The sequence below is a fragment of the Gossypium hirsutum genome, chromosome A02, assembly GCF_007990345.1.
Source record: "Gossypium hirsutum isolate 1008001.06 chromosome A02, Gossypium_hirsutum_v2.1, whole genome shotgun sequence".
Lineage (NCBI taxonomy): Eukaryota > Viridiplantae > Streptophyta > Magnoliopsida > Malvales > Malvaceae > Gossypium > Gossypium hirsutum.
Genome location: NC_053425.1, coordinates 81,919,824 through 81,991,912, shown reverse-complemented (window position 1 = coordinate 81,991,912; position 72,089 = coordinate 81,919,824). Strand labels below are relative to the sequence as shown.

The window sequence follows — 72,089 nt, the reverse complement described above, 5'->3', positions numbered from 1 at the left end:
TGCCTATTATTTTATTTTTTTCCACCCATGATGCACCAACAAAACATGTCTATGACATGTCTTGGCCATCAAACTTGGTCTACCATGCTTGTCATGGCCGGCCACTACTAGTAGGGGGGAATTTGACATGCAAGTCCCCCCTTTGTCCACATGCACTAATAGGTCCTCACACATTGACCTATCACATTTTAGAATTTTCTCACATAAGTCCTATTGACTAAATTCACATGAAATCAACCAAATTGAAGCTTGAAATTTTCACACATTTATAATTACATATTCTAGACAATAAGTATCACATTCAAACATTTCGGTGACTCGGTTTAGCGGTCCCGAAACCACTTCCCGACTAGGGTCAACTTTGGGCTGTCACAACTCTCCCCCACTTAAGAAATTTTCGTCCCCGAAAATCTTACCGGTAAATAGGTTTGGGTATCGTTCTTTCATCGAGCTCTCGGTCTCCGAAGTAGCTTCCTCGATCCCGTGTTTGAGCCATAACACCTTTACTAGCGGAACTCTTTTGTTTCGCAACTCCTTCACTTCACGAGATAGGATACGCATCGGTTCTTCTTCATAGCTCATGTCGACTTGAATTTCAACCTCTGATGGGCTAATTATATGCGATGGATCAGATCAATAGCGTCGAAGCATCGAAACATGAAAGACGTCATGAATCTTTTCAAGCTCCGGGGGCAAAATCAATCTATACGCAACCGGACCAACTCGTTCGGAGATTTCGTACGGCCCAATGAATCTTGGGCTCAACTTGCCCTTACGACCGAACCTGAGTATCTTTTTCCAAGGTGAAACCTTAAGGAACACTTTGTCTCCCACCTGATACTCGATGTCTTTTCGTTTCAAATCTGCGTACGACTTCTGACGATCCGTGGCTACCTTCAGACTTTCACGGATTACCTTTACTTTCTGTTCAGCATCTTTAATCAAATCAACTCCGAAAATTTTACTTTCACCGAGCTCGGTCCAAAACAATGGTGTACGGCATTTACGACCGTACAAAGCCTCGTAAGGTGCCATCTTAATACTTGATTGAAAACTATTGTTGTAAGCGAATTCAATCAAAGGTAAATACCGTTCCCATGAACTACTGAACTCGAGGATGCAACATCTCAACATATCCTCAAGTATCTGAATTATCCGCTCGGATTGACCATCGGTTTGGGGGTGAAAAGCAGTGCTAAAATGCAGCTTGGTACCCAGAGCTTCTTGCAATTTCTTCCAAAATCGTGAGGTGAATCTCGGATCTCTATCCGACACGATAGAAACAGGTACCCCGTGTAATCTCACAATTTGATAAACGTACAATTCAGCTAGTTTATCCAATGAAAAATCCGTACGTACGGGGATGAAATGAGCCGACTTAGTCAGTCTATCAACAACAACCCATATAGCATCCTTCTTACTTGCTGACAAGGGCAGTCCGGACACAAAGTCCATTGTGACTCGATCCCATTTCCACTCGGGTATCATGATCGGCTGGAGTAATCCTGAAGGCACTTGATGTTCCGCTTTCACTTGTTGACATATTAAACATCTCGAAACAAAGTCGGAGATGTCCCGTTTCATACCATGCCACCAAAATTGACGTTTCAAATCGTTGTACATTTTCGTACTCCCCGGGTGAATTGACATTCGGCTACAATGGGCTTCGTTCAGAATCATCGAAATGAGTTCCGAATTCCTTGGAACACACAAACGATTTTTGAACCTCACACAATCATCATCATCAATTTGAAACTCCGATTCCTCGTTCGGAAAACACTTAGCCCGTTTTGCAACCAATTCATCATCGACTTTCTGAGCTTCACGAATTTGGTGAGTCAATAATGGTTTAGCTTTTAATTCAGCTACTAACACATTGTCTGGTAGAACAGACAAATGCACGTTCATCGCTCGTAAAGCAAACAATGACTTCCGGCTTAAGGCGTCCGCAACCACGTTAGCCTTTCCCGGGTGGTAATCAATGACAAGCTCGTAATCTTTCAACAACTCAAGCCAACGTCTTTGTCGCAGATTCAAGTCTCGTTGAGTCATCAAATATTTGAGACTTTTGTGATCCGAAAATACATGGCACTTCTCACCAAACAGATAATGTCGCCATATTTTTAAAGCAAACACGATGGCAGCTAGTTCGAGATCATGGGTCGGATAATTCCTCTCGTGTGGCTTCAATTGTCTCGACGCATAGGCCACGACTCGACCTTCTTGCATCAATACGCAACCCAACCCAAGTAGGGATGCGTCACTATAAATGACAAACTCTTTACCTGATTCGGGTTGCACCAAAATTGGAGCTTCAGTCAAATGAGTTTTCAGTTGGTCGAAACTTTTCTGACATTTCTCCGTCCACTCGAACTTAACATCCTTTTGAAGTAGCTTCGTCATTGGTGTGGCTATCATCGAGAAACCTTTCACAAATCGTCGGTAATAACCGGCGAGCCCCAAAAAGCTCCGAACTTCAGTAATATTTCTCGGAGGTTTCCAGTCAAGTATGGCTGAAATTTTGTTCGGGTCAACTCGAATACCCGACGCGGATACCACATGACCCAAGAAGCTAACTTCTCTTAACCAGAACTCACACTTACTGAACTTAGCATATAACTGCTTATCCCGCAAAATTTGCAGCACTAGCCTCAGATGCTCAGCAGGTTCGGTCTCATCTCTTGAATAGACCAAAATGTCATCAATGAACACAACTACGAACCGATCCAAATACGGTCTGAAGATCCGATTCATCAAATCCATAAATACTGCAGGGGCATTAGTGAGCCCAAACGGCATCACTAAGAATTCGTAGTGACCATATCTCGTTCTGAAGGCAGTTTTAGGAATATCTGAATCTCGAATTCGCAACTGATAATAGCCCGATCTCAAATCTATTTTTGAGAACACTGAGGCTCCCTTCAGTTGGTCGAACAAATCATCGATGCGCGGCAACGGATATTTGTTCTTTATCGTCACTTTATTCAGCTGACGATAGTCAATGCACAACCTCATGGTTCCGTCCTTCTTTTTCACGAACAATACTGGTGCACCCCAAGGTGAGAAACTTGGTCGAGCGAAACCTCTATCCGTCAGTTCTTGCAACTGAGCTTTCAACTCCTTTAACTCGGTTGGTGCCATACGATACGGAGCTATCGAAATCGGCGTAGTCCCAGGTACAAGCTCAATACCAAACTCTACCTCCCGAACAGGTGGTAAACCCGGTAATTCTTCCGGAAAAATATCCGGGTATTCACAAACCACCGGCACAGATTCAGGTTTCTTTTCTAATTCTTTGTCATCAAGTACATACGCAAGGTATGCTTCGCACCCTTTTCTTACATATTTCTGTGCCAACATTGCTGATATTACAGCTGGCATCCCCTCCAAGTCCGCAGACTCAATTCGGACTACTTCGTTATTTGCGCACCTCAAATCAATAGTCTTGCTCTTGCAATTCACAATCGCATCATGCGCGGTCAACCAATCCAAACCAAGGATAACATCAAATTCATCAAACGGCAAAAGCATCAAGTCCGCCGGAAAACAGGAACCTCGAATTTCCAGGGGACATTTCTTACACACTTTGTCAACAAGCACGTAATGACCCAAGGGATTTGACACCCGAATTACGAACTCAGTAGACTCAATAGGTAAAGTCTTATTGGATGCTAAGGTTTCACATATGTAAGAATGAGTAGAACCGGGGTCAATCAAAGCAATTACATTAGTATCAAAGAGAGTGAATGTACCGGTAATAACATCAGGCGAAGAAGCATCCTCGCGGGCACGTATAGCATAAGCTCTAGCAAGCGCACGAGCTTCGGATCTGGTTATATCATCTCTAGATCCTCTCTGACCACCACTAGCATTGCCCGTATTTCCAGATGGTCTACCTCGAGCAGTGGTAGCACCCGTTTTCCCACTCTGATTTTCATTCTATTCAAACAACCTCGGGCAATCTTTAATGAAGTGGTCAACTGATCCGCACTTGTAACAGGAGCGGTCAGGGAATCTACAACTCCCCGAATGCCATTTATCGCAATATCGACATTTCGTTCTATCTCGACGTTCATTCCCAACATTGGCGACCGAAGTGCCTCGTGTACCCACAGGGGGTCGATCACGATCTCGTCTAAAAAGGCCCGAAGTGCCTCTAAACTGGCCCGCATCATCTCGAAATCTCTTCGATGTCTGTTGAAGAGACCTTCCCGAGGATCTTTTACGAAACTCTCCAGTTCCCTCATCAACTCTTTGCTTTTCTTTTCTAAGCTCTTCAGCTTTACAAGCTCGTTCAACAAGTACCACGAACTCTCGTATTTCAAGAACGCCAACGAACATTTTTATATCTTCATTCAGCCCATCCTCGAAGCGTTTACACATAATAGCTTCGGACGAAACACATTCCCGAGCGTATTTGCTAAGTCTAACAAATTTTCGCTCGTAATCAGTAACCGACATGGAGCCTTGCTTAAGCTCAAGAAATTCCTTCCGTTTTTGATCAACAAATCTCTGACTGATATACTTTTTCCGAAACTCAGTTTGGAAAAACTCCCAAGTTACTTGCTCTCGGGGCACAACAGAAGTCAGAGTACTCCACCAATAGTAGGCAGAATCACGTAGCAAGGAGATAGCACACTTTAGGCATTCATCGGGTGTACAAGATAGCTCATCGAGTACCCGGATAGTGTTGTCCAGCCAAAATTCAGCTTGCTCGGCATCATCGCTATCCATAGCCTTAAATTCAGTAGCCCCATGTTTTCGGATTCTGTCAACTGGGGGCTTATTTGACCTTATTTGGTCCGTTACCGGTGGTATTGTAGGTGCGGGGGTAGTATTTGTCGGGAATGGAGGTTGTGGAACAGCCATATTAGTTCGAATGTATTGGTTGAACCAATCATTCATCACGCTATAGAATGCTTGTCTAGCTTCATCATTCGGATTACTAGCATTAGGTTGAGAGTCTGCCGGCACTGTCCCTTGTGCGGGAGTAGGCGCTACACTCTCAAGATCATCAGCTACCTCTCGGTCACGATCGGGATCCATTACTATAAACACATTTACAATTGTCAGAAATCACCACACTATCAAGTAATCACATAAAATGGCATGTATAGCTAGACCCAACACATTACGGTAGTCCTAGAATCGACTAAACCGTAGCTCTGATACCAATTTAATGTAACACCCCGAACCCGAGACCGACACCGGAGTCGGACACGAGATGTTAACAAACTTTGAAAAAATTTTCCAGACACTGCCCAGTCTGAGTACTAGTCGCTTCAAAAATCATATCTTGAGTTTCACAACTTGAAAATCAGTTTTGTGATTTTTCCCTGAAACTAGACTCATGTCCCCACCTATTTATTTTTTTCTAGAATTTTTGGTCGGGCCAATTAGTACAGTTTATTAGTCAAATTCTCCCATGTTACAGGGGTCGACTACACTGACCTTTTCCCATTACAACTTGGATATATCTCTGGACAGAGCTTCAATACTGATGCCGTTTGTTTCTATGGAAACTAGACGCAGAGAGGAATCCATACATATATGGTATGACCCCTAATTATCTCTGGTCAATTTATAGTGAATTTCCAAAGTCAGAACAGGGAATCCAGAAACTGTTCTGGCCCTGTTCCACAAGAACCTGAATATCTCTTACTGTACTATTCATATGATTGTTTCGTTACTTTCATATGAAAGTAGATTCATCAAGGTTCGATTACATAATTTATTCACTATTTAATTCCACTCCTACGAATTCTTGTGATTTTTCCAATCCACACCACTGCTGCTGTCAGCCTCTGTTTTCAAAGTAAACCTTACCTATTTTCGGGGTTTCATGGACCAACTAGGGCCTTGTCATACATATGCCCACATATGATCATACTTAGCCATTCCAATGGCTGATCATTTGCTCAACACTTCCATTCCAACTATAGTTACATCATGAAACCATCTATACATTCATAAACACGAATGGTCTAATGCCATACTCCACTTCTACAAGCCATTTTCGCATGGCTGTACACTTATACATTTCATAAAGTACTCGAAAACAACAATGGGTAGTCCTATACATGCCATATCAAAATTCAACCAAAATAGTACCCAAAAGAGCCTTTGATAGTGTGGGCGACTTCGACTTCAAGATCCCGAGTCCGATAGCTGGAGAACCAAAAATCTATAAAACAGAGGAGCAGTGTAACGAGTAAGCAATTTATGCTTAGTAAGTTTTGAGCAAGGAATTCCAGCATAAACAAAGAATAACACACATTTAGCTAAACGGAATATTTCACAATACGCAATTTACCGATGTCAAACTTGCTTCACAACATTAACAACCCTTATGTACATACACAATAGACTAACTTAGCCGAAGGCCGGTAGCTCGTTTATCAACTGAGCGAACATTTATTTGTAAGGGCTCGATTAAATTCAACACATACGTAACATATCCCCATATTGGGATGTTTTTCGAGTATTCGCTGGAATTTTACAGCAAGCTCTTTCATTACCAAATCACGTACCTTCGGGATTTAACCGGATATAGCTCCTCGTTCAAATGCCTTCGGGACATAGCCCGGTTTTAGTAACTCACACAATGCCTTCGGGACATAACCCGGATTTAATAACTCGCACGAATGCCTTCGGGACTTAACCCGGATTTAGTATCTCGCACAAAGGCCTTCGGATCTTAGTCCGGATATATTCACTTAGCACAAAGCCTTCGGGACTTAGCCCGGACAGCATTCAATTAATCATGCACATCTAACAATAATTCATGGCACATTCATATTTCATTTTCATTTGCGAAACTCAAACACAAGGCACATATCGTCCTTGCACATTCGGCTCAATAGCCACACATAGAGCATGATTTAATCACATCGTAATTTAAGCTCTCTTACTCAAGAACTTACCTCGGGTGTTGTCGAACGATTCTGCTAGCTATTCAACCACTTTTTCCTTCCCTTTATCGGATTTATTTCCCCTTTGCTCTTGAGCTTAATTAAACAAATAAATTGATTTCATCATTTAGGCATCAAAAAGATGAACACAAGGCACTTAGCCCATATTTATACATTAGACATTAAAGTCTCATACATGCAAAAATCATGCATCAACACAACATATTAGCTAATTTCTTTCCCCTTGGCCGAATATGCATGTCTATTTTTGGGGTCGATTTCAACACTTAATACACACATATACACACTAGTAAAGCATCCTCCCCCTTTTCATCAATTTAACACATGCATTGCTCATTAACATGCAAAGTTACATTCGGCCTTAGCACACATCTTGCTAGCCGATTCTTCTCCATTTAGCAACCAATGCACATATGTGCTCACACAAAAATGCTAAAAAGGAGGTTCAAGAATCATCAAGCCATCATCACATGCATCATTAACAAGCTTCATATTTTGCATGCAATGGCATTAACACAACCTCCACCTAGGCCGAATCTTAACTCATCCTCATGCCTCATCACCACAACATCAAACACCAACCAAGAATGATGCATCCATGGTCAAGTGCCATTTCCATCACATAGCAAGATTTAGACCATGGGCTAGGTAGAACTCAAGCTAACAACTAAAACATGCATGCATCTCATGGAACATCATCAAACATACCTTAGCCTAGCTACATGCATGGCCGAATCTCTTCACCTTTCTTCTTCTTTCCTCCTTAAAATTTTTGGCCAAGGATGAACCAAAGGATGAGAAATTTTTTTCTTTGTTTTTCTTTCTAATTTAGGCTAAATGAAGGTGAGAAAAGGATGAACAAAGATCTTCTCCTCTCTTTTCTTTAGCTCACGGCAATGGGGGGGGGAAAGAATCAACTACACACTTTTTTTTTGTGTATTCATCATACTCCTTTTCATTATTTAATTTCCATGCCTATTATTTTATTTTTTTTCCACCCATGATGCACCAACAAAACATGTCTATGACATGTCTTGGCCATCAAACTTGGTCTACCATGCTTGTCATGGCCGGCCACTACTAGTAGGGGGGAATTTGACATGCAAGTCCCCCCTTTGTCCACATGCACTAATAGGTCCTCACACATTGACCTATCACATTTTAGAATTTTCTCACATAAGTCCTATTGACTAAATTCACATGAAATCAACCAAATTGAAGCTTGAAATTTTCACACATTCATAATTACATATTCTAGACAATAAGTATCACATTCAAACATTTCGGTGACTCGGTTTAGCGGTCCCGAAACCACTTCCCGACTAGGGTCAACTTTGGGCTGTCACAATACACTCCATGTGGGGAATAGCTCAACCCACCCAGCCCAACACTCTACAGTTGCAGCCTTGCTGCTCAGTTAACAGTAAATTGAGGCAAAGCCTCCAGTACGTGGACAAGCCACTTTTAGTACTTCCTCCGTCAATATCCCAGTCCCATGCATCAAATAATAACAACATGGCATGCAGTAAATAACAACATTCAAACATGCATTTAGGTCAATTTAACCCTAGGGGTATTTCGGTAATTTATCTCCTAGAGGTAAAACTGTAAATTTTCCACTTTTAAAGGTATTTCAGTAATTTATCTATTTTAGGGTTTTTCATGCATATTCCTACCTTTCACGTACTAACAGAATCACTACCAAGGGTTCTTACCGAATTGGGCCCATTGGCCCATCATTCCAATTTTGGCCCATAAGCCCAAAAATATCAAGGGCACAGAAATCATGCACTTTGCAGTCCAAACATTGCAGCTTACCAAAAACATTAATCGATTTACCTCACGAGGATTCGCACACTCACAAATCTACAAAATACCGATTTTCGGCATTTCGGCTTTTCGGCTTTTGCCGATCTAGACTAAGAAAGAGGGTGTTAGTTACACACCTGTTTGCGACGATATGCTGACGAGATCCACACACGAACCGCCTACAATTGGATTACTAACACGTTAATATAACTATTCAAATACAAACTACGTATTAACCCCTTACAATATTCGGCCAACCACACCTACAGGTCATAGTAAGCTTATAAGAAATCAATAAGCAACTCATTAACAAATTTTTGTCAATGTTTACCACATAATCATAATTTCACTGCAAGCTGTCTTCCTGAGCAACAGTTACTAAATCATTTATAACTGGAGCTACGAAACTCCAAATCAAGTTCCGTTAATTTTCCCTGAAAATAGACTCATATTTATTCTATCCATAAAATTTTCAGAATTTTTGGTTTAGCCAATCAATACCAGATTTTTCTCAAAGTTTCCCATGTTTCACTGTTTGACTAATCTGACCACTCTTCATTACGAATCAAATTTCTCATTGTACAGAATTCAAAATATGTTCTCGTTTATTTCATTTGAAACTAGACTCATTAAGATTTAATTACATAATTTATTCAGCTTCTAATTCATCTCCCACAATTTATGGTGATTTTCCAAAGTCACGTTACTGCTGCTGTCCCAAGCAGATTTATTACCAAATCACTCTTTCACACCTAACTTGCATGCTTGTTATTTAAACATGTATATCACCAATCAATCATCACATATCTATGATTTTACTTAAGTATAATCTCCATTTCATCATTTTAAAGCACAACATGTTAGCCGATTTTTCCCCTTAGCATCTAAGGCACATATATGCATGCTCATTTGTTTGGCTCAACTTCACCTATCTTCCATTTTTCATCAAAAGAACATGAAACAACAACCAAAAACCAAAATATGCTTCATGAGTTAGGGTAGAATCAAGAAGAACTCATGAACATCAAGATAGAAGCAAAGTACCAAGAACTTACCTTCAATTTTTCCCCCTCCTAGTGACCGAATATTCAAGGGTTTCCTCCCCTATTTGCTCTCTCTCAAATTCGGCTATGAAGAACAAAGAATGAACAAAGAATGAACAAAAACCTTCCTTTACTTCCTTTTGTTATTCTTATCACTCAACATTGTATGACACATAAATGATATACTAATATTTGTGCCATACTCATGCCATAATTCCAATAAAAATATGCCCATAATGCTTACCATGCCCATCATCCATTAACTATTAAAATGCTAAAATGCATACATTATCAACTATCCATCACCTTGGCCGGCCACTACATTAAAAGTGGGAAATTTGACATGCAAATCCTCCTATTTTGCACTACTATTTATTTGGCCACTACAAATTAGCCTATAGCATTTTCCAACATTTTCACATAGGTCCTATTTCATAATTTCACTCCCTTTTTCTTATGGAACAAAAATTAACTAAAATTACCGGGTTCTATCTTAAGCTTGGGCCTTCTAGAGGCCCACTAACATAATTAAACCTATGCCAACATTCACAGAATTCGCGAAAATTGGGGCGTTACACTAAAACTTAAATAAAATTGTGTAAAGAAATCTGATTGTCTTGGTCCACCCTCTAATATGGTTATAACGTGACTTATACAACTTAAATTCAAGGTACAAGGTGCCCAAAATACCCTTAAAGCACTTAGGGTTTGACGGGATAAAGAAACCCTAATTGGCTGTCAAAATGCGATCGCCCTTATTGAGGTTTTCGTCGCGTCGTCGTGACATCAAAGAGCCCCTCGTCATGACGTTGCCTCTTTGTCTCACACGGCTCTAAATACGCCCCTATCTCAGGCCATGTAGAAACAGAGCATACATACTGACTTGTATCACACGGCCGAGGACACGCCCGTGTGCCAGGCCGTGTGAAAACTGGAGGGTATACTGACTTGGCCACACGGCCGACCACACGCCCATGTGTCTAGGCCGTGTAACTCACTGGCTTGATTTCTAAGCATCATCAGGGGACACACGGCCGTATACCATGACCGTGTGTCGCACACGGCTAAGACACATGCCCATGTGGACAAAAATAGGCTATTTGCCAAGTCATTTTGCCACCCAACCAAGTATACCAATAAAAGAGTAAGCGGTACCATTTCATTATACAATTAGGCAGCCAAAATCATCAACCAAATGCACAATTCTTACCATTATAATTTCATCTATTCCAAATCTCAAATCACTACCATTTACTTAGCCAAATACATGTCAAAACAATATCAAACAATATGGCTCATTTAACATAATTTACACATACATAACTTACCCTATAAATAACCAACACAACATCTAAAATCATATCTCATCAAGGCATTTCTCAAGCATTTATACTCCACAAATCAATTAACCATTTGAGCATCTATAAAACCATCACCACATTCATACCAAAACATACCAAAATAAGCCATCACTCATGGCTATATATACAAACCAAAACATATACATTTACAAGCCATTTTAAATGGCTAACGTCATAAGCTTCACATATACCATAATGACCAAAGTCCCTATACATGCTATTTACTCAAAACTTAACTTAAAAGTACAAAATTAGATGTTTAATAGCGCGATGTTGTTCCTGATGACTCCCGGATCCGAGCTAGCCTTGATTCACTATAAAACATAAATAAAAATAACACGAAGTAAACTTCATAGCTTAGTAAGATAACTTAATTCATCGAATAAATGCAGATCAACCAATTACACATAACAAAACCAGATATACAATAACTACGAACCTTTCTCATGTCTCAAAACATGATCAAATACAAACTCATCGATCTTCCACTATTTAATACTCAAATAGGTTCTGTACATACCTGTATCGCTTCGTACTAACCTCTTTCTCAACTACATCATTCGTTTACCCGTTGAACCATTCAAAATAGAAATTGGATACTCAGGAGTCTCGTACGATAAGTACCTATACCATAGCCCGTATCCAAATCAAGGTAACTTATCCGAAGAACTATTATCATAAACCAAAGCCAAATCATTCTGTATGCATGGCCCGAAGCCAAGTCAGTAAAATACGCACCCGAAGTGCGAATATCATGGCCCGAAGCCAACTCAACGTATCACTTACTAACATGTTAATAGTATCCAAAACTATTCTTAAGGTTTAACTGGGCTTTCACACTTTTCGTTTCTATCATCGAATGCATTCGTAGAGTTGTTTCCACAATTCATACATTATCCATAATCCCGTTTTAAAAATTTGTGCAATATTAAAGAATTTTAACATACATTTATAATGTAATCATCACATACGAATTTACCTTGTATTCGGTATTCACGCTACTCGATAACCTTGCTTTTTCTCCGATCTAAATCCGAATTCTTTCTTTCTTAATCTATATGAATTCAAAATTAACTTATTTAATAAACCATTCATTCAATTTAGTCCAAAACATACATTTAGGCCTATTTGCACATTAGCCACTAAACTTTCACACTTTTAACAATTTAGTCCTTATTTCACAAAACACAAAATTCACAAAATTTCAATAAACCCAAGCTTGGCCGAATTATTTATAGGTTCTTAGCAGCCGAAAACTTTCATTTATTTCACATTTCAACCACGCAATTTACATTTCACAATTTAATCCCTATTATGCATTTTCATCAATAATCACTTTACAAAACATGAAAATCTATCATCAAGCTTTCATGTTTCAACTTTAAACATCAAAGAACACATAGATTCAACAATGGAAATTCTCAAAATCTTTAACAATTTCGAAATTAAAGGTACGGGCTAGCTAGATTGAGCTGCAACGATTACAAAAACATAGAAATCATCAAAAATTGAGCTAAAATTGTACCTTAATCAAGCTAGGAATGTGCCAAACCTTTGAAAACCTTTTAATGGTGTTTTATTTCTTGCTTTCGGCTAAGTGAAGAAGAAAGCAAGATGATATCTTGTTTTTCTTTAATTTAATTCATCATTTAATACTAAATTACATTATTAACCTTATTATAAACCATTTAAAATCATCATATTAATGTCCAATATTGTCCACCCACCATCTTAATGGTCTAATTACCATTTAAGGCCACCATAATTAAAAGCCAAAGCTATTTGACACCTTTAACTAATAGAACGTGCATTTACATTTTATACGATTTAGTTCTTTTTACCGAATTAAGCATTCAAACAGTAAAATTTCTTTATGAAACTTTCACAAATACATGCTATCATGATGTAAACACATAAAATAACATTAAAATAATTTTTCAACATCGAATTTGTGGTTTCAAAACCACTGTTCTGATCTAGTCAAAATCGGACTATTACAGATTATATGTTTTAGTATTGTTTTAGCATGAAAAACATGTTTGTATTGATTTGGTTTGGTTTGATTGCATGTTGTATGTGTTTAGGTGCTTTAAAGGTCCAATTTACATGACATACTTTGCTTAATTTTTGCATTTCTAGGCTAGTGTCTCGAGACCTCAAGAACAAGAGGTGAAATTTCTTTCATTTATGGGTACATGTGGGGTGAGTAAAACTCGATTTGATTCGATTCGAAAAGAAATTCGAATTTTGAGTTAATCGAATCGAGTTATTCAAATTATTTGAATTTCAAGTTCGAATAGATTTAAATTCTACAATTTGAATAACACGAATAATTCAAATAACAGATTGGTGTAAATACCTTTTTGGTCCTTGTCAAATTTGAAAATGAGCAAATTAGTCACTCTTAACAAAAATTACAAAAAAATAAAATAAAATCACAATAATTTTTAAAATTCAAAATATTTATAAAAATTTCAAAATTTATATTTTTTTTAAAAATTATAAAAATTTCAAAACAATTCTAAAAAATATACAAAGAAAGTTAAAAAAATTTAAAACTTTCTAGAATAATAATTTTGGGGACCTAAATAACTTAATTAATGATTTTAGTTTACCATACTAAAGTATTTTTTTTATTTTTCTTTGAAACAATTTTCAAATACATATGGTTTCAAATTTATGTGCTCTAACATGGAATTAGATATATTGTAACAAGATTTTAATTTGACATGTTTAATTTTTTAATTTGACTTGAACAATTTTAGTCGATTCGACTTGACTCAAATTTTATTTCACTCGACTCGATTCAAAAAAATTTTCAAATCGAGTTAGGACAATAAAATAGGACTTGCCAATTCGATTAACTTGATATTTTTTGACTTGTTCCGGTCGAACACTCACCCTTAGGTACATGTCTCTATACATAGGAAATGATTCCATTACCACGAGACAAAAAACATCGAAGCTAAACTAGGGAAAATTCATCCCAGAGTCTCGAGATATGAAACTTTGTCTCGAGACATAAGGGTCAATGTCTTGAGACATGGTTCCATTTTGTCTAGACATCAAACTTAGAAGCTAAAATCATGAAACAAGGGAAGCATATCTCGAGACATTGTTTCATTGTCTTGAGACATTGCTTTACTTTTGGTTGGTTTGACCCAAGATCTGTAACCTAGCTTCAGGTTTGGCCATCTTTGACCCTAGATTGTTGTATGTGGGCACAATTGACCTGATTTATTTGCATTTAACATTCATAATATTTGGTAAATGATTATGCCACATGTAACACCCTCACCCGACCTGATCATCGATCTAGGTACGGGCGTCACAACTGAACCGGGTTATTATAAATACTAAGATATTGCTACATTAAAATATATCATATTACCTTTATATAAAACTTACAACTAAATTTAAATTTTTATAAAAGGTTTACTATCCGAACTACGGGTACATAGAAATCTAAATAAAATTTAACCACCTCCTTGGAGAAGTTCCTAAAGGTGATCCCTATCCTATGTACATGACACTTCTTTGATATGCCCCTTTTGACTCATCACGATTTGGCTTGGTCCCTCATCGAGTTCCTTGTTTCGCGAATCTTGCATCCACTGGTCAAATCATTTGTAAGTTTGACTGAACTTAGTGAGTTTCTTTATTCACAAACATACCCTACCTTGTCAGGGTTCAAATAAATAAATAAATGGTAATAATAAATACAAAAACTCCCTGTTCATTTGGAACATTTCTCTTAAACTCGTTTTAGTGGACCATCTTATTTCTGATCCTATCCACGAGTGGATAACTCATTGAGCGATTTCCATTCGACCATTCTATCATCCTTCGATCAGCCTTGGCAGTTCCTTTTAATGCCTTGCCATCTTTGCAGACTCTATCTTATCTTTTACTTAAATTATTCTTCCACTTATTCCCAATGTGGATTTCTTTCCCCCCCATTATGCTCTACTAAAATGGTCTTCCGGCTTACTCTCTTAAAATCCCTTGATGAGTCTTCTTAGTCTGTTTAGTTCGTGGTGGACTCTTTTCCTTAACTAAATCTCGAATGACTTGCTTACCTTCCATCCGTTGGTATGACTAACATTGTACCATAACACCATGGCGGAGTAAATCCTACTTAGTTTAAATAGCGACCGGATTACTTCCTTGTGATCTACCTTAATCAGTTTATCTTACCCTTAAGCGTAGCACAACCTTCTGTTATGGACCACTATGGCCTGCGATACTCAGTCACCGTCGCTGAGTGTCCATTTGGGTTCCCAAGTTCTCTTTCTTACTATGTTTCCGTCTAACTAGCTTTTTTGTCCTACACTACCTTGCTGAATTTCCCTCTAAAAGGAATAGTCTTGACAGACATACTTGTATCCTCCCTCTTAATACTTTTCTATCCTGGTTTCCCAACTGACCTTCCTATTCCAAGTTGGGGTGCTTACGAACTTCGCTTCATCTCTACCAGTTTCACTGAGCATTTCCCAGTGATTTATAACAGCAGATCCTTATTGCAATCCTCTATTAAACTATCTTTCATTCGTCTTTACATCAGGCACCAGTAGTGCGTCAATTCTCATGACTACTTCCTGTTGAGTTACCACCCAAATGCCCTACTGACTTTTACAACTACTATTCAAGGGCAGTATTTTCCCATTATTACCAATCCAAAAGAACACGCGTGTTTATTGTCCCGACAGACCACTCCGTGTTTAGTGTCCTGATGGGCTCTACAAGCTGTCGTAGTCATGCTATGATATTACTCATTTGGTATCATGTTTGATGTCCTTCTAAACTCTATCGGGTTGCACAGCTGAGTTATGGTCTTACTGCTCGCAGTTCCCATGTTTACTATCCTAGAAGACTACCTTGTATTTATAGTTCCAATGGTTTGTCATGCATTACCTTAGCAAAGCTATGTTCTTGCTTTACATGTCCCCACAATTAGTGTATTGGTGAACTTTTTGTGCTGTTTTGGTTGAGCTAGGGTCTTGCACTTTACGAACCCATATTTCATGTCCTAACAAACTACCCCATGTTTAACATCCCGTCGGACTATCTTGCGTTTATTGTCCCATCGAACGATCTAGGTTGCCATAGTTCAGCTATAGTGTTACACTTTATATTCCCCATGTTTACTGTCCCGGTGGACTATCAAAGAATGCTATAGCATCTTTCAACCATAGTCTTAATCCTATTTAGCCATTCTAGCATGCTTTCATATGATTCCATAGTGTCTTTCAGCTATGGTCTTACTCATTTCCATCATGATTCCATAGCTTCTTGCAGCTATGGTTTTACTCATCTTAACCACATAGCATCTTTCAGCTGCGATCTTACTCATTTTAACCATGATGTCATAGCATCTTTTAGCTATGGCCTTACCCATTTTAGGCATATAGTCTCCTATTGGTCTCATAGCCTAGCCATGATCTTTTATCTACTTTCCCATTGCATCTCATTCATTCCTCCATTCGCCATCCTATACTTTGATACTGGAACACCGTAGAGTCCCCTCTGCAAGACCCGAAGCCTTGTACATCACGGGTGCACAGAGTAACACCATATGGTGGTATCTAACATGATCACCCCTTATCTCATTCCTAAGTTTGTCTAACCCGATGTTAATCCCCTTTTAGCATTTCCTATGCAATGTACACATATCATAAATGAACATTATAGATCACGCCTACTAAACTAAAATGGCATATACTCATTTAATCATGCATTATATTTTTCCAGTTCTGGTTTTGAGTACAAAAACTCACTTTGTTCACCTTTTTTCACCAGCTTAGCTTTTCCAAAGACCAAAGCTTCCATTCTCTTAGAAGCAGCTTACTGATTTCTATACTTTTCTGACTTAAACCTCGCAATCATCACTCCATATATAGCTTTACAATATCATTACTTTTTCGAAGCAACCATGGAAGATGAAGAAAAAAGGAAAATGAAACATAATAGAGTTGAATCCTCCCCAGGAAGTCATTCCGTAACTATATATAGCCCTTCATACGTAGTCTTCCAACACATAACAACCATTCATCCATAATCATTTTGTCTCCTACTAAGGAATCTGCTGGTTCTAATCTAGCCAAACCAAACCAGATTTGGATTTCAACCTTGTCTAAATTCTATTTCAAATTTTTTTCTTGATTTTCCAATAGAGACTATCAACTTTCGGTCTTTTTTAATTTAACCCCTAAAGTTCCAAATTTTTGGGTTTAAGGAAATTTGGCTGTCACACTATGGTTGTTTTACTTCTAGCTTCAATGATTGTTTTGAATGTTCGTTTGCTTTGACAATGGATGTGGTTTCTTGAATCTAACCGGCTTTTGAGTCGGGTGTAGGGTGTTACTAAAGGAGTTTTATTCTTATTTTTGTTTGTAGCTCAATGCTTCCAAGAATGAGATCTTTGTTGTGATGTTTTTTATGAAGAATTGTAACTGTACAAAGTATCACTAGTTTTAAGCTATGACAACTTTTTGTGAGGTATTTGAAAGTGCCACTTGAAACAAGGAAACTAACTTCGATTGACCATGATCCTTTTTGTTGAGAAAATCACAATTAAGATGATATGTAATTTTAAATATTCAAGCTTATTGGTGTAGACAATTTCTTATTTCTAATTCAATCCTTTAAAGGATCAACCAAATTTGCACTAGATACTTTTGGAAAAAAAGGTATTTTGTAAGCCTCATTCTACTAAAATTTTCATTCTGATGAAAATTAAAGAAAGTGTTTACATTTCCATTCTGTGAAGATTCAATAATGGCCGAGGAGGAGTGCTTTAGAGTTGCTGTTGTACTAGATATATTTGTTCTCATACACTCATTCTGATGAATCTTCTTCTAGGTGTTTACATTATGATGCATTTGTAGAATTGACTGTAGCCTTGAAATTAATTCATGAAGATGGTTCAAAATTCAAGCATTGAAATATGGTTGACAGTCTACCATTCATTTGCAGAGCCTATCTCCTTTAAAGTTCTTGTAACGTCTCCAAAACCCCATTGGTCATGAACAATATGCTATAGATTCTTAGTGGAAGAAGGTATAAGATCGATGAAAGTGAAGGTTGTAGGATACCAAAGGAGGTTGAACCAAAAAGTTTGACATGGTGTAGTAATTTATAGTTGGGACCAGAATGTAAAAATGTGAAAAGTATTATGGCCCTAAAGTAAATATTTAAAAATTTATAAGGTCAAAATATAAATATGGAAAAGTTGACGGACCAAAAGTGCAAATATCCTAAGGAGGAAAGGACTAAAGAGTAAAATAAATTGGTAAATAAGGACCAAATTGAATAATTAGAAAAATAAAAGGGACTAAAATACAATTTTACCAAAAATGATAAATGACATAAAAGTGAAAATTGAGATATTACAAGGGTAAAATGGTCATTTCTTAATAAAGATAATTATCATGAGATATCATGATAATAATTGATGAATATTTGTTGTTGAAATGTGATTGGTGGAATACTTTATTATTATAAGATATTTATATTATATTTTAATAATTTAATTTATTAAACTAATGAGATATTTTCGTGTAAAAATGTAGAGAATTTTCAAATCTTTCCACACTTCTCACATTAACCTATAAATATAAAAAGGAAGTTCTCATTTTGTTACAATTTGGTCCTTTATCATGCCATTCTCCTAAAAGCAAAAGTTCTAAAGAGAAAGATAACGATGAAGTTAAGAAAGAAATGAAAGAGAAGCAAAAAAAGAAGAAATTCTTGTCAAAAGATGTAAGTTTACATATTAACTTTACATCCTAAAAGTTAAGTTAAATATTTTATGAATGAAATGTACGATATGTGAATTTTAATTGACATACTAGAGAGAGAAATTATTTGATGAAGTGTGATATGTAAAGTCACCAAGTTTTCAAGTGAAAGAGAAAAATATGATTTGTATTATAAGAAGTTTTAAGGTAAAGAAATGAATATGTTATCGACATATAAATCTAAATGACTAAATTGAATAGTAATCAAAAGTGCAATGATTTTGTATGTTTAAATGAAAGTTAATGCAAAGAACTATGGAAAAGTAAATATTATCTCTAAAACAGTTTTTAGACAGCAATAGTAGCTTAACTTTGAAATTTCATAGAAAATTGTAGATGATTTAAATGATGACAAAAGTATGAAATTTGATCTTAATGAATATATTTTGTATGGAATAAATGGTGTAACCATCGAGATTGTATTGAATGAGATATATGCAAACCATCGAGATTGTATTGAATGAGATATATGCATTTTAGTAAGACAAGGTCTAATAGGCCGTTTTTAGTGAAATTGGAATAGTGGTTTCGAGACCACAAATCTGAAGTAATTTTTTTATTATTGTTTTATTATCTATAGTATGATAGAAATACCATATAAAATTTTTGTTAAGAAATTTTACTGTTTACATGCTCAATTTGATAAAAAGGACTAAATCACGTAAAGTGCAAAAGTTGAGTTCTAATAGTTAGAGGTATTAAATAGCTATAGAACTTTAAAGTGGAGTTCCTTACATGATAACTAGACCATTAGAGTTGATAGTGGATGATAATGGTTTGGCATTTTTGAAATTTTGGTTAGTTTTTAAGGTTAAATAATTAAATAATAAATAAATGTTAATAATTAAAGAAACAAAATAAAACACTCACCTTTATTTTTGTTTCTTCAACCGAATAACAAAGTAAAAAGGGAAAAACCATGGAAGCTTCATTCTACCATATTTAATCCTTTAATTAGGTATGCATTTTTGTCCCATTTTTAATGATTCTTACGTTTTCGGGATCGTTGTAGCTTAATCTAGCTAACTTAGGGACTAATTTGTAAAAATGTTAAACTTTTAGGGTTTTACCATTGATGAGCATGCTTGAGATTTGAAGTTTGGTGATAGAAAATGAATGTTTGTTGTAACACCCCTAACCCATATCCATCGCCGGACTAGGGTTAAAGGCATTACCGGACAAATCGGAATAATTCAAAAATAATTCACAACCATCATTTACTCATAATCATAAATCATTACAGTCCCTTACCTAGGTCAACAAGACCTTAAACATACATTAGAAATGTTTCGGGACTAAACCGAGCTCATACAAAATTTTTCTAAAACTTAAACATTTTTCAAAGTTGTACAGACCACATGCCCGTGTGAATAGGCCGTGTGCCTCACACGGCTTTAGACATGCCCATGTGTATAGGTCATGTCAAAACAGGGCATACTTACTGACTTGTCCACACGGCCACAAGACACACCCGTGCGCCAGGCCGTGTGAAAATTAGGGAGGTTACTGAATTAGATCACACGCCTGTGTGTCTAGCCCGTGGTCGAAACTGATTTGGCCACACAGCTTAGCACACATCGTGTGTGCGATCATGTGGTCTGCCCAGGATCATTTTGAAATGGCCTTCGAGCAACGTGACTGAGACACACGCCCGTGTCTCTGCCCGTGTGGGCAAAAGTAGGCCATTTACAAGGCCAATTTGCCACCCATTAAGGGTCCTCCCTGCAAGCATCAAAACCACAACATTTTATACCAAATTCTCAACCATTTCACAACCAAATCATACACTATATAAGCCATAACATTACCAACCATTTTCACACTTAATAGCCATATTAAATTATGTCAAAACATAAAACAAAATCATATCTAAACATTTGTTTCATAACCTAATTTTACATCATTAAATCACATGTTATAAACTTACCAATTTCTCAAATTTGCACATACCAAAACTTACCAAAATTGACCATTTTATTTGGTCATTCAAAACACATCATATTGATCATATTGCATCACATATTATACACAACTATAATCAAGCCAAATCACATGGCTAGATATAAACGTCACAAAACATAATCAAAGTACTTCTAGCTTATACATGCCATACTTCAATATATACAATTTCAAAAGGTACCAAAATATAGGTCGATAGTGTGGTGATGATCCTCGACAATCCCCAAGCTTCCAGTAGCTTTGATATCTATAAAACAGTTGAAAAACACACAGAGTAAGCTTTCAAAAGCTTAGTAAGTCATATACAAATAAACTTATCAATTAAAGCATATAAACATAATCTAAATACATATACTCCATAGTCAAATACTATCACAAACCACATAATTCATGTACATTTCCCATATACTCAATTCATTTGCACAGATAACATACTTTCTCATACTTATATCACATATCATCACTTGTACATATACTTACCTTCGTTCTCAAACATAGTATACATTTCAAACGTACTTGAATCGGATACACATCTCATATATTCATTCGTTTCTCGGAATTCCCATTGAACCGTTTAGAATCATAAGGAAACTTAGATAGCTCAGAAAGTTCGTACAATGCCAACGTCCCAGACGTGGTCTTATATGTAATCAAATATCGATGCCACTGTCCCAGACAAGGTCTTACACGAAATCAAATACGATGCCAACGTCCCAGACGTGATCTTACAGGTACATCATAAGTTGATGCTAACGTCCCAGATGTGGTCTTACATGAAAACACATATCGGATCCTATGTCATGACATATGTATCCTAACTATTCCCAAGGTTTATACGGGGTTTTTCGGACGTTGAAACTTTGTCGATACTTTCTCAGATATCTCATTTTTCTCAACTCATATATTCATTCATCATAGATCAATAGCATATAATTGATAGTAATTCAATTCAAAACACATTTATTTGTATATAGACTTGCCTCGTACGGATTCAGATAGACGGAATCGACTACTCGACGACTTTCGACTTTTTCCGATCTAATCCAGTTTTATTTAATTCTTGATCTATATAAATTCAAATTTAACTCTTTTACTTACCAAATCATCCAAATCAATCCAAAAACATATATTTAGGGAATTTTACAAATTAACCATCACATTTTCATATTTTGACAATTTAGTCCCTAATCACAAAAATCACAAAATACACAAAATTTCTTTGCACACATGCCTAGCCGAATTCTCATAGTGTTCATACAAGTCTATATGTTTCATTTTTGACATTTTAGTCCCTCAATTTACAAATTTTAAAATTTAGTCCAAATTACTCAAATTCATCAAAAATTCAAAGACAAAATATACTAACCCAACATATATATTTCATTTTCTATCATCTAACTTCATAAAGCTCACAATTTCATTAGTGGCATTTTTCAAAATCATCATCAAAATCAGAAATTTACGCATGGGCTTGATAGATTACTAAGCAACGATTACAAAAACGTAGAAATTATCAAAAATCGAACAAAATCCATACCTTAATCAGCAAATCAAAGTGTCAAACCCTAGCTTGTGTTTTTCTTCTTCTTTTTCTCTAATATTCGGTCATGGATGATAGAAAATAAGATGATTTTAACTTTTCTTTTATTTAATACATCTTTTATGCTTAGTTTACTATTTTACTCTTAATGAAATAACATTAAAATTTCATTAACTTAGACATTTTTGTCCATTCATTAATCTAGTGGTTTATTAACCACATAAGGACCTCTCATTAAAAGAGAGATCAAAATTAAGCAATTTAACAAATAGCAAACAACTTTTACATTTTATACGATTAGGTCCTTTTAACAAATTGAGCACACAAACTATCAAATTTTCGTACAAAATTTTCACACATAGTATTTCACATATAATAAGCATAGAAAATAATATTAAAATATTTTTTTGACTCAGATTTATGGTCCCAAAACCAGTATTCTGACTAGGGTCTAAATCGGACTGTTACAGTTGTTGTTAGATAAACAACTTTTGTAAAGGAATTTTTAGTGAAATTGTAAAATAGGGACTAGGTTGAAAAATAGAAAATATTAATTGGTAAATTTGGGAATTTGCAAAATATGTAGGTTACTATAAGCATGGGAAAAAATTGGCTAGGCTTGGGTTAGGGTTAAATTGCATAAATTTCATTTTTCGAGCTTAAGGACTCAATTGAAAAGAATTAAAAGAATTGGGTTAAAGTATTTTTGAAAACGCATAAACCTAAAAATCGTACCAATAATTAATTTAACTTAGTTCGGGAAAACGTGTTTTAATTGATTTGCTTTAAAACATTTCTCTTTTACACAGACGCTTTAGAAAATCTTTTATTTTAGGAAAACTGATTGCTTTAGAGAAAACTGGATTTTAGTCGTGCTTAACAATAATAAAATAATCAACAGTTCAAAAGCAGAAAAGAGTCCAAAATCCAAATTACAAAAAATCCCCAAGTAAATAAGTAATCCAAAACCAGAAAAGCTAACGGAAATAGTCTAAAGTTATTACGTGTGGCCACCGTTGAGTCCTCTGCTACACTGATCTGCTAATGCTGGGAATTACCTAAACAGATTAAATAGAAAAAGGGTGAGTTTCGCAACTCAGTGTGCAATCCCCACAGATAACATGCACACAGCATAATATCAGAAATCTAACATACAAATATAGTTTGGACCTGAGCCCAGTACAGAACCAGATACAAATTCGGGCCTTAGCCCAACTCAGATGCAGAGTCAGAAATATGTTAGGGCCCCAGCCCACTCAGATACAGAATGCAGATCAGAATATCAGAATCCTACCCACCAGCCTCTATACACCATCTCCGTCTAACCCTACACACCATGTGAGGATAAAATTGTCCCACCCATCCCTACACACCATGCTGTACCGAAATGCGGCACATTATCAGATAATTGCAGCTGAGCTGCCATATATCAAGCTTAGAAGCCTTCCAGAACACTTCCTCCATATAACATCATCCCACCCCGATGCAATGCAACATACAATAATGACATGCAAAAATGTAATTTATCAGATCATTCTAACAGTTCAAGTTTACATGCTAAGTATCACATGCTTAAATCATACAACACATAATCAGATCGCGAAATTAGGGGTCTATGTAATGCTTACCGACCCTACGAAAGGTCCCAGTTGACTTGGGTGACCCGTGCAATCTTACGAAGTTTTCCAGCAAAATGGGCTCACATGGTCATGTGGTTTGCCTGTATGGGCCCACACGGCCCAAATTGGCCTTGGCCATGTGGATCACATAGCCTGGCCCAGATTCCACACGCCTATGTGGTTCACCGTATGGGCCCACACGCCCGTGTGGCCTACACGGCCTAATTGGTTGAGCTTGTGTCTCGCACACGGCCTCATCGGTCATCACACGACCATGTCATACACCCGTGTCTTGCGCGCATGGCTTGGCTCATCGATCACACGCCCGTGTACTACCACACGACCTACAATACGGGCGACCACATGCCTGTGTGTCATCGATAGATTCATTTTTTAGCTTTCTTTGATTCTCGATTTTTGTGGTTTCGGGTACACACCTGGTATCGTTTTAATACACAAACACTACTGAGATGACCGGAACCTAAAATCGACAAACCCGAACCTAAAATAAGTCATGATTCAAAGATTAACCAAAAACCCGACAATGGTTCAATTCTACTTCCATCACTTACCCTTAAAGCTCCAAACGATTTGGCTAGCAATCCACGAGTGATAAGATGGAACCCTTTTGATTTGCGGCTATCAAAAACAAAGGTTCATCATGAACAAGAATTCGACAACCCGAAAAGAAAGAAATATATAGTGACTTACCAACCAAATGAACGTAACAGTCCAAAACCCACAACGAAGGAGCGCGATTAAACCAACGAGCAAGGAAAAGAAAAATGTTTTGCTTGGGAAGGAAAAAGGAAAGAATATTCGGCAGGGAGGTGGAAGAATTTAGAATGTTAGAATTTTGGAGAAGAAAACCAAAAATTCGAAAAAAAGAAAATAATAATTTCATTTGATAACTCCCTATATTCCTAAATTCACTCCCATAATCCTCACTACTCACAACCACTATAGAATTTTGGCTATACCGAAACTCTCAGACACTAAACTGGCAAAAATATCAACATTCACGCCTGCACAAGGATTCGAACACAAGATCTCTAACAAACTAACTCTCCACTTAACCACCAGACCAGCAGACCCATTTGTAATGGGCCAAATCTGCCCTAGCCCAACAGACCCAATAAACCAAACCACATAAATAATTAAAAGTCCAGTTAAACAGTTCATTTCTTTTTACAAAGCCCAATTACATCATCCCAAAATCTAGCAAAAAAAAATAGACGGCCCAAATGGCCCAAAAGGCCCAAAAACAGTTAACACTTTCAGAAACCCTAGGTTTCCTAGGTGCGCCGCAACCCAACCTCCTTCACCTTCGTACGACCGTCAGCTACCCACGTTCGCACGCCTGTACGCCACCAAGTGCCAACAAACTCCAGTACCTGCAGGAAAGACAAACGCCACAGCAGCCAATAGAAACAAGAAACGAACGAATTGTAAAAAGGATATTCGGCTATAAAGCCAAAGGGATTCGTTTTGTAGTTTTTTACACACGATCAATACAAAAAATAGAAATAAAAAAAGTGATTTTGCTCAAGGTGATTTTCATATCATTTTTTTTCTCTTCGATTTTTCTAGGGTTTATTTTAATAAATTATATATATATCGAAATATAGATAAAAATGCGAGAGAGGATATACCTCTCTCGGGTCGCCTGAAAAAAGGGGATTTTTTGGGCTTCGGCCGCCGCGCACGGCATTCGCCAACGGCGGTGATTGGCCGGGGTTAGGCCTAAAATCGCAAGGACTGAGAGGGGAAGAGAGTTTTTGAGAGAAGTTTTGAAAATTTTCTTTTGAGAAGAAGGAAAAATGAATTTTTTTAAAAAAATTTAGCTTATAAAGGCCTACCAAACGGCGTCGTTTTCGGCAGGCCATAATAGCCTTAAAACGGTGTCGTTTGGCCCTGTCAACCCGTGCTTTGACCCGCTTCAAGGGGAGGATCCGTGCGTTTTGCTTGAAGGGGATATTTACGCCCCTAGTCCCTCCACTTCTTCTCCTCTCTTCAATCAGATTCCTTTCCTTTTCTTTTTTATTTTTAATGTTGCACCATAACTTTCGTGCCTATTTCATTTTGGTCCACATCAAAATGATGCGCTTTGGGGGCGGGAAATATTGTCCATTCAATCCCTCCTTGTATGCACGCATTACATTTTGACCCTTTCTTTTTATTTTATTTCTGATTTTCCCCTGAATTTCTATTTTAAAATTCAAATTAGTCCCATTTTGTTATTTTTGCTATTTTATTAATTAATTTAATGTCATTATTACTATAATTATATTATCTTCTTGTGCCTATTATTATTATAATATTGTATCATTCATTTTATATTACTATTACCATTATTATTGTATTTCCTTTTTTGTATTTATTTATGAATTATTCTTAAATATTTTTATATTCACTTTATCAGTTTTATTACTTATTTATTTATATCTTTCTATATAGATTTAAAGTTTTAAAGTTTTATTATATTATTATTCATATCGTCATTATTATTATTGATATTATGATTTTTTTAATTTAACATTACACTATTTATTTTATTTATTTATTTAGTCATTTATTCCATATTTCTTCTTTTTATTTTTTTTATATATTTAAGTTTTTAATATCTATTTTTATTTTATTCGTATATTCGTATTTCCTTTTTCCTTATTTATTTTGCAATATGAGTTTTAAACTCCGTGAGTTTCAACTTAATTCGTGTTTTGATTAATTATTATTATTATTATTATTTATGTATATATTTTATTACAAATTACATCTTTAATTTCATTTTACTTTAACTTGATTCCTTATTTTCGATATTTTACAAATTATTCTCCCTTATATTAATTTATAATTGTTTCTTTATCTCCATTATATTGGCATTGTTCTTTATATGTGATTGTTAATGATACTATCGTTGTCATTATTTTTTTTTATGGTTCTTGTAAATGTAGAAGTAGTGTATATTATGCTATTCTTATGCGTTGTTTTATTAATATATTCGTTATTTGTCCTTCGCTAACATGACATTTCATTCGCACATCGTTTTAAAAAAATACATTAACTCATAAAAAAAGGAAGAACTAAAAAATGGTAATATTTTGTATTTTGGATTCGAGAAATTGTACCCTAACTTACGAGGTTTCAATTTTTCTCGTTGAACCAAAATAGCCAAATATCCACCCAAATTTCAAAATATATGTTTTCTTAATAAAAATAAAGGAGATATTCCGTGTTTAGAAATTTCAGAAAATCGTGCCCTAACTTACAGGGTCTCGGTTTTCCTCGTCAATCTAAATAGACGAATAGTCCTTTAAATTTCAAAATACATGAATTTTAAATAAGATAATGACAATATTCCGTGTTTGGAAATTCGAGAGATCGTGTCCTAACGTACTGAGTTTTGATTTTTCTCGTTTGACCCAAATGACTGAATGTCCTTTTAAAATCAAAAGGCATGGGTTTTGAAAATCAAAAGACAAGCTTATTCTCGAGGGTTTAAAATGCCGTGTCCTAACATACTGGATGTGACATTTTATTACTTCGGGACAAGAAGGTCTTTAACATCCGCTTCGATTTATCCAAACATTTTTTGTAAGGTTAACATCAATAAAAAAGGAGGATCGTATTTTTAAATTCTTTATGGATTTTCAACTTTCGACATTAAGACATTAGTTAATCAATTAGGTACCAATTTTGGGCGTTACATGGGTGTTAATCCTTCCTCGAACTTAACCAACTCCCAAACCCATTTTTCTCGAATTTCGTAGACTAAAATCGTTGTTTTAATAAAACAAAATTGTTTATTAAAACAATCAAATTACGAGGTATCCGATCACACCTAAACAAAAAAAGATTGGTGGCGACTCCCATCTTTTGCTTTTCTTTTCAAAACATATGTCGACCTCATTTTCAAAAAATGGTTTCGACACCATTCTAATAGAAGCTTACAAAAAATTAAACATAAGCCTATCGAGCAAGGTTAAGGCTTTTATTTAGGGAAAACTCAAAATTTGCCAAAGACTTGGCTCGAACTTGGGACCTCTCAGACACACCCAAACCACTTAACCACTGAAGCAGATACACAGTTGTGTGTCAATTAATTACAGAAGAAACATATTTATCAAATTTTTGGGATGTTGCAAATCTACCCCCTAAAAGAAAATTTTGGCCTCAAAATTTTACCTGATCAGAAAAGATGAGGATACTGCTGACGCATTGAATCATCTGGCTCCCAAGTGGCCTCCTCAGTGCTATGATTCTGCCAAAGCACCTTTACTAAGGGGATAGACTTCCTTCGTAAAACCTTAACTTTGCAATCTAGAATCTGAACCGGCTCCTCCTTAAACGTTAGATCTGGCCTAACCTCAATCTCCTCTACAAGAACAATGTACGTGGGATCAGAGCGGTAGCACCTCAACATAGAGACGTGGAACACATCGTGAATGCGATCCAACTCTGGAGGTAGCTCCAATTGATAAGAAACTGACCCCACTCACTTCAGAATCTGGTACGACCCAATAAACCGAGAGCTCAGCTTACCCTTACAATTGAACCTCAGAACCTTTTTCCATGGCGAGACCTTGAGAAAAACTAAGTCCCCCACTGAATACTTTATCTCTCGGCGTTTCAGATCCATATAAGATTTCTGCCTATCAGAAGCTGCTTTCAGTTGATCTCGAATCAAACAGACCTTGTTTTCAGTATCAAAAACCATCTCTAGACCCAGAATGCATCGATCACCCAACTCAGTCCAGCATAAGAGAGTGCGGCACTTACTACCATACAGTGCCTCGTAAGGTGCCATCGGTATACTAGACTGGTAGCTGTTATTGTAAGCGAACTCTGCTAATGGCAAATACTCCTCCCAACTGTCTTGGAAGTCAATCACACAACTCATTAACATGTCCTCCAGTATCTGAATCACCGTCTCCGACTAACCATTTGTCTGAGGATAAAAAGTAGTACTAAAGTCTAACCTCGAACCCGGAGCTTCATACAGCTTCTTTCAGAATCGAAACGTGAAACAAGGGTCCCTATCAGAAATGATCGAGACAGGTATCCCATGGAGCCTCACTATTTCAGAGATGTAGAGCTTAGCCAATTTCTGTAAAGAGAAGTTTGTCTTAACTGGGATGAAATGAGCAGATCGATCCACGATAATCCAGACAGAATCCTTCTTAGCAGTGTTAGAGGAAACCCACCAACGAAGTCCATCGTTACTTGCTCCCATTTCCATAACGGTATTTTAACCGGCTACAGCAAGCTCGAAAGTAAGTGATGCTTAGCCTTAACCTGCTGACAAGTCAAACAACGAGCCAAGAAGTCGATAACATCTCGCTTCAACCCTGGCCACCAATATAAATCTCACAGATCTCGATACATTTTATTTTTATCGAGATGCATAGTATAAGGGCTACTATGTGCTTCCCTCAGAATCGACTGTCTCAAATCCTCATCATTCTATACACAAATCCGACCGCGGAAACACAACACCTCATCCTTATTAATCCCAAAATCTGAAGTAACACCACCTTCTATCTGACGGAAACACAACTCCAAAGACTTGTCCATCATCTGTTTATCTCTAATCTGATCAATCCATGTCGGTTTCACTTGAAGTTCAGCTAGCGGACTCCCATCATTGAAAAGACTTAGTCGAGCGAACATCACTCTCAGATCGGTCATAGCCTTACGGCTTGACGCATCAGCCACCATATTGGCCTTACCAGGATGGTACTTGATACTGCAGTTGTAATCCTTAAGCAGTTCAACCCATCTACGCTACCTAAGGTTTAACCCCTTTTGAGTGAGGAGATACTTGAGGCTTTTATGGTTAGTGTAGATGGTATATTTCTCACCGTACAGGTAATGCCTCCAGATCTTCAGAGCAAAGACAACAGCCGCCAATTCCAAATCGTGCATTGGGTAATTAGTCCCATGAGTATTGAGCTGTCAAGACACATATGCAACTACCTTCTCATCTTGTATCAGAACACAACCTAGACCTACATTCGATGTATCACAGTAAACCATGAAGTCTTTACCGGGCTCAGGCTGTACTAGAACAGGAGCCTGAGTTAAAACTGTCTTGAGCTTATCAAAGCTCTCCTACTGTGCATCAATCCAAACAAAAGGAACTCCCTTACGCAGTAGCTTAGTCATCGGAGCTACGATCAAAGAGAATCCTTCTACGAAACGTCGATAATATCCTGCCAGCCCTAAAAAGCTGCGGATCTCAGACATGTTCTTCGGCTATTTCCAACCCAACACAGACTCAATCTTACGAGGATCAACTCGTATCCCCCCCAGTAGAAACTACATGTCCCAGAAATGTCACTTCCCGAAGCTAGAACTCACACTTGCTAAACTTCATATACAACTGTTTCTCACCAAGAATCTGTAAAAGCACTCTGAGATGCTCATCGTGCTGATCCTCTGTCTTAGAATAAACCAAAATGTCGTCAATGAACACCACTACAAACTGATCTAGATAGGGCTGAAATACTCAATTCATCAAATCTATGAATGCCACTGGTGCATTAGTCAAACCAAAGGGCATAACTAGGAACTCTTAATGTCTATATCGAGTCCTAAATGTCGTTTTATGCACGTCAACCTTCTGCACCCTCAACTGATGATACCCAGAACACAAGTCAATCTTGGAGAACATAGAAGCCCCTCTAAATTGGTCGAATAAATCATCAATCCTCGGGAGAGGGTACTTATTCTTAATTGTTAGCTTATTCAACTGCTGATAGTCGATACACATCCTCTTTGTCCCATCTTTCTTCTTAACAAATAAAACTGGTGCTCTCCATGGAGACACGCTGGGACGAATGAACCCACAGTCTAACAGTTCTTAAATCTGAGCTTCAGCTCTGTAAGCTTCTTTGGTGCCATTCAGTAAGGGGCAATAGTCATCGGAGCTGTGTCAGGGATCAACTCAATCCAAAACTCTACCTTATGGTTCAGAGGTAACCTTGGTAGTTCCTTAGGAAAAACATCTGGAAAACTTTTAACAGTCCTGATGTCCTTAACCGAAGAGTCTCCAGAATCAGAAACACTGATGTAAGCCAAGAATGCCTCATACCTTTTCCGAACCAACTTTTCTGCTACCAAAGCTAAGATCACATTACTTAGGTATTCATGACATTCCTCGATCACAATTACCTCGTTGTCCTCATCGGTTCTCAACACTACCTTTTTGTCGCGTAATCTAGACTTACTCAGTGCTTTGCCAACTAATTCATCCCCAATATCAAGTCAAACTCCCTAAATGGAAGCTCCATCATACCAGCCCTAAATACTGTTCCTTGAACCTCCAACAGAATGTCTCTATACAATTTACTAACTCGAATGGATTGCCCTAAAGGACTCACAACAGTCACCTCACTAGAAGTATCTTCGACCGAAATCCATAAAGTTTTAGACATAATGCTAGCTACATAGGAGTGTGTAGAGCCTATATCTATTAGTGCAAGATAAGGTACATCAAAAATTAAGAATGTACATGCAATGACGTCTGAAGCATCTCGGTCTTCACGGTGGCACGCAATATAAACCAGTGCAGGCTGCCTCGCCTCAGTCGATCCAGCATCTCTGCCCAGTACTCTTTGACCACAGCCTATACCATTACCACCCTTGGACTAGCCTCGATCCCTAGGTAGCTTTTGAACTACTCTCAGCGACTGTACAGACCAAAACCCAGAGCTTGCATCTGATCAGTCCTTAGTGGATAGTCTCTAATACGGTGCTAAGTCAACTCACATCTCAAACATGCCTTAGTAGTTTTCCAACATTTTTCTAGATGGCCTCTACCACAGTGCCCATACAATGACATCCCAGAAGGTGTAGAAAGAGGCCCCACTCTCACTGGCCTATCAGATCTGGCCTTTTTCTTGGGCCTCACCGTAGCACTCGAGCGCTCCAATTCCCTCTTAGTCTTTCTTTTCTCTCAGTTTTGGTGCTCAATACGCTTAACTTACTCGGCGATCTTCACCTTCTCAACCAGAACAGAAAAATCACGCATGCGGAGCTATTAGAACTCTCAAACTGTCCCTGAGACCGTCCTCAAATCGGACACAGCGCTCATACTCAGTTACCATCATGCCTTGAGCATAATGGCTCAACCTCAGGAACTCAGCCTCATTCTCAGCCACTGAACGATCTCCCTGGCGAGATTAAAGAACTCACGCCTTCTGGCATCAATGTAACTAGCCCCCACATACTTACCATGGAACGTAGTCTTAAAATAATCTCATGTCAATCAGTCGAGTTGAGTGCCCTCCTTAACCGTGAGCCACCACTAGTATGCCTCATCACATAACAGAGAAACAAACCCCTTAAGCTTCTGTTCAGTAGTAAAATCTAGGTCATCCATAATTCTCTCTGTGGCCTCCATTTAGTACTCAGCCATGTTATGGCAACTTTAGTGACACCCCTAAATAACTCAGCCCCATTGGATTGGAGTTATTCCATAACTGACCCTCGGACTCAGATCTAGTGTTGGGCCCAGCGATCCTCTCTAAAATTCGTAACATGGCTTGGGACAGTGCGTCTCCCCCAGCCGCACGATCATGGGGCCCAGATCTAATCTCTATCGCAGGTGATACCGGCTTCTCGCTAGTATCCAGATTCGGAATAGCATCAGATACCAAAGACTCAGCTCGAGCCCCTCTACAGCCCCTAGTACCCCGTCCACGAGTACCACGTGTGCTCATCATAAATTTCAGAATTTAGCTATATTAACAATTTTATGCATTAGTTACAATTCCAATATTTATTAACAGATATTTTATGCAGTACAGTATCAGAATATTCAGAGTCAGTTATTGCAAGTAGTAGTCTCACTACAGTTTTCAGTCTACACTACCTAGAGTGTTTTTAGTGTAATATACTACCTAAAGTAGTTTAAAAACATTCTAATCATATTTTCAGACAATTCTAAATAGAGTTTCAAAAAACTTACAGGATTGGCGCTGGAGACTCAGTGTACCACATACTTATTCCTAAAATATTTCAAATTATTTACAAATCATTTCTTTAAAACCAATCCTTAAAAACCCAAATCCACATCCGAGTTTGCAATCTTGTTTTAATACCACTAAATGTAACACCCTGAGCTGGGCCTAGATGTTATGGCCGAATTTGGTAATGTCACATGAGAGTGTTTTTGAAAACGCATAGACCTAAAAATCGTCCCAACAATTAATTTAACTTAGTTTGAGAAAACGTGTTTTAATTGATTTGCTTTAAAACATTTCTCTTTTATGCGAAAGCTTTAGAAAATCTTCTATTTTAGGAAAATTGATTGGTTTAGAGAAAACCGAATTTTAGTCGTACTTAACAGTAATAAAATCATCAACAGTTCAAAAGTCGAAAAGAGTCCAAAGTCCAAATTACAACAAATCCCCAAATAAATAAGTAATCCAAAACTGGAAAAGCTAACGGAAATAGTCTGAAGTTATTATGTGTGGCCACCGTCAAGTCCTCCGCTACACAGATCTGCTAATACTGGGAATTACCTGAACAGATTAAATAAAAAAGGGTGAGTTTCGCAACTCAGTGTGTAATCCCCACAGATAACATGCACACAGCATAGTATCAGAAATCTAACATGCATATATAGTTTGGACCTGAACCTAGTACAAAACCAGATACAAATTAGGGCCTTAGCCCAGCTCAGATGCAAAGTCAGAAATATATTAGGGCCCCAGCCCACTCAGATACAGAATGCAGATTAGAATATCAGAATCCTACCCACCAGCCTCTACACACCATCTCCGTCTAACCATACACACTATGTGGGGATAAAATTGTCTCACTTATCCCTACACACCATGCTGTACCGAAATGCGGCACATTATCATATAATTGCAGCTGAGCTGCCAGATATCAGGCTTAGAAGCCTTTCAGAACACTTCCTCCATATAACATCATCCCACCCCGATGCAATGCAACATACAACAATGATATGGAAAATGCAATTTATCAAATCATTCTAACAGTTCAAGTTTGCATGCTAAATATCACATGCTTAAATCATACATCACATAATCAGATCGCGAAATTAAGGGTCTATATAATACTTACTGACCCTACGACAAGTCACAGCCGACTTGTGCGACCCATGCAACCTTACAGAGTTTTTCAGAAAAATTGGCTCACATACCTATATGGTCTGCCCGTGTGGCTTACACGACCCAAATTGGCCTTGGCCGTGTGGATCAAATGGCCTAGCCCAGATCCTACACGCCCGTGTGGTTCACCCATGTGGGCCCACACACCCGTGTAGCCTACATGGCCTAACTGGTTGAGCTCTTGCCTCGCACATGGCCTCACCGGTCATCACACAATCGTATCATGCACCCGTGTCTTGTCCGTACGGCTTGGCTCGTCGATCACATGCCTGTGTACTACCACACGGCCTACCACATGGGTGACCACACGCCCGTGGGTGTTGACAGATTCTTTTTATTCTCGATTTCTATGATTTCAGGTACACACCTGGTATCATTTTGATGGCAAACACTACCGAGATCACCAGAACCTAAAATCGACAAACTCAAATCCAAAATAAGTCATGATTCAAAGATTAACCAAAAACCTGACATTGGTTCAATTTTACTTCCACCACTTACCCCTAAAGCTCCAAACAATTTGGTTAGCAATTTACGAGTGATAAGATGGAACCCTTTTGATTTGCGATTGTCAAAAACAGAGGTTCATCATGAACGAAAATTTGACAACCCAAAAAGAAAGAAATATATAGCGGCTTACCAACCAAATGAACGTAACAGTCCAAAACCCACAACAAAATAGCGCGATTAAACCAATGAGTAAAGAAAAGAAAAAGATTTTACTTGGGAAGGAAAAAGGAAAGAATATTCGGCAGGGAGGTAGAAGAATTTAGAATGTCAGAATTTTGAAGAAGAAAACCAAAAATTCAAAAAAAAAATAATAATTTCATTTGATAACTCCTTATATCCCTAAATTCACTCCCACAGTCCCCATTACTCACAACTATTACAGAATTTCTACTATACCGAAACTCTCAGACACTGAACTGGTAAAAATAACAACATTCACGCCTGTACAAGGATTCAAACACAAGACCTCCAACAAACTAATACTCTACTTAACCACCAGACCAGCAGGCCCATTCTGATAGAAGCTTACAAAAAATTAAACATAAGCCTATCGAGCAAGGTTAAGGCTTTTATTCAAGGAAAACTCAAAATTTACCAAAGACTTGGCTCAAACTTGGGACCTCTTAGACACACCCAGAACACTTAACCACTAAAGCAGATACATAGTTGTGTGTCAATGAATTACAAAAACATATTTATCAAATTTTTGGGGCGTTACAAAAAGAATAGGGCAAAATGGTAATTTTTCTAAAAATATGTGTTGTACTAAATTGAATGTGAAATATATTGAATTAGGTTAAATTTATCCGTATAGATCTAGTTAGACCTCATACGAGTTAGACCGAGGCAAGAAAAAAAGTATCAGATTAATGTCCTTCATATCTACGTATACTTGTTGGGGTAAGTTCGTGTAATTAAATTGTGTAATTATATGCTTTAATTGAATTATATGTATGTGATTTGCATTATTGTCATATATGAATACCGATCGTATATCCGATGATGTACGACGATTACCGAGTCCTGTTTGAACCTTAAGAATTCGTAGGATACAAATGACACTCATTAGTGTAACAGCCCGATTCTGGGCCTAGTCGGAACAATGGTTTCGGGACTACAAATTCGACGAGGAAAAAATTATTTTTATTATATTTTTATGGTCTAAAATTTAACAGAATGATTTTGTAAAAATTTTGTTTGAAAATTTTGACGCTTGGGCACTCAATTTAGTCAAAAGGACTAAATTGTAAAAAGTGCAAACTTGAGTTCTAGAAGCTAAAGGTGTCTAACTGCTATGAAATTTTAAATTGGAGGTCCTTCAATGTTAAATTGGTTAATTTGTTGGACAAAAATGGAAATGAAATAGGTGAAATAGAATATTTTTAATTTAGGGGCATTTTGGTCATTTAGTAATTAAAATGAATTAAAAACAAAATTAAAAGCCAATTTTTGTCCATCTTCAATCCCATGGCCGAATTTCACAAGGGGAAACCATGGCTAGGGTTTTTTATTGTAAGTCTGTTCTTGCCCCGTTTTTAATGATTTTTAAGTTTTTGAAATCCTCGTAACAATATCTACCTATTTCTACCATTTATTTGAGTTATGATGAAGGTCTAGGGTTTGACCCATGTTATAAATTTGTGCATTTTGATTTCTAATGGTAGATTATGCATGTTTATGGTTGAAGAAATGACTTTTACTAAGTAGTTTTCGGTGAAAATGCTAAAAACGACTAATTTGTAAAAGTTATAAAATTTGTCATGAAAGTATGATTTAGTGGAAATTTTGGGCTTTTATAGTTATGAAAATGGTTCAGCTAAACTTAAAGTACAAAGAAATTGAATAAAAATTATTTTACGAGCCTAGGGGCGAAAATGTATATGTGACAAAGTTTACGGGCAAAAACATAATTTTACCATAATATGATTTTTGGGTCAAAATGAATAATGTGACTAATAAATAAGCTAAATGTAATGTTAAAGATCAAAGCAAATGAGGTTCGGACCTAGAACGGGAGAAAAACGAGTAATTAACGATTAGGTCCCTCTTTGCCATTTTTCGTGTCAAGGTAAGTTCATGTGTAAATAATGCAATGTTTTATCATGTTTTAATGCTTAATGAATGTATGAATTTCTATGTTTAATTGTTACAGTGAGTGTATGAATGATACTATGGACAATGAGAATGACATTGTGAACGAGTTCGACAAAGATGAGACGTCGAGAAAATCTCGTTTGAACCTTAGGAATAGTTTAAGATACAAGTGACATGTCACTAGGAACTATGTGATTATGATCTCATGAGAATATGTGTATATGTGACTATGTGAATCCGAGTGCTGGTCCTGTATGTTCTACTGGTGGCTGGGTAGCCCAGCATGTGTTGCGAGTACCTGTCATCTTGTGTGAGCAGTCTGTGTAGTTACGTCCTGAATGTCATCTTGTGTGAGTAGGCCCGTGATTAGCTCGAGAGCGAGCAATGTGTGATATGTGATATGAGGTAGTAAGTGGCTACGTATAAGGCACTATGTGCAAGCTTTCCGTGTATCCTATAGTATTCCAACTGTTCAACGGGTAAATCAGTGAATTATGTGACAAGTAAGTCAATGATGAGGAAATATGGGAATGTGCTACGAGTTAGTATAGGTATGTACTTATAACCCATGAGTAAAGGTCTCAGTATACTATGAATATGTGGTAAGAATGCATACGAGAAAGGTATGCCTGTGAAATATTGATAATCATGTGACTAATGATCAACAATTATGATAAATGGATATATGATGTGTTAGGCTTATGAGCCTAATTGAGTTGGGATATAGTACGATGTATATACTTAAGTTGTGATTCAATAGATATGTGAAAGATTGTTAAGATATATGTTGAAATTATGATTACTCGTAAATGATGTGCATGTTGTTAAGAAAATTGAAATAACTTGTTAATAATGTGATATGCTATAATGAGGAGATCATGGTTGCTAGCCTAATGACAAGACAATATAATTAGTGTGTGTAAGATAAAAGAGTAAGCATTATGAATGAGTAAGTGGTAATCATAGGATTTAATGCAAATTGTAATAATAGTATCATCATGGATGGATAAAGTAAATAAATGCTAATAGTTGTTCTTATTTGCATATGAACTTACTGAGCTTTGAAGCTTACTCCCCTTTCCTTTCCCATGTCTCATAGGGTTAATAAGCTAGCTCAGGTTGGAGATCGTCGGAGATTCTATCACATTATCAAGATACCATGATGGGTAAATGAACGCAAACCTTTGAGTCTATAGCATGTATAGGGACTTAGTCATTTTGTGTATGTTTCGTTATGATATGACCAAATGTATTGGCTTGTAATGAATAAGGATTTGATTTGGTATGTAGCCATATAAATTGGCTTATATTGGCTAATGGGTTACAAGCATATTAATTACTCATATGCCTATGCCAATGTCGTTGTGTGATGTGGTTTATAATGGTATGTTAATGAAAGTTAGTACAAGGGAATCATGAAAGAGTAAAATTAGCATTAAACAGTTTTGGATAGTAGCAGTAGTACAATTTTGAAAAATCACCAACAATTGTGGAAATCAAGTTAGACGTTGAATAAAATATGAAATTAAAGCATATTGAGTCCAGTTTTACATAGAAGAAACAGTGTAAGCTCATTTTATGAGATATTTGAATTTTTGTGAGACAAGGTCAGAATGATTTCAGATTCCCCTATTCTGAATTTGGAAAATCATTAAAAATTGTATAAAAATACTTGAGGGTTCAAATTTATAAGTTTAATTTCTTAATGAGTCTAATTTCAAGAGAAATAAACAGAAACATCATCCAAATCTCGTACTAAGAGATAATTAATCTTTAGTGAAAAAAGGTCGAAACTGTCAAACAACAGAATAGGGACGAATTTGAAGAATTAACTGTACTTATTGACTAAACCATAAATTTTGAAAATTTCATAATAGGAAGATATTTGAGTCTAGTTTCAGAAAAATCAAGCGGATCTTAATTTAGAGTTATGTAGCTTAAGATATAAATAATTTAGTGACTATGACTCAAGTGGAAAGTTTTGTTATGAACAGTAAATAATTGTTTTGATATGTTTAAGCCTTAATTATGGTTGTGTTGGCAGCTTAATTGTGCCATGTTAAGTTCCATTGAAAATGTGTATGTGAGTGTGCAAATGAAGGTAGCAAATGGCTTGGTAAATAGCCATTTCCTTGGCCACACGGGCAGAGACACGACTGTGTATCTTAGCCGTATGAAAGACACGGCCCCGAGATACAGGCGTGTGACTTGGCCGTGTGACCCCAAATTGTGCATGACGTCATAAACAAAGAGTTACACGGGCTAAGGACACGGGCATGTCCCAAGTCACACGAGCGTGTGTGACCTCACGGCCTACCCACACGAGCATGTGACTCCTATTTTGAGGAAAAAATTTCTAAGTGTAGTAAAAGTTCCAAAAGTTTTCGATTTAGTCCCGAACCACTCCCAACATATGTTTTTGGCCTCATGGACCCGTATAAGGTACGATATTCATGTAATTGGATGAATTTGATTTGGACCAAATTTTATGGCCCGGTTTGTATGAATGTTTATGTTTAAGTCTGGTAACGCCTCAAACCTTATCCCGACTTCAGATACGGGTAAGAGGTGTTACAATTAGGGTTATCGATTCTCAGCTCGTATGAGATTACCAATATTCAGCTCACATGAGCTTACCGTTACTCAGCTTGTATGAGATTACTGATTACAACTCGTAAGAGCATATCAATTCAGAGCTCGTATGAGCATACATGTACAAGAATTGATGGATTACAATTCAGTACACCTTGTGTGTGCTATTCGAGTATCCAACGATATTCTAAATGGTTCAACGGGCACAATTTTGTTATAAGATTATATGAGTTCGATACGAACTACTACATGTATTTACATGAAATACATGGAAATGATGTTACATGATACATTGATATATTAAATAGATGATACATGTATAGGAAACTTGAATAATTGTTGAGTTCATCCATGTGTATTGGATATTATATGTGTTTTACATGACTAACATGTTGGTGAATATGTGCTTAGGCATTTGGCCAAATTGAGTTGGGATAAGCTATGTTTACTTACCAAAAATTGTGATTAAATGGTAAGTTAAATTCTATGTTATACCAACTTACTAAGCTTAAATACTTACTCTGTGTTATTTTCTATGTTTTATAGTAATTCAAAAGCTCGTTCGGGTTGGAAGCTTTTCAGAGCTATATCACACTATCCATTATCTCATTCGGTACTTTTGGTTGGTTAATTTTGGTTATAATGGCATGTATAGGTTATTTTTGGCTAATGTTAGCCTATATATTTTGTTGAGATTATAGTCATTTGAGTTGGCTTGTGATTTGGTATATTTTGGTATGTATATATGTGGCCTTAATTTGGTTGATGTGCGGCTTGATTGGTGGTTGAATGATGAAAGGTAAAATGATAGTTATATGTGCATTTTGTATAAGTGTTTTGTGAGCTGATGAAATGGTTGTGAATTGGTACCTTGTTGTGTATGTCTAATTATGTTAGAAATTGAAGGGCATGTTTAACATCAAATGGTATGTTTTGGTATAGTGATCTATATGATATGCATTGGTGCAAGTATGCATATGAGTTAGTTGAACACGTAGTTATTCATGCTTATAAATTGTCATTTGAGGTGCCTAAGGGCATATTGGTTGTATGTGAATATACTACATGTTTAAGGCTTGATTTTGCTTGTTTTAGATGCCTTAATATGGCTTGTTTATATGCACAATGTTGAGTGTAGGTTGGTGCAAAATTAGGTGAGAAAAATGGCTCGCAAAATGGCTTATTTTCGTCCACATGGGCAGAGACACGGGCATGTGTCTCAACCGTGTGTGACACATGGCCAAGTGACACGGTCATGTGTCCCCTGTAGCTTTAAAAATATTGCAAGTCAAGCTGCTACACAGTCTAGCACACAAGCGTGTGAGGTTACTTCGAAGGGCACACAGCCTAGCACACGGGCGTGTGGCTTAACCGTGTAACCAAGTCAGAGAGTTACATGGGTACGGAAACGGGTAGGGACATCGCCATGTGTCCCCATTTCGAATGTCTACACGACCTAAGACACGGGCATGTCTCTTGGCCATATAAGCCACACGGCCGTGTAACCCTTACAGCTTTGAAAATTTTTAATGTTTCCTGGAAAATTCTCTGAGATTCTGATTTGGTCCGTACTTATTTCTAACGCGTATTTAGGGCCTCAAGGGCTCGTATAAGGGACATTATGTATCTTTTGAATTGGTTTTTTATATGGATGTTGATATGTTATGTCATTATTAAAATTTCTATCTATTTGTTTTGAAAATCTCTGGTAATGCTTCGTAACTCTGTTCCGGCAACGGATTCGGGTTAGGGCTGTTACAGAAGGTCAGATAAATTTTGAGATCCCTTGTTCTGACTTTGAAAAATCATTAAAAATTGTACAAAAATATTTAAGAGATGAAATATATATGGCTAAAAGCTTAATGAGTCTATTTTCAATAGAAACAAATGAAAAAATATACAAATTTTGTACTGAAAGATAAACAATTTTTAGTGGAGAATGGTCAAAGCTGCCTAGTAGCAAAACAGGGGAAGAAATGAAGAAAAAAACTATAATAATTAGCTTATGTAAAAATTCAGAACTTTTTATTGTAAAAAGTCCATTTAGTCTAGTTTCAAAAACAAGCAGATCTTAATTCCAATTTTTGTAAGCCAAGATGAAAATAATTTAGTAACTGCTACTAAAGTAGACAACCTTGTTAAGAGTATATGTGTAATTAGTGAAAGAATAATTCAGATTACATATAGACATGTTATACTAAAATTCAAATATTCTCGTATATGTATACATGTGTATATAGGTTGTGAAATAGATAGGAGGAGAAGGAAAATAGTATAAGAGTTGTAATGTGTATATAGGTTGTGAAATGGAGAGGAGGAGAAGGAAAATAGTATAAGAGTTGTAATGCTAAGAAGTTGTTATAAGTGATAAAATTGTTAATATGCAAGAGAAGTTAAAATGAACTTGTGAAGATTTGATTGACCTTTAATGTAATTTTAAGCTTGAAAAGTGACCAATTGTAACAACCTGATAGTCACGGGTATCAGAAAGTGTATTTTTGGGTCTCCTCTTTCGAAAAAAGAATTCGTAAATATTTATTAAAAATATTTACGACAATTAGTAGTGTACTTAATTAGGTTTTGGTTAGGTGAATTTGTTTAAATTAAGGTTAATTAGGTGTAAGGATTAAATTGAATATAGTGTGAAAGCTTAAGAATAGAATAGAGAAAAGTAAAGGGACTAATTAAGCAAATAAACCATAAAATTTACAATCGTATGGTAATAATAAATTACATGTGTAACAATATTATACATATACTTGTAATAATTATATATACTTACTTATTATTTAAGAAAATATTATTATATTATATTATATTATATTATAATTAAAGTATAAAACAAATAAATAAGTAATTAAACCAAATTATGATAAATGCATGGTAGTGGTGAAATATATGTGTAAAAATAATAATTATATGTATATAATAATACATGTATTTCTTATTATATAAGTAAAATATATATTATATTATATTATATTATATTATATAATAATAATAATAATAATAATAAAACATAAAAGAAAAAGAAAGATCAGAATTGGGGAACGAAACAGGGGAAAGAAAGAAGAAAAATAAAAGAAAGAAAAAGAAAGGAGAAAATTTAGGGTTTTAAGATTCAAACTCAAAGTGGTAAGTCAATTTAGTCCATTTTCTTAAAATTTTTATGTTTTTAGAATCCTAGAACAAAATACTACTTGATTTATATTGAAAGTTTAGAACTTAGTGAATTTTTAGAAGTTGTTCATGTTGAATAAATTGAAGTGTTAGGGGTTAAATTGACAGAATTTTAAGTTAAAAGTGAAAAAGGGATTGAATTGTAAAATAAATCATAAGTTTTGAGTAATAGGGACTAAATTGAGAGAATTTTGAAATTAAGATTTATGGTAAAATTTGAAGGTTGAAATTAGTCTAAAGTGAGAGTTGAATGAAAATATGAAATTAATTTTAAATAAAATAAAGTTAGTTTTGATTAAGGATTAAATTGAAATGTGAGCAAAAGTTGAATAAAAATTTAAATATTTAATGTGAAATTGTGTGTATTAATGATTTTAAATTGTTTTAACTTCTGTAGTTAACGTTGTGCCGGAGACCTCAACTAAGAAAGGAAAATACAAGATTAACGAGGAGTAGCTCGAGAATTACGGTTTATATTTCTATAATTCGAAGTTAATTATTAATAGTCGTATTTATTAATATATGTATGATAAGTGAATTGAAGTTAGTAATTAATATTACGGTATTGAATTAAGTTGAATTAAATTCATGAGTATATGTGATTATTTGATATTGAATTGAATATGTGTGAATTTATGATTGGAGTGGATTTTAATTGAAATTGAATTGAGAAATTGAAATTGAAAATTGTATTAACCGTATCGGGCTGAGTCGGATATAGTTGGCATGCCATAGGATTGGAAGAGTTCAGGGATACTTCGACCACGAGTCGATGAGACACTGGGTGTCAAATTATTACTTCGGATAAATTCTATGAGGTACTTAAGGGTGTGCAAAATTCGAGTAAAACCGAATTAATTCGATCGGGGGTCGGTTAATAATTTTTTGAGTTTTCGGTTAACGATTAATTTGGTTCGAAACCGATCGGTTAACCGAATTTTTTTGGTTTAACCGAAAAAATTAATAAATAAAATTATAATATATAAATAGCCCACTATTCATTCAAACTCAATCCAACATAAACCCAAATACCCAATCTAATATATATTAACCCAAGTACCCAACCCAACCCAATTACCCAACCCAATCATAAAAATTACAAATAATTTAATAAATAAAAATAAAAATGTAAAACTAAAAATAAAAATAAAAAACATATAATTTTATACAAATAATTCGGTTAATTCGGTTAATTTGGGTAATTCGGGTAATCCGGGTAATTCGGTTAATTCGATTAATCCGGTTAATTTTATACTTATTTTAACCAAAAATTAAAAAACATATAATTTTCGGTTCAGGTAACGGTTAAAAATTTTGAAAGGTCAGTTAATTTGGTTAATGTTATTTCGGGTCGGTTAACCGATTGAACACCCCTAGAGGTACTGGGTACCAACTTACTTCAACTTGGCCGATGAGACATTGGGTGTCAATCTATTACTTCGAATTATCCGATAAGGCACTGGGTGCTAAACTGGTGTGTTTTGGTTGGATTCGTGTATCCGTCCAAGTCCGAGTCTTGTTAATAGGGGTAATTGAATAATAAAGTCTTACAACCGATATTGAAATGAAATGATATGATATGAGAAATGGAAGTGATATAGTGAATTGAAAATAGAATGTGAAATATGTTGACAATACATGGAGTATATGAGTTATATACTCATGAATTGAGTATGGTATGAAATGATGTATTCATGAATTGAGTACTGCATGACTGATGCCATTGTACGAATAAATATGGCTGATATGTGAATAATCATTTATATAGCAATTGTGTAAATTAGGATATTGTTTAATAAATGAAAAATGATAGTTATGATATGATACTAGACATTAATATGTCCTTATAAATTTAATTGTGCCTATTATTATATTATATTATATTATTTTTTTAAAATATTCAAATTATAGAAATACCACTGAGTTTTTACACTGAGTAAAAACTCAGTGTTTACGATTTTTTTTCCGTGCGCAAATTAGGTATGGTGATTTTGAAGAGTTGTAATCGAGGTTATGAGCATTCATCTCATCACATCTCCAAGTGCCAAGAGCGTATGTTTCAATATTTTGAATAGAACGGCATGTACTCAGGAAGATCAAGTATGTTCCAAGTAGTAGGGACTAAAATATAAATTATAAAAATTTATTATTTTTTTTAATGTTCAAATATATTAGTGATTAGCCAAAATCACTTTGGCACCAAATGTAATATTCCTATATCAGGTTCTTTGGGTCGAATCGGGTATAGGGGTGTTACACCAATAATGTATGAAAACGACATGAGGATGTTTAGATATTGTTTAAGAAATGTTAATAACTTGATTTGTGGATCCCATATTTTAGGTCTCGAGACAAGTTAACTTCAAATCTAAAATACTATGGTCTCAGGGCCATGTCTCGAGACATATGCATTTTTGTCTCGAGACAAGCAAATTTTGAACCAAAATTGCTGCAATACTAGATTAATGTCTGGAGACATATAGATTCTTGTCTCAAGACATATAGACCTGTGACTAGAAATTTTCTCGTTTTGCTTTAAAAAAGACCTCGAACGACCTCCAATCGAAACCAGTTATAAAGAAAGTTTAAAAATGGTACAAGAACATTTAAATAAACTTAAATAGACTTGAATTATGAGTGGAACATGAATGAATAATTTAAACCTTTGAAATGATTAACTAGAAGTTGTGACATTTTTGCTCGGATTTAGTTATGAGCTCGGGTAAGGGGTGTTACAATTTTTTCTTCTTTATTGTTTGAATATTGGCTAAGATTTTGTGACCTCTTCTTGGGATCAAGCCTAGTTCATGGTAGTCTTTGAAATCTCTTTAGCATGTAAGTAAAGTTTTGGAGAAAAAATTTAAGTTGTTGATAACTGATGTAGAGGTTTGGTATTAAATGTTTGTAGCTATTTTCTTATTTTCTTATATCAACTTATTTTTGTGATTGAAATATTAATTGTTGTTGTTGTTGTATTTAGTTGATCCTACTTTCGAAGTGCATATTTATTGCACTTGTTTTTATGCTTGATTCTTTTATATTTTGATGTATGCTTTCCTAAAAGAAAATTGACTTTAGCAATTGGTATCCTCATTTTGGCTTTGTTGTATTCAGATAAAAGATTTCTCATTTAACTTGGAAAGATCAAAAGGAAACCCGATTAACTTATTGGCATAGAATTAAATCTGTCAAAAGAATAATGTTCAGTCATCCTTTTACCTTTGCATTTTTATTCACCAATACCTTTTTTTTTATGGGAATTGTGCCATTGGCTTTTTATTCACAAGCCTCGCAATTCCCATGAAAAAATGGCACTCTTGTGAAGCTTGTGAATGAAAAGTTAATGGCAAAATTCTTAATAATTCCCATGACAAAATGGCACTCTTGCAGGGCTTGTCAATAAAACGTTAAATGGTATGATTCTCAACAATTTTCATGAAAAAATGGCACTCTTATGAGACTTGTGAATAACAAGTTAATGGCACAGTTCCCATAAAAAAATGGGTCTCATTTTCATGAATAAAAATGCTTGGAAAAACTTGAACCTGATTCTGCTTCTATGTTACTCTCATTAAAATCCTACAACACTGTTGCTATAATCCTATAACAACCACCAACAGGGTGATTGGCTTGTGCGTTAGGTTGAAACTCAATTGTATGACAAGATCTTTCTCAGGAGGATTGAGGTTCTTGATGATTTTGGTAACGTTGCTAACTCCAAACAATTATGCGCATTTTGGAATTGTCCTTGACGATCATGAGGAAAATAAGGGGCAAGAATGCAGTCAGGAGCACACTTCTGTGTTGGAATCTAAAAGCAACGCAAGCATGAGTAGTGTTGTTACTACCACTTCTTGAAACGCTTATAATTTAGCGTTGTCAGTTCCCCTTTTTTTCTTATTGTTGGAGAGATGAGATATCGGATGCATTGCCCCTTATTTTTCCTCATGATTGTCAAAGACAATTCCGAATTGCGTATAAATTGTTTGGAGTTAGTAACATTACCAAAATCATCAAAACTTCAATCCTCCTAAGAAAGACATTGTCATACATACAATTGTGTTTCAATCTGACGCACAGGCCAATAACCCTGTTGATGGTTGCTACAGGATTATTCAAGAGCTTCCACACCAAATAGAGTGTAGTCAAGCCGAACTTGACTTGGTTTTTCATCAGCTTGCCATATGCCAAACACAGTTTGCTCACCAATAGCAGCAAACAATAGGCGACGTCTCATTTGCAAATACAAGAATCTGGGTGTGATTCAACTTTAGGCTGTGAAATGTTGAACCTGGATCTATTGAACTCGAACTACTATTATATTCAAGAACCTGAAGAAAAGCAATTTGCTGTGGATGATCATAGCAACAACAACCAACATTAGTTACAGGAAACATATGACCATTCGTTGAGCATACAAGAATAAACTAAAGCAAAGTGTTTTTTTTTATCAATCTAATTGTAGGTTCTGATAATATCTGCTCTTTTTTTTGACACAATACTTAGAATCACCTATAGCCCCTCCCTAACTCATAAATAGGAGGATAATACGCTTCAACGCACTCGAACTCACATCCTCCTATATTGACAATAATGTCTATGCCAATTGAACTAAAACTCAATCGACAAAGCAATATCTTTTTGAATATCAAGCAGAGTTTTAATAAATATTGTGATGACCATCATTGTAAAGAACATAAGTTTGATCTTAGGATACCTTGCGAAAGACATGAGATTAAGTTTGAAAATGAAGAACTAGTTGAAAGGAGGTTTGTTCCATCTATGCATTTAGTTAAAGAGATAGCATTTAAACCTTTAATATTGAGTTAGAGTAGAGAAAATCACACACATACTTGTATTTTATTTTCAAGTAAGAGGAATTGTTTGGCTTTAGCACTATTAGGCCACGTGTCCATTGAAGATTTACAACAATAAAAGTAAATCTTTTATATTCATGTAACCGGAATTTTGTGATAATATACATATTGATCCATTAAGAGTTTAACTCAATTCTCTAGAACTACTCAAAACTAAATCTTGTTTATCAATATGATGTTCAAGCCATAAGGTACTAATTCTCTCTTCGCATTTTTGCAAAAAAAAAGGGGAGGAGGAGCTGAGCAACAGATGTGGTTGATGTTGCTATTGAGGAACTGTTATGTTGCTGAGGTTTTTGATGTTGACGTTTTACTGTTACAACTTATTACTTTGATTTAGTGATGATTTGTTTGACTGGTTGTGAACACCTTTATGTTTTCTGGATGTTGTTCTTGGATATCTGTTTTGACATACTGATGGATGCTTGAGATCTGTTTATCTTCTGTTGATATTGATTTTTGTGTTAAGGAGTTAAAGATGCATCATATTATAGTTTCTATATCTATATGCATAAAGCATGCTGCATGTTTTTGGTAAAAAAATAAATAAAGGGGAAGATTGTAGGTTTAACTTGTTGAAACCCAATTGCAACTTATCGTGCAACAAGTTTTTGTTGCCATTGAGTTCATATTTGATTGGTAATTTTTAATATAATCTTGTGCAAATTTGAGATAATCTTTAGACAATAGTATATGAATAAATATGAATTATTACAAAAGATTATATTTTCATTTACAGTGAGATATGTGATCAAATTTGAGATAATCTTTAGACAATCAAATCTCAATCTTCACTATCCATTCTTTAATTATAAACAATACTGGCGATATTCTGGTGATTAAATATGATCCTTTTCAAAATAACTGAGGCTTCCTTCTCTATATATTGAAGCATTGGTTGCCCAACAAGTTATTGAATTGAAAGAGCACATTGTTGTTTATTGTAAGGAACATTTTATGAGTGCTACACCTTGTGATTAAATTGTTCTATACTTTGTACAAAAACTGTTTTAAAAAAAAAGGCTTAGTTAGAGAGAGTGTTCATTATAAATGTAGAAGAGAGAAGCTGAAACATTGGTGAGATTAGTTGAGCTCAAATATACTTGGAATTTATAGTTTATTTCTCTCAGAACAAGACCCCACAAATGTAGGTTGTTGAATTCAACTTCCTAAACAATTTTCTCATGTTCTATGCCTGTTTCTTAAGTTACAATTGAATAAACAACTCAACAACTTGAACCCTTTCTATGCAATGACTGATCACCTTTTGGTCAAAAGTGATGTTTATAGTTATGGTGTGGTTCTACTTGAGCTCTTAACGAGGAAACCAGTGGACAGTCGCAACCACCAGGTCCACAAAATCTCGCTACGTGGGCAAGAACGCTCCTGACAACTGAGGAAGGTTTAAATAGTCATTGATCTAGCTATAAAATCTAACATCTCATTTAATAGCATTGCCAAGGTGGCTACAATCGCGTCAATGTGTGTGCAACCCCAAATATCTCGTCCTCTCTTAATGGGTGAGCTTACCCAAGCATTAAAGCTAGTTGGCAATGAATTTGATGAGAAAACTGAGGTTGAATCACAAACTTCAGACTTATCACCCAGTACTAGGCTAAAGATCCAGTCTGGAGAGTAGCATAGAAGCAGAGTCAGCTCCAGGGTTTTCCAAAAATACCGCTGGGACTTGAGGTCCAGAGGCAATCACGTTCTAGCCTACCAGGAACCGGAAAGAGAAGGCGTTTCCTGCATACCAAGAAGCAGCAGTTTACCGTCAAATTTTGGTCTCATTAAAATCCTGTTAACACCGTTGCTATAATGGCTTCCATGTGAAATTACAGTTGGTTTACATTAATAAAAACTGGGAAAGTTAATAAGAAACAATCGTAAACGACATTACAATCATATCAAAAAGCCATTAAAGTAAGTTATGAATATAAATCGAGGGCCAACAAACAATACAAAATATAAAGATTAAGCCTAAACTGGAGAATAACGAGAAATAAAAATAAGCCTATTTAATGGGGTATCACCAGAACGTGGGGCCCCTTGTATGCGGCACTTGCACAAAAATAAATGCCTTTTCGAGATATGTTACTCTCTTAACATTCTTGGAAGAGTTGTATATGTTATCATAAAATACAATGGCAAACACCCGACCATAAAAGCCAGCACAACACAGGCATCTTCAGAACACAAATAACGTATTTTTTTCCCTAATAAGTTACTCATTCTCCTTTTTTGGGGCTGTTTTCTGATGCAGTTATTCCGGATGAAGCACTCGATGACATATTGCTTGTGGAGCTTCCATTTTGGAAGCTCTTGGATGCTACCGCTTGGTTTGTCTGAGAACTGTTAGTTGCAGGCATTTGCCCCTCCTCAGCTAACTTTCTGAGAAGGTTCATAACGGTGGGAAGGAACTTGGTAGATAAGGAAAGAAGCCCAGGAAGCTGCAAGCATAAGAAGTCGTAAATTACACATCGGTCAAAAGAAAAGGATTAATCACAATGAAAATCAAAATAATTTCAGTACTTAATTACGAGCATGAAATTTATTTTACTGAATAATTGCATTTAGTAAGAACATGGAATGCCACGAATGACATTGATAATTGCTTTTTGAAATTCCATCCAAATAACAGGTAACATACACCAACAATGATTTTCCATTTATATTATATCAATTGATGAGCTACAAAATAATGTCAGTAAAATGTTTTAAAACGCAGAAAATCAGAAAAGATCTCTCAACTATGTTTAAACTGAAAATCTTCCTCGGTAATATGCTTATAAATCTAAAGTTTTCATAACCAAAAGTTTTCAAATTCTGTTGAAGTGAATAGTGTCAACCATTGTACAGTAAGAGTAGTTGGTTAACCAAATATTTTGAAGCATGCTCAGAAATATAAACAAGGGACAGAAAATTTTAGTTTGAAACTCACAGCGCCATTGCGGAATTCACCCGAAATGTCGAGCTGCACCCATAGAGCCTTAATAATTAAGAAACCGACAAAGATGACACCCACATATAAAGGATTTCTGCAATGAGGATAGTTGCAAGTAAGCACCAACAACAGAGAAGGATAAATAACATCATTGACTACCCAACCAAAATTAATTCAAAACTACAAGTGCAACAAGCACCTTAGAAGAGTCATAAATTCATTAAATCCCAAGACTATCAAGGCAACAATTGCCCATGGAGGTGGCAGCCAGTTGTTGGTACGCTTGTTTGCTTCCTGAAAGTAGAAGAAAACTCAGGCATCAGTAAATTAGGAAAAAGAAAAAAGACTAAGACCAAAATATTAATTCTAAATTCCAATGAATAAAACTTGGTAGTATATGTGTATATGCTACAAAGAGGTAGTACATGTGAAAAAATTGGGGAAACACAACAGAATTTCTGCAGCATTAGTTAACATAATGCAGTAACAATTCAAATCAATATTAGATGGGGAAGAGGATAAACCAAAATCTTCAAGAAAATTAGAATTTTAATTATCATGCCTGAGCAGAAATGGCCTGAGTGACAGTGTACTCTGTCTCAACCCTGAATTGCCGCCACAAAGACTTGCACTGAACAGGTGTGATCAATGTCTTAGCTGGTGGAACCTATACCAAAAAATAAATCATAAGAATAAATCACACATAATACATGTTCATAAGATGAAGTTACAGCATCAGAGAGACAGAAAATGTATCAAGACCCTGGAATCACTTCAGGATCAGATTAACTAGGCGAATACCACAAATTTATTGTCCGAGAAACCCAGATAACTGTGACTTTCCACTTGAGGCATAAAAATGTCAGCAAATAGTATGCAATGGTGAAGCAATTTGTATAGTCCAACTAAAATCTCATAAAGATCCTCTGGCAAGAACAAGACATTACCTGCTCCCAAGTGCTTGAGGCTAGTGGATCAAATGTTGTAATGCTCCTATCAGTTACAGCAGCATTATTTTTTGTGTCCACCAAGGCAGAAGTTAGTGTGTTCTCAATATTATCAGCATTATCATCCAACCGGATTGCAGCCATAACAGATAGCAACTTCAAGGACTGGCAACAAAAAATAAACCAAGTTTAGCAGAAAATAAAGTGTAGCACAATTCTTATAACCAACAACTGATAGTACATAAACATACAGCAGAGCGAGCTGTTTTAGTGATGGCTCGGATATCTTCTTTGCCTGTCCAAACCCGTGGCATTGAATCAGAATCGTGACTAAACAACGTCGAAAACCTGTATATAAATTTCAAGTCAATTTTGGTAATATATAACATTTGACAACTTAAACGCTTCTAACACAAACATTTAAATGCTCTATTACCGGTCCTTCATACGGATCAGTGCCCTTCCAGCTTCTTCTCTAGCTTTTGCTTCAACCACACCTCTTGCATGATCCTCCAAACTTGTTAGCATCTTCTCCTTGGTTTTTTCATCCATGTCAAAACCAGAGAGGGCATCAGAGAGTCCAGAGACAGCTGATTCAGTTTCACGCCGGAGAAGTTTCTTTATTGAGGGCCATGTATCATTATTAGCTCCATCTAAAAGTGCTTCAACAGGTCCTGACAATGCTTCATTTAGCTTTGCCTGCAAATGCACCATAATTATCGGTATGATTCCAAGTGTTGATTTAGACAGTTATAAACACGCATTGCGGATGTCACCATCACAGAAATCAAACAGACAAGATAAGATAATTACATCAATGTCAACAATGACAAGAAGTAACTCATTGTTTACCATATATAGTACATCAGAAGAAAAGGGAAACACCAAAGGGCCCAAATTCATGTTCAACAAAAGAATAGAACTAGAAAATTGAAGGCCTTTCTTATTCAGATCAAGACAGTAATATGACATCTAAGTTAATTAGGTTTCAATTCTAAAGTAATTCTCATCATACACAGCAATGCAAAAATTTCAACGAGTAGCGACACAGTGAAGTATTAAAAAACCCAACTACAAATGACATCTTAACTAATTGGGCAGAATCAATTTTTAAAGTAACACACATCATATGCAACAAGTTGAATTTTTCAACAACCAGCAAGACCAAGAAAACAAATGTCATAACATCAGGGTATCAACTTCGAAACACCTTGCCTCCTTGCAACCCAACTCAAAAAAATGTGAAAATGATGCACTAACTCCTGCTTTAGAGCATTTTAGGCTACACTATCCCAACTCTTCATAATATTGCTTCAATATCAAGTAAACTGGAAGTAATAGAACTGTCAATAACCATGGGGATAATAACCTAAATCAACTAAATGATCAGAAATAACTTGTCATACCTCATATGATGAAGTCAGTTCTGAAAGTTTGGCAGCTCGGACAGAAGCAACATGTGCATCAATATCACGACGTAGCTTATCCCTGACTTTTGAGGAATCCCAATTTGCTAATTCAACAACAGCATCTGAAAAAATGACGTTTCACTCAACATGTAGTCAGTCAACCTTATCGAGCAAAAATACTCTCATTGACAAGCATCTATGGCACCAAACTTATTAAATGCAACCAAGATAGACAGGCTTTTAAAGTTTCGATTCATAGGAATGGCTTAAAAAATCATTTTCCTAATACTTCATAGCCAAACAAACCTTTTTATAATGGGTTTTTTTGCCTGGTTCATAGCTCTAGAACTTTGTTTTTGATTCTTTGTCAGTTTTCAGCTAAGAGAAAGTTCATGAAGTTCAACCATACCTGCATACCCTTCATCAAACAAAGCCATGTAAGCCTCAGTGCAGTTGCGAGCAGCCACAGAAAATCCATCCCCTCCATTTAAAGCCTTGTCAAATGCTTCCTTAAATTTCTCAAGAGTTCCAGACCTTAAATGTCCTAGCATGGCATGGTGTGCTGGTTGGACAAGCTAAATCAGAAGACAAAAAGCAAGTGAGCTGAGAAAACAAAAACAACAAAGATTGGAAAAGAATACAGAGCATGCTATTACTTGAAGCAGTTTTTCTTCCAGCTGCTTCCGCTTTGCAGATCTGACACCTTCATCAAAATATGTGGCTTCTGCATCATACCTAAAATCAGACCAAAGGTGAACAAAGAACTTGATATCACTGATATGGAAAAAACAAACACCATGAATTGATCATCAAAACTGTCTCTTATTTGCCCAAGGTATGCATCAATATAATTTTCATTAACCAATTTAAAGAAGCAACACATCATTATCAGCATGACTCACAAGTCATCAGGTTGCCAATCAATTATCACAACATTCCTATTTATATTTATATTTTAACCTCAAAACTCTGTACAGTCACTTTTGAAGAATGAATCACTTCTTTAATTTCTTTATTGCTCTCGAACGGTCTTTTACCTAACCTAAGCCACTCAGCTCTTTCAAATGTCTATACAGGTAGTAACCTGTTTGAAACTTAGGCACAGTAAAACTGATCTTGTGATCTTATTAAAGCAGTCTTACTCTGTTAGAGAAGTATAGAGAATTGAATTCAGCTTCTTTCCAAAGCCAGCTACTGGACCAGACTGCACAGCTTCTTCTAACAGACACCAGCTCTGACATAAGGCAATAAGTTGATTTTAGTTTCTATAAAACGTAAACAGCTCCAAAAATGTGTGTTTTCATGAATATATTTATGAATATAAACGCATGTTTAAATGTCCACATACCTCATTTGCAGTGAAACCAGCATACTTCTCATTGGCAATTTCTTCACAGCGTACCGTAGCCACCATGACCTACAGGCAAATGAAACATAGATAACAGAAAATAAACAAGATAAACTTTCACTTAAGTTAATGTTCAAAAGGTTACCTTATGGGCTGGAAGGTCAAGGTCCTTATTCTCTTTAATGACTTTCCAGATCTGTTGTGCGCTAAATGAAAACCCCGAAGCAGGTACCACTCCCCTCCGATCCCCAGCAAGCCCTCCCGGTGCAATAGAGTGGAAGAATCGTTGTCTCAAATTAGCAACCTTCATAACAATGATAGAATCAGACAAACTATCCATTTGAATGTCAGTTAATCTAATATATCAACAGCAGCATCCAACATTCAGATAAAATTACAAAATCGGTAGATCTTTTAGTTTAGCCATCACTAGAAAAGTAATTAGACAGTACAACCAAGATAAGAGAAAGGAAATGTAACAACACGAATGAGAAAAAAAAGGAAGTCGTCAAACAATCACAATGATGTCATCATAAACCCAGAAGCAGATATTCAACTTGGTCTTTCTTTCCATTTAAAAGGGAAAAAATTCTCAAAGCCAATAGTGTAAAGTTTGTTTGCTTGCTCTGAATACTGAATGACCTTATGAGTTGGCCTAAAAAAGGTACCTGCTCTTTAAATTGCTCTTCTTTTTCTTCATAACTAGAAAGTGCAACAACCTCCAGCTAGCCATTATCGTTAATAGCATGAAATCATCAGAAACAATACTAATTAGAAAAGTTAAAGAGGGACAAAAACATTTAAATTTATGTTGCATAACTCACAAACCAACATCATACATTGAAAAATTCACTTAATGGAGTTTCCTTATGTGCCTGCGGCTTAGGAACTGAGTCCCATATCTGCAATTCCAAGAAAAATGGGTCAGAAGGGAACATTACTAAAGTTAATTAGAAATGTAAGACGCATAAGCTCTTAGAAATGTAAGAAGCATAAGCTCCATGTATCTGTACCTTCTGAATATCTTCTCTCAGAACAGGTTCTAAATTTTCCAGAGGTGTCTGTAAAAAAGGAACAGTTAAGAAACCATAAACTTCATTGACATCAAAAAATCCTTAGACATGATAACAATATAAAGCTTAGATACTGTAAAAAAATTTATGGAAAAACTAAAAAGGTGAACAAAAGAATTAGCCCTCGGGCACAACTTGCTCCATAAAAGAAAGGTACCCACCCTAGTTTTGTCACGGATGACAAACATCAAAGTTGTTTTGCGAGGGCTAAACAATCGCATCATGACCTGCAACCAAATAAAACAAGATAAGAAAAGAACCACTTGAAAGTCAGGGCACTGCTACGGAAGGGCAGTGAGACTGTGAATACCTGGAATACAGTCTTCAGAAGAGGCTTGTTTGCAGCTTGCTCACGACCAATATCATGACACCACCTAAATGAAAAATTGTTCAAGAAAACCACTTGCACATACTACCGATTGCAATTAACTAATGTACAAAACAATGTCAAACACCATATAAGTGCCAAACCTTACATGTTTATGAGTACTATATCTGAAACCGCCAATGCAAAAAGTGCACTTTGTTTCTCAAATGCTGTGTCATCCTGGAATGCAGCAAAGAAATGAAGAAAATATATAAATAATAATGTAAGCTCTCTCCTTTCCCATTTTTCATTAAACACGTGAAGATCAGATAAAAATAAACAAAGCAAATATAAACACAGATTATTCACTCCATATTCCGCTATTATAATCGGAATTCCATCTCTTAATATGATTCAGCTTAATCCATAACTCTTAAAACCCAGAGTACGTTACAAAATTTTATTCTTTAATCGTTACAAAATTTTATTCTTTAATCATGATCATTCTGATTTCTTGAGCTTTCCCTAATCTACGATTATGTCCCGGAAAATTATGCGATTAAATAAATATCACCTATGGTAGAATTTTTATTAAAGAAAAACATAAAATCCAGAATTGAAAACTTCAATCACCATAAAAAAATATTTCAATATTACAACCATTTTCTAGATGGGTGAGGCTCCCTCCATACCACTTTAATCACCATTAATAAGTATTAATTTCTCGATTCATGGGCGAGTCTTACACAAGTAAAAGGTGTTGATAAGCATACTGAAAAGTAATGAAGGGAAGCCTAAGCAGGCACTTAGAGAAATAACTACTTGATTAATAAATCAAAATGTGTATCCATAAATATTCTTATTTTCCTTTTCCTTTGGAGGCATGGAAGGAGGGATATCGTGAATCCTATGCTTTGCAAAAACAAGCAAAAAGGATCTTATATTAACAAGGTAAAGTGAAGGCAAAAAACAAAGCAAGCAAAAGTAGTTGATGATATATAAAATAATGTAGTTTCAATTTTTGGACAACATATGGAAATGATAGAATGCAAGCTAGCAACAGCACCTCCCCTCGTTCTCTTCCATCAGTACCCTCCAAATCCATTACTAGAGTGCAAGGCTCTATACCAGCACATTTTGCCATCCAAATACCTTTAGTGGTTTGAGACCTGAGAAAAAGCACATTCCATTAGTTCTTTCTGCCAATGGAAACAAATCCAATGTGTTACTACTTATTAGAAAAACGTAAGTTACCTTCCCTTAAATGCATCCATTTCCCTGAAATTGGTGCAAAACAAATGATTTAACAGTGTGCTTTTACCTGTTGAGATCATGGAAAACAAAATAAAACTTTAAATGGAACAATCAGAACTTACACAGCTACCATGATAAAACACCAAAACTAAAATCTTCCATGGCATGTGTTAGAATTTAAAAAAAAAAATTATGCAAGAAAGATATATACAAAACTAAATACAGAAGTTTCCAATAATACCATATGGAAGAAGTTCGTATCAAAGTGAAATATGAAAAATATGCCTTTGTGCAAAGCTGCAGTGACCAAACTCCAAGTTTATCATACTCTCACATGCAACCCAAGTATTTCTAATTAAGTATCATTAAAGAAAATGAGAACAAATAAGCAGCTCAGTATGACCTAGGAATAGGCACCTAAGGACCAAGAAAAGGACAAGTATAAAGCAAGATGTCATTAAGATAACAAAGCATACCGCTGCTCTGAGGTCCCATGATAGCAACCACAGCATATGACAACCCACATTCAGCAAGCTTAATTTCCTTGATAAGGCGGTCAGTTCCAACATCATTGAACAATCCATCTCCATCAATAAGTTGAATTGAATGACATTCCTCAGTCGTGGCTGTGAAGCGAAATGTCCGTATTATGTTTCAGTAAAGAGAATGAAGGTTCCATCAGCAACGTTAAGATTAAAATATCCATATCAATTGATCAAGGAAAATTTAAGAATATCTCAACTAAAAACAGTTAGTATATTCAGTAATTCAGACAGATAAATTTGGCAACTTTAATATCTACGGAGCTGATAAGCAAAATCGGATTTTCTCTTTTTCTTTTTTAGTTTTCTTCAGTTTCCTCAGCAACCAAACATGCAGTATACATAAAATCTATCTATAGACCCGATCCAAACAGAAAAATTAACTTCAGACTACAATACTTTACAGAAACTCTTAAAAAACCTAAAAACCAAGTTTAAATATAAATTTTAACATAAAAGAGATCGCATCGCTCATTAACTAATAGTAAAAGAACAAAATTATTAAGGCGGCGCTGATGCTAAAACGCTCTGGTTCAGTTACATCATAGAAATTAAACAAGAAACAGAAAAATTTTAACTAAACAAAGGAAGAAACGGATCACTTAAAACAGCTATAAACAGAGAGAAAATAATAAGGCAAAACAGAAATGGGAAAAGAAAAGAATAAGATGAGACGATGCGATGCGATGCGAGAACGTACCCATTGAATCTTGTTTGAAATTGATAGCTCAGAAACTGAGGAGATCGATGTCAATGAAAGACAGAGAAAGAGGAGTAAAATAGAGAGAGGCTTTGAAACTTGTCTTGAGTTTACTGCTTTTTTCTTTTCTTTAAAAGTGGGCTGGACTGGGTAATCAAAGACCGCAAAGTAAATAAGTTTAATTTTATCTTTAGTCCCTAAACCTGTTAGATTTCTCAAATTTAGTCCTTTCTTTTTTAATTTCAAGAATTTGATAACTACTTATAATTTGAAAATTAGATTCTAATGTTATTATTTCATTTCTATTAATTTGAGTAGCAGAATTTTAATGTTCAAAAGTATGGTTTGAAAAATTAAATCTCAATTGTAATAATGTATTTAAATTTAACATAATTCAATTAGCAATGGGATAGGTAGTAAAATTTGAAAAGTAAAAGAGAAAAAATTAGACCCACTTCGATAATAATTTTTTTCCTTTTTTATTAAATTTTAAAATTTCTTAATTTCTTAATAGATTAAAAAAAAATCAATACAAATTGAACTCAATGCATGCATCCTCAAATAAGTCTCCATACACCTCCAAACAAGGTGCAAAGATGGAAGCATCTGATTAGTTGTCCAAGACAAAAGGGAAAAGTTTTGGTAGGGAATTGTGTTTGGTTGGGGGGTCAGCTGCACGATCACCGATTCTAGCAGTGCCCATCAGCCGCCCATCCCTTTTTTTGCAAAAAGTGGGCAGTGTGTGATCGGCTGCTTTAACAGTCACTGCGCACGCACTCTAATAACCCAATGTTTCATAGCGGCATGGGTCCAGATGGAACCCACCAGAAACCAAATTTAAAATGAAAAAATGGGTATGGTTAAACCTTATATAAGACAATTAAAAAAAATTTAAACTCGGTACCCAAAGAATATTAAATCTTTTAATTTAATCACTCATCAATTGTGAGTTTTTTAAAGAATTAATAAAATTATTGAAAGACATAAATATTTTTTTTAATAAATTTTGTTGTTTAATTGAGTTGGTCTTATTTAATAATAGTAGAAATAAAGTGAAAATGAGATTGATTTTGTAAGGAAAAAAAAAACATATTATTAATTATGGTTATTAATATATTTATAGTTGTTGTTGCGATAACTTTTCTGATTCATAAAATTTATTTTAAAATTACATATTTACTTATTTGTACACAAATTATAATAAAAAATAAGAATTGTAATAATTTATAATAATTATATAAAAATTGAGATATTAAAGGAATTAAACTTGTTATAATAAATAAATTTTATAACAAGATCAATTGAGTAAAATGTGTTTCTATATAATCTTTCATTCCTTCAACTAAACATCCAAATTTTATATTCCAACCAAATTAACTAAATAATATAATCCCGTATTCCACCCATAATCTTACATTTCCATAATATTATCACACAACATAATCTAATATTTCACAAAACAAATGTACCCTAGTAAATAAATTTGAGATGAAAAATTAATTGTGCAAACATTTTATTATTATTTTTACAAACATTTATTTTAAAGAAATGTCACATCTGAATTATGTAATTTTAGCACCTCTTCTAAATACGCATTTAATTTATGTATTGTTTGATGAATTAAAAAATTAAATGTGTTGAAATTAAATTATAAAATTTGTTTCATAAGTAAGTATTTATTAGAAGTATATTTTTTGATAATGAAAATCTTGAATTACAAAAATTTTTTATTTACATTTTATCATTATTTTTTATATTTTTTTATTATACTTGCAACATCCATTACCCGACTCAATCACTAGGTCAAAGTATCGAGATGTCATATTCGATGCTGAAGCAACTACGATCACTCCAAATCAATTTAATTTTTTTTTCAAGTTGTTAAGCTTAAAATACAATTAAATATGATTTAGACACTTATCTGAGCTTAAAACGAGCTTACGAAAGTTCCCAAGGTTATCAAAGGTCATTTAGGGACCAAATTGCAAAGTCCAAACTTTCAGTGCTCGTTGCGACTTCATGGATTCCATGTTGCGACCTCACTCACTGACTTGAGCTCGTCGCGACTTCATAAGGCCTGACGTCACAACCTCAATCCTGCCACCTTAAATCTTAAGAATTTTTTTTCTTCCTTGCATTAATGGCAACATTTATATGGTATATACCAACCAAATTCAGCCTTGATAACATTCAAACATGCCCAATAAACCATTCAAATATGCCAATTTGAACCTTAAATATCACCTAATTGTACTCAATTCCAAATCATACCAAACCAATTTACAAGATTTACAAAATGAATCAAAAGCACCAAAGCTTTCATTAAAATCAACCAAAACATGTCCAACATATCCCTAAGTATATGCCAAAGACTAAAGTCCAAAAAATTTAAATTCATGCTCTCTTCAAGGCTTGATTTTGTAATGAGATGAGTTAGAGATGATCTTCACCCTAAAGCTTCAAAATGATCTTCACCTACGTTGTAACGATTCAGTTTCCAATGATGTCGAAAAATGCGGTTTTGGGACCCCATCTTCATAAACCGAGTTAGTAAATATTAAAAATGTAACACCCCTTACCCGTATCCGAGGCCGGGATAAGGTACGAGGCGTTACTGGACAAACATAAAAACATTAAACTAAAATATGGGCCATAAAATTTCATTCATATTTCAAAACGTTCATTCACTTACACATAGTCCCTTATTTGAGTCTACGAAGCCCAAAACATACTTTAGAAAAGGTTCGGGACTAAACCGAGAACTTACAAAAATCTTGGAAATTTCATGCTTTAAGGCTCCACACGCCCGTGTCCCAAAGTCATGTTCCATACACGGCTGAGACACATGGTCGTGTCTCTGCCTGTGTGGAATATACCTAGGCTATTTTCCAAGCTTTGGTCAACCTTAATCTCTTACACACTTATACAAAATCAAAAGCATATAACATGGTATTCATTTATGATTAAATATTCTCAATTAAACCACAAACATAGCATTTGTATGTCATCATACATGTGTATCTCATGCTCATTTTACCTTGTTTATTATAGTACCACTTATACATTTATACCAAGATTATTATCTTACCAAATATCTTCAGCTTAATCATCAAGCATCCATATTTAAAACTAGATCATATCTTTATAAAATATCACAATTCAGATGCGCAGAATAACATGTTGCCTGAAACATTTCAATTCAACTCCATACCCAACAAGCATTACATTGAGACTAGTCATATATATATATACATGTCATGATACATATCATTCTCTTTCTGTTTTCTTATAAACACATATCATTTGTTTCATTATATCAATATTTCATATACCATAGTTTCCATGTATTCCACATATATTTATTTTCCTCCTCCTCCTCTCCATTCCACATCCTTAATGTATATAGCATTCTTGTAAGTACGATTTCACAATTTACTAATAAATGCTCACATCAAACTGTCCACACGAGTCATAGTCACTTACTTATTTATAATTCGAGCTACAAAGCTCCAAATTAAGATCTGTAAATTTTCCCTGAAACTAGACTCACATATCTTTCCACAATAAAATTTTCATAATTTTTGGTTTAGCCAATTAGTACAGTTTATTCATTAAAATTTCTCGTGTTTCACATTCTAACAGTTCTGACCTCTCTTCACTAAAAATTAATTATCTCACAGTACAGAACTCGGATAATGTTATTGTTGATTTATTTTGAAAATAGACTCATTATGGATTTTAAAAATATAAGTTTAAGCCTCTAATTATTTTTATCCAAATTTTTGTGATTTTCCAAAGTTAGAACAGGGGATCACATAATCATTCTGAACTAGTCTCACAAAAACATAAATATCTCAAAATATAGAACTCTTTTTCTTTCTCTGTTTACTTTATATGAAAATAGACTCATTAAGATTTAATTTGATATCTCATTCAGTCTCGGATTCAATTTCTACTATTTTTGGTGATTTTTAAAAATCACATCACTGCTACTGTCCAAAACAGTTTTATTGCTAATTCACTCTTTCACACTTTCTTTGTATTAACCTCATTTTAACATACATATCACAAATCATTTTCACCACATTTCATACATCACAAGTAGGCCCATGATCACAAGGTCACCATAAAATCATCCTCATGTATAACTTACTTGTTTATAACCTTACCACATCCTGGTCACTTAATGAACACATCATTCACATAACCAAGTTCCTGCACTTATTCATCACAAAACTCACAAAGCAATACATAGAGAGTCTCCCGTTGAACACTTCGGATCAATCCTCGATACTTGGTGGTTTCAGCACATAGCTCCACCCATCATATAGTTCGGTTCTCTTGTACACATGGTGAACACTCAGTACCACCCATGTGACCTAGCCAATTTATCTCGTAGCTCTCTTGTCTACATGGTGTCCTTCACCTGGAACCACGCATGCGACCTAGCTACATATATCCCGTAGCTCTCTTGTCTACATGGTGTACACATAGTATCACCCATGCGACCTAGCTACATCATAATGTCTTGTAGCTCTCTTGTACACATGATGTGCACTCAGCACCATACATGTGACCTAGCTACATACTATCTGTATCATCCAATCTTTTCGAAAGTTCAACCGGGATTTCTCTCTCTTTTCCAACAATTTCACCAATCAAGTAATTATCCACAAACATATTTCCAATATTATTATAAAATATCATAATACAAGTAATATTGATGTATTACTTACATATAAACTTACATCTCATTTAATATCAAGGCAATAACATTAAATTACACATGCCTTATTAAAAATCATATGAACTTACAATTTCCCATAATATCCATAATCATAGAAATCACATTTATATATGATAATTCAATGCACTTCATGTACCATAGACATATTTTTAAATCAATTCATAAACTTGGCACCATAATCATTTAATTTAACATAATTCAATTAATTCACTAAATTTAACTTTCAAATATAAATTACAGCATTATTGCTGTATTATTATCATACCAACTTACATACTTTCAACACCTCGGAAATTATAATAAATATATTAATTTTACATTGAAACATGCATAAATTAATGCTTATTATATATATGAACTTACCTCGATACTAAAACGGCCATTTTACCAACTTTCCCAACTTTCGATTTTTCTCTCATTCTAGGTTCAAATCTCATTTTTCGGGATCTAAAACATCATATTTTACTTATTTAATTAATGTACTATTCAAAACAATCCTTAACTCAAACTTTTGAGAAATTACAATTTTGCCCCTAAACTTTTGCATATTTACACTTTTGCCCCTAGGCTCGGGAATTAAACTTCATCCCTTATTCTTGTGTTTTATGACATGCTGATCACTTTTCCCTTCTATGGCAACATCAAATTCTCACTCTAACATATACTTATGACTATTAGGTATTTTTACCGATTAAGCCCTTTTACTCGTTTTCACTCAAAACCGAGTAGCACAAGTTGTCTAACATAATTTAAAACCTCATATTCTATCTTAAAACAGCAAAATAAACACATTTCAACTATGGGTATTTTTCCAAATATGAACCCTAGCTTAAATTATTGCTAGAATAAGCTTAATCAAATTACCGGGATTGTAAAAACGTAAAGAACTTGAAAAATGGGGTTAGAATGGACTTACTATTGAGCTTGGACAGCTTGAAAACCCTAGCCATGGCTTCCCCCATGCTAATTTCGGCCTCCATAAAAAAGATGAGTCAATTTTGGCTTTATTTTCCCTTTTTATTTCTTTTAATTACCAAATGACCAAAATGTCTTTCTTTACTAAACTTTCAAAATTCCATCCATGTCCAATTTTTGTCCATCACTTAGAAATTGGTAAAATTCTATTTAAGACCTCCTAATTAATATTTCAAAGCAATTTCATACTAGAAACTTCTAGAATGCAAGTTTTGCAACTTATTCAATTTAGTTCCTAACTTCAAATTGAGCACTTTATGCATAGAATTTCTTCACGAAATTTTCACACAATCATGAAATCATATCATAGATCTCAAAATAATCATAAAATAATTATTTCTCTCTCGGATTTTGTGGTCCCGAAACCTCTGTTCCAACTAGACCCAATTTTGGGCTATTACAAAAAAAATATTTATAAAGTTATTAGATAAGTAAATTGAATTTTGGATAATATTATTAGATAAGTAAATTGAATTTTGGATAAGTAATTTAGTTGAAATTGTGTGACAGCCCAAAATTGACCCTAGTCGGGAAGTGGTTTCGGGACCACAAAACCGAGTCATAAAAATAATTGATTTCCATATTCTATGCTTATTATGTGTGTACATGAGTATGTGGAAGTTTCATTCTCCAATTTTGCCAATTGCATGAGAAATTATTAAATAGGGATTGATATGAGACATGGTGAAAATATGATAGGCTAATTTAAAATGGTCTATTAATGCATGTTGTGAAAATGATGGGTTTGCATGTCAAATTACCCAAAATTTGAGCTAGTGGTTGGCCATGCTATGGGTGGAAACATGTTGGGAACATGTTGGCCTAGTGAGGTATGTAGGAAAAAAATAAAATAAGGGGCATGGGCATAAAATAATGAAAAGGAGTATGATGAATACAAAAAAAAAAATGTGTGTGTAGTTGTTTCCCCCCCCCATTGCCGTGAGCTAAAGAAAGGAAAAGAAAAACTTGTTCATCCTTTTTCATCCTCTTTTGACCGAAAATTCTAAGGAAGGAGGAAGGAGTTCTTGCTTCATGTTTGGTTTGGAAGAGGATTAGGAGGAAGTTTGGCCATGCATGTAACTAGATTGAGGTATGTTTGATATTATTCTTTGAGATTCATGCATATTTTAGTTGTTAGCTTGAGTTCTACCTAGCCCATGGTCTAAATCTTGCTATGTGATGGAAATGACACTCGGCCATGGATGCATCATTCTTGGTTGATGTTTGATGTTGTGGTGATGAGGCATGAAGATGAGTTAAGATTCGGCCTAGGTGGATTTTGTGTTAACGCCATTGCATGCTAAATATGAAGCTTGTTAATGATGCATGTGATGGTGGCTTGATGATTCTTGAACCTCCTTTTTAGCATTTTTGAGTGAGCACATATGTGCATTGGTTGCTAAATGGAGAAGAATCGGCTAGCAAGTTGTGTGCTAAGGCCGAATATAACTTTTGCATGTTAATGAGCAATGCATGTGTTAAATCGATGGAAAAGGAGAGGATGCTTTACTAGTGTGTATATGTGTGTATTAGCCAAGTTTTGAACTTGAAACAAAAGGGTGTTTAGTCAATACAAGTGACCATACTTGTAGAATGTACTAAGTGTTGAAATCGGCCCCAAAATAGACATGCATATTCGGCCAAGGGGGAAAAATTAGCTAAAATGTTGAGTTTGATTCATGATTCCGTACATATGTGACTTTAATGTCTAATGTATAAATATGGGCTAAGTGCCTTGTGTTCCCCTTTTCGATGCTCAAATGATTAAATCAATTTATTTGTTTAATTAAGCTCAAGAGCAAAGGGGAACTAAATCCGATAAAGGGAAGGAAAAAGTGGTCGAATAGCTATCGGAATCGTTCGACAACACCCGAGGTAAGTTCTTGAGTAAAAGAGCTTAAATTATTATATGATTAGATCATGTTTTGAGCAAATTAAAATCATGCTCTTTGTGTGGCTATTGAGCCGAATTTGCAAGAATGATAAATGTCTTGTGTTTGAGTTTTGCTAACGAAAATGAAATACGAATGGGCCATGATTTATTGTTAAATGTGCATGGTTATTTGAATGCTGTCCGGGCTAAGTCCCGAAGGCTTGTGCTAAGTGACAATATCCGGACTAAGATCCGAAGGCATTTGTGCGAGATACTAATTCCGGGCTAAGCCCGAAGGCATTTGTGCGAGTTACTAAATCCGGGTTAAGTCCCGAAGGCATTTGTGCGAGTTACTAAATCCGGGTTAAGTCCCGAAGGCATTTGTGCGAGTTACTAAATCCGGGTTAAGTCCCGAAGGCATTTGTGCGAATTACTATAACAGGGCTATGTCCCGAAGGCATTTGAACGAGGAGCTATATCCGGTTAAATTCCGAAGGTACGTGATTTGGGAATGAATGAACTTGCTGTAAAATTCCAGTTAATACTCTCGAAACATCCCAACATTGAGGTATGTTTCGTATGTGCTTGAATTTAGTTGAGCCCTTACAAATAAGTGTTCGCTCAGTTGATAAACGAGCTACCGGCCTTTTGCTGAGTTGATCTTTTGTGTATGTACATAAGGGTTGGTAATGTGACGCAAGTATGATATCGAAAAGTTGTGCATATGAAATTATCCGTTTAGCCATATGAATGCTGTACTTTTGTTGTGCTGGAATTCCTTGCTCAAAACTTACTAAGCATAAATTGCTTACTCCGTTTCATTGCTCCTCTGTTTTATAGATTTGGTTCTCCAGCTATCGAACTCGAGATCTTGAGGTCAAAGTCGCCCACACTATCAAACCCCCCTTTTGGTACAATTTTGGTTGAACTTCGAAATGGCATGTATAGGACTACCCGTTTGTTGTGGGTCGTGGACCCTTTGGACTTGTATAAATTTTGGATAGCCATGCGAAAATGGCTTATATGTGTTTGAGTATATTGTTATAATCATTTGGTGTGGATATGCTTGACAAGGATTGGCCATGGGAATGGTTAATCACTTTCATAAATTGTGCTATTTATGCAAAAAGGGCTAGTTGAATCATGGAAACCATGAAATAGGTAAAGTCTACCTTAAAGGCAGATGCTGACAGCAGCAGTGATGTAGATTTGGAAAATCACTAAAAATAGTAGGAAGGGAATTAAATAGTGAATAAATTATTTAAACAAACCTTGATGAATCTACTTTCATAGGAAAGTAACGAAACAATCATACGGATAGTATGTCAAGAGATATTCAGGTTCTCGTGAGACAGGGCCAGAACGGTTTCTGGATTTCCTGTTCCGACTTTGGAAATTCATTAAAAATTAACAAGAGACAATTAGGAGTCAAGCGACATATGTATAGATTCCACTCTGAGTCTAGTTTCTATAGAAACAAACGGCATCAGTATTGGAGCCCTGTACAAGGAGATATCCAAGTCGTAATGCGCAAAGGTCAGGGTAGTCGATCCCTGTAACATGGGAGACTTTGACTAATAAACTGTACTAATTGGCCCAACCAAAAATTCTAGAAAAAAATATGTAGATGGGCATATGAGTCTAGTTTCAGGGAAAAATCACGAAACTGATTTTTGAGTTGTGAAACTCAAGATATGATTTTTAAAGCGACTATTACGCAGATTGGCAGTGTCTGGAAAATTTTTAAAAGTCTGTTAACACCTCGTGTTCGACTCCGGTGACGGTCTCGGGTTCGGGGTGTTACATTTGATTGGTATCAGAGCTACGGTTTAGTCGATTCTAGGACTACCGTAATGCGTTGGGTCTAGCTATACATGCCATTTTATGTGATTACTTGATAGTGTGGTGATTTCTGACAATTGTAAATGTGTTTATTTATAGTAATGGATCCTGATCCCGACCGAGAGGTAGCTGATGATCTTGAGAGTGTAGCGCTTGCTCCCACACAAGGGACAGCGCTGGCGGACTCTCAACCTAATGCTAGTAACCCGAATGAGGAAGCTAGACAAGCTTTCTATAGCGTGATGAATGATTGGTTCAACCAATACATTCGAACTAATACGGCTGTTCCACAACCTCCATTCCCGACTAATACCACCCCCGCACCTACAATACCTCCGGTAACTGACCAAATAAGGTCAAATAAGCCCCCAGTTGACAGAATCCGAAAACATGGGGCTACTGAATTTAAGGCTACGGATAGCGACGATGCCGAGCAAGCTGAATTTTGGTTGGACAACACTATCCGGGTACTCGATGAGCTATCTTGTACACCCGATGAATGCCTAAAGTGTACTATCTCCTTGCTACGCGATTCTGCCTACTATTGGTGGAGTATTCTGACTTCTGTTGTGCCCCGAGAGCAAGTAACTTGGGAGTTTTTCCAAACTGAGTTTCGGAAAAAGTATATCAGTCAGAGATTTGTTGATCAAAAACGGAAGGAATTTCTTGAGCTTAAGCAAGGTTCTATGTCAGTTACTGATTACGAGCGAAAATTTGTTAGACTTAGTAGATACGCTCGGGAATGTGTTTCGTCCGAGGCTATTATGTGTAAACGCTTCGAGGATGGGCTGAATGAAGATATAAAAATGTTCGTTGGTGTTCTTGAAATACGAGAATTCGTAGTACTTGTCGAGCGAGCTTGTAAAGCCGAAGAGCTTAGAAAAGAAAAACAAAAAGTTGATGAGGGAACTGGAGAGTTTCGTAAAAGATCCTCGGGAAAGTCTCTTCAACAAGCATCGAAGAAATTTCGAGATGATGTGGGCCCCTGTGGGTACACGAGGTACTTCGGTCGCCAGTGTTGGGGATGAACGTCGAGACAGAACGAAATGTCGATATTGCGGTAAATGGCATTCGGGGAGTTGTAGATTCCCTGACCGCTCCTGTTACAAGTGCGGAGCAGTTGACCACTTCATTAAAGATTGCCCGAGGTTGTCTGAACAGAATGTAAATCAGAGTGGGAAACCGGGTGCTACCACTGCTCGAGGTAGACCATCTGAAAATACGGGCAATGCTGGTGGTGGTCAGAGAGGATCTAGAGATGCTACGACCAGATCCGAGGCTCGTGCGCCTGCTAGAGCTTATGCTATACGTGCCCGCGAGGATGCTTCTTCGCTTGATGTTATTACCGGTACTTTTACTCTCTTGGATACTAATGTAATTGCTTTGATTGACCCCGGTTCTACTCATTCTTACATATGTGAAACCTTAGCATCCAGTAAGACTTTACCTATTGAGTCTACTGAGTTCGTAATTCGGGTGTCAAATCCCTTGGGTCGTTACGTGCTGGTCGACAAAGTGTGTAAGAAATGTCCCCTAGAAATTCGAGGTTCCTGTTTTCCGGCGGACTTGATGCTTTTGCCGTTTGATGAATTTGATGTTATTCTTGGTTTGGATTGGTTGACCGCGCATGATGCGGTTGTGAATTGCAAAAGCAAGACTATTGATTTGAGGTGCGCAAATAACGAAGTAATCTGAGTTGAGTCTACGGACTTGGAGGGGATGCCAGCTGTAATATCAGCAATGTTGGCCCAGAAATATGTAAGAAAAGGGTGCGAAGTATACCTTGCGTATGTACTTGATGACAAAGAATTAGAAAAGAAACCCGAATCTGTGCCGGTGGTTTGTGAATACTCGGATGTTTTTCCTGAAGGATTACCGGGTTTACCACCTGTTCGGGAGGTAGAGTTTGGTATTGAGCTTGTACCTGGGACTACGCCGATTTCGATAGCTCCGTATCGTATGGCACCAACCGAGTTAAAAGAGTTGAAAGCTCAGTTGCAAGAATTGACGGATAGAGGTTTTGCTCGACCAAGTTTCTCACCTTGGGGTGCACCAGTATTGTTCGTGAAAAAGAAGGACGGAACCATGAGGTTGTGCATTGACTATCGTCAACTGAATAAAGTGACGATAAAGAATAAATATCCGTTACCGCGTATCGATGATTTGTTCGACCAACTGAAGGGAGCCTCAGTGTTCTCAAAAATAGATTTGAGATCGGGCTATTATCAGTTGCGAATTCGAGATTCGGACATACCCAAAACTGCCTTCAGAACGAGATATGGTCACTACGAGTTCTTAGTGATGCCGTTTGGGCTCACTAATGCCCCTGCGGTATTTATGGATTTGATGAATCGGATCTTCAGACCATATTTGGATCGGTTCATAGTTGTGTTCATTGATGACATCTTGGTCTATTCAAGAGATGAGACCGAACATGCTGAGCACCTGAGACTAGTGTTGCAAATTTTGCGGGATAAGCAGTTATATGCTAAGTTCAGTAAGTGTGAGTTCTGGTTAAGAGAGGTTAGCTTCTTGGGTCATGTGGTATCCGCATCGGGTATTCGAGTTGACCCGAGCAAAATTTCAGCCATACTTAACTGGAAACCTCCGAGAAATATTACTGAGGTTCGGAGCTTTTTGGGGCTCGCCGATTATTACCGACGATTTGTCAAAGGTTTCTCGATGATAGCCACACCAATGACGAAGCTACTTCAAAAGGATGTTAAGTTCGAATGGACGGAGAAATGTCAGAAAAGTTTTGATCAACTAAAAACTTATTTGACTGAAGCTCCAATTTTAGTGCAACCCGAATCAGGCAAAGAGTTTGTCATTTATAGTGACGCATCCCTACTTGGGTTGGGTTGCATATTGATGCAAGAAGGTCGAGTGGTGGCCTATGCGTCGAGACAATTAAAGCCACATGAGAAAAAATTATCCGACCCATGATCTTGAACTAACTGCCATCGTATTTGCTTTAAAAATATGGCGACATTACTTATTTGGTGAAAAGTGCCATGTATTTTCGGATCACAAAAGTCTCAAAAATTTGATGACTCAAAGAGACTTAAATCTGCGACAAAGACGTTGGCTTGAGTTGTTGAAAGATTACGAGCTTGTCATTGATTACCACCCGGGAAAGGCAAATGTGGTTGCGGACGCCTTAAGCCAGAAATCATTGTTTGCTTTACGAGCGATGAATGTGCACTTGTCTGTTCTACCCGACAATGTGTTAATAGCTGAATTAAAAGCCAAACCATTATTGATTCATCAAATTCGTGAAGCCCAGAAAGTTGATGATGAATTGGTTGCAAAACGGGCCGAGTGTGCTCCGAACAAGGAATCGGAGTTTCAAATTGATGACGATGATTGTTTGAGGTTCAGAAGTCATTTGTGTGTTCCAAGGAATTCGGAACTCATTTCAATGATTCTGAACGAAGCCCATTGTAGCCGAATGTCAATTCACCCGGGGAGTACGAAAATGTACAACGATTTGAAACGTTGGTTTTGGTGGCATGGTATGAAACGAGACATCTCCGACTTTGTTTCGAGATGTTTAATATGTCAACAAGTGAAAGCGGAACATCAAGTGCCTTCAGGATTACTTCAGCCGATCATGATACCCGAGTGGAAATGGGATCGAGTCATAATGGACTTCGTGTCCGGACTGCCATTGTCAGTAAGTAAGAAGGATGCAATTTGGGTTGTTGTTGATAGACTGACTAAGTCGGCTCACTTTATCCCCGTGCGTACGGATTTTTCGTTGGATAAACTAGCTGAATTGTATGTTTCTCAAATTGTGAGATTACACGGGGTACCTATTTCTATCGTGTCGGATAGAGATTCGAGATTCACCTCGCGATTTTGGAGAAATTGCAAGAAGCTTTGGGTACCAAGCTGCATTTTAACACTGCTTTTCATCCCCAAACCGATGGTCAATCTGAGCAGATAATTCAGATACTTGAGGATATGTTGAGATGTTGCATCCTCGAGTTCAGTAGTTCATGGGAACGGTATTTACCTTTGATTGAATTCGCTTACAACAATAGTTTTCAATCAAGTATTAAGATGGCACCTTACGAGGCTTTGTACGGTCGTAAATGCCGTACACCATTGTTTTGGACCGAGCTCGGTGAAAGTAAAATTTTCGGAGTTGATTTGATTAAGGATGCCGAACAGAAAGTAAAGGTAATCCGTGAAAGTCTGAAAGCAGCCACAGATCGTCAAAAAAATCGTATGCGGATTTGAAACGAAAGGACATTGAATATCAGGTGGGAGATAAAGTGTTCCTTAAAGTTTCGCCTTGGAAAAAGGTACTCAGGTTTGGCCGTAAGGGCAAGTTGAGCCCGAGATTCGTTGGGCCGTACGGAATCTCCGAACGAGTTGGTCCGGTTGCGTATAGATTGATTTTGCCCCCCTGATCTTGAAAAGATTCACGACGTTTTTCATGTTTCGATGCTTCGACGCTATCGATCTGATCCATCGCATATAATTAGCCCATCAGAGGTTGAAATTCAAGCCGATATGAGTTATGAAAAAGAACCGATGCGTGTCCTAGCTCGTGAAGTGAAAGAGTTGCGAAACAAAAGGGTTCCGTTAGTTAAGGTGTTATGGCTCAAACACGGGATCGAGGAACCTACTTGGGAAACCGAGAGCTCGATGAAAGAACGATAC

The 72,089-nt window shown here is 36.0% G+C and overlaps 1 protein-coding gene across 2 annotated transcripts; it reads right to left on the bottom strand.

The window, feature by feature from the left end:
• Nucleotides 1-49,362: 49,362 nt before the first annotated feature.
• On the bottom strand, nucleotides 49,363-58,112 carry LOC107951850 (protein ROOT HAIR DEFECTIVE 3). 2 transcript variants are annotated; one of them, XM_016887012.2, is made up of 23 exons: nucleotides 57,982-58,112; nucleotides 57,216-57,365; nucleotides 56,740-56,806; nucleotides 56,552-56,654; nucleotides 55,655-55,725; nucleotides 55,489-55,552; nucleotides 55,340-55,405; nucleotides 55,119-55,166; nucleotides 54,945-55,007; nucleotides 54,774-54,830; nucleotides 54,251-54,409; nucleotides 54,106-54,174; nucleotides 53,900-53,991; nucleotides 53,414-53,492; nucleotides 53,167-53,332; nucleotides 52,755-52,879; nucleotides 51,785-52,047; nucleotides 51,600-51,696; nucleotides 51,349-51,513; nucleotides 50,964-51,068; nucleotides 50,601-50,695; nucleotides 50,399-50,495; nucleotides 49,363-49,907 (listed from the first exon to the last, which is right to left on the bottom strand). In XM_016887012.2, exons 1-23 carry the CDS (start codon nucleotides 57,983-57,985, stop codon nucleotides 49,686-49,688), a joined length of 2,427 nt encoding a protein of 808 aa, XP_016742501.1. In that variant the 5' UTR covers nucleotides 57,986-58,112; the 3' UTR covers nucleotides 49,363-49,685. The 2 variants fall into 2 exon arrangements, with proteins under 2 accessions (XP_016742501.1, XP_016742502.1); XM_016887013.2 differs by having other exon boundaries at nucleotides 56,740-56,763.
• Nucleotides 58,113-72,089: the final 13,977 nt, after the last annotated feature.

Bases quoted from the DNA above. Each gene is read 5' to 3' on its own strand.
- LOC107951850 (XM_016887012.2), bottom strand. The intron at 54,831-54,944 runs GTATGATGTTGG...GATAATGGCTAG, and splicing joins CATTAAGTGAATTTTTCAAT to CTGGAGGTTGTTGCACTTTC. The intron at 51,697-51,784 runs GTAATAGAGCAT...ATTTATATACAG, and splicing joins CTGATCCGTATGAAGGACCG to GTTTTCGACGTTGTTTAGTC.